Source organism: Pseudophryne corroboree, chromosome 2 (genome assembly GCF_028390025.1).
Source record: "Pseudophryne corroboree isolate aPseCor3 chromosome 2, aPseCor3.hap2, whole genome shotgun sequence".
Taxonomy (NCBI): Eukaryota; Metazoa; Chordata; class Amphibia; order Anura; family Myobatrachidae; genus Pseudophryne; species Pseudophryne corroboree.
Window position 1 is genome coordinate 539291476 of NC_086445.1, and position 72089 is coordinate 539363564.

At 46.0% G+C, this 72089-nt stretch overlaps 1 protein-coding gene across 2 annotated transcripts; it reads left to right on the plus strand.

Annotated features, from left to right (window-relative positions):
• Nucleotides 1-13261: 13261 nt before the first annotated feature.
• On the plus strand, nucleotides 13262-53854 carry LOC135034440 (protein kinase C delta type-like). 2 transcript variants are annotated; one of them, XM_063954260.1, is made up of 9 exons: nucleotides 13269-13847; nucleotides 15747-15847; nucleotides 28970-29140; nucleotides 38416-38507; nucleotides 39369-39431; nucleotides 40180-40318; nucleotides 49486-49641; nucleotides 51547-51675; nucleotides 52646-53854. In XM_063954260.1, the coding sequence occupies exons 1-9, from the start codon at nucleotides 13325-13327 to the stop codon at nucleotides 52775-52777; spliced, it is 1506 nt and encodes a 501-aa protein (XP_063810330.1). In that variant the 5' UTR covers nucleotides 13269-13324; the 3' UTR covers nucleotides 52778-53854. The 2 variants fall into 2 exon arrangements, with proteins under 2 accessions (XP_063810331.1, XP_063810330.1); XM_063954261.1 differs by lacking the exon at nucleotides 28970-29140 and having other exon boundaries at nucleotides 13262-13847.
• Nucleotides 53855-72089: the final 18235 nt, after the last annotated feature.

A 72089-nucleotide genomic window follows, 5' to 3' on the forward strand; every position in this document is an offset into this window, starting at 1 on the left:
TATGTTGGTTTAACCTCAGGGCCATTTCGGGACCGGATGGCGAAACATAGGCGAAACATAGGTCTTCAATACATACAGCATTATTAACCGGAAAAACTGATAAACCTGTAGCACAACATTTTTTGTTGTCAAAACATCAAGTTGCTAGCTTGAAATGCAAGCTGATAGATTGGATACCTCCAAGTCCAACTGGTGGAGATCGGATGCTGTTGTTGAAAAGACGTGAAAGTTTTTTGATACATCACTTAGACACTGTTGCACCCAGAGGGCTTAATCAATCCAATCCATTTAATGTTTTTCTCTAATATAGTCCTATGACTTTTCCATTTAGGGGATTAGTTCTGTCATGATGTTATCCGCATTGTGGGGGTAATTCCAAGTTGATCGCAGCAGGAATTTTGTTAGCAGTTGGGCAAAACCATGTGCACTGCAGGGGAGGCAGATATAACATGTGCAGAGAGAGTTAGATTTGGGTGGGTTATTTTATTTCTGTGCAGGGTAAATACTGGCTGCTTTATTTTTACACTGCAAATTAGATTGCAGATTGAACACACCACACCCAAATATAACTCTCGCTGCACATGTTAAATCTGCCTCCCCTGCAGTGCACATGGTTTTGCCCAAGTGCTAACAAAATTCTTGCTGCGATCAACTTGGAATTACCTCCATTGTGAAGAATAGAGTAATAATTGTTTCCTCCAACTGAATTTTTGTATGCCCTTTTGACTTTATAATTAGTGGGCAAGGTCTGTACATTGTTATATTCGGAGCTTTGTACATACGTTTCATCTATTTTGTATTTTATTACAAGTCGAATAAGTGTGTATTTTAGTATGGTTTTGATAGAGCCAGACTAATGCCTATGTTATGTGACTTCTCCTAATGTGTGCCCTCTCCCAGGCCTAGGCATTAATTTATTCTTCGGCCCTTGCTAGTGAAGTGGGTGGCCTATAAGTATACTATTCATTGATGAATTGTTTTGATTATATACAGTATATATATATATATATATATATATATATATATATACACATATTTTGTTATTCTGAGCCCTTGAAACTGAGCACGTTGCATTTCTAATCGATGTTGATGTCCACATATGGCGATTATAGCCCCGATTTGTCTCATAGTCTGTGTGAATACACCTGTGACACCTCTGGCAGGGTGGAACACACACTCCCCCTGTTATGTACTTGTGGAACGCAGATACTGCCCATTTCAGCCGGGTGAAACACATGCGTTTCCGGTTGGTGGAACGCATGCACTTCCTGCCCGACGGCGGCAAACTGAGTTTGACTGTGTGTTGCCCTTGTGGCGGTGGGGATATGGCAGCGTTAGGGATGTGTTTGCTTTGATTTCGGGCGCCTCGGGCCCGTGGGGAATATGTTTGATTTCGTTGGTGAGCTTTTCGTGATGCGCTCGTGACTTCCGGGCACTTCCAGTCCGGGAGGTTTAAAAGGCGTTTTGCCGCTGATGACTAACATACAGCCCATGGGAGATGGAGTGCTGCAGGTGCTTCGTAAGCATGGATTTTGATATTTCTCACATCATTATGTTATTGAATATTGACTGATGGGTACCTTTTGTCTGTATAGATTGAGGTTGTTTGCTATACTTTACCTGTTTGCTGTATCTGAGTACATGCTGTTAGATGCACAGGTATGTCTCATGAAAATCCACTGTATTAGTGGATCTGTGTGACTTGGTTGAGGGTGCTTTGTTGTATATTTGTGTATAATTCTGATAATGTACATTGCCATCCTAGGTGCATGTCACTATTTAAACATGTGACACTGTTTATATATTGGTATCCCACTGGCGATTATTCCTCTTATGCTCCCCTGTATATGATGATTGGATTAGATGATTGCTGGTGAGTCCGACTAAATAAGAGGAGTTGATTTGGTGACTTAAATGGTGAAGGTGTTTTTCCTTTCAGTATTTGATCCCACATTGAATCATTTGGTGATGGGCTCGGATAGGGACATCTTTTCTATTTAGTAAATGTTTTCTGCATATTTTTTCTTCTTGCCATAAGGCCTGGGAGGCGGAGTATTCTAATATGCATTTTTTTGTCTTTGTTTTAGACATATTATTTGCTTGTCACATTCGTTGTACATATTATCCTGATGCGTTGCCGGTCTTGAAAAAGGTTCGTCATCGAACCGAAACATCGACAACAAGGCTTTTTTGATGACAGCATTAAACCTTTGATTTAAAAAAAACATGGACTGACCGTGTTTTTGCGAGAGTGCACCCACCACCACGTGGAATCTTTGCTATTTTAAGTGGACCTATTCCTGGTTGTCAGGTCTCTGGTTTTGTCTGTCCCCGGAGGGGGCACTAGTGGGTCAGTGTAGGTGTGATGTATTACACGAGGAGACCGAATAAAGTCCTGCGCATATGCGCTGATATTTATCGTGTCACAGAGGTCACAGAGTAGTTGGAAAACAGATGGGATGATATACAATGGATGGCAACTTGGAAGCAAAAAATAACAGAAACTGAAGCAAGGATAATAACTGGTACAACTGATAATAGGAATAATGAACGGTAACTGAGTATAGGAAATGTATATTCAAAAGTCACTGGTAACAGAAATAGGTAATAATGATAACTTGAAAACTGGATGCAAACGGTACTGGTAATTTATGACTGAAGCAAACAGAACTCCGGTAATTGTAAAAAGCACACAGTCTCTGTAACATAAAAGTTCTTTAGCCAAGCAAGGCCCAGGCAGAAGACAGTCCTAACTCAGCATGTTTGTTAAGTGCTGGATGTAATGCACAGAATGGAATGCTGGTAATAAGGTGCACAGGTTAGGCAATTAATAACACCTGAGGAGAGTCTCTTACTGCAGATGAATAGTAGCAGGCTGTGGCTGGAGTCTGAAACAGGCAGGAGAACTGAAGACTGGAGAATGAGACGATGAGAGTATCCATGGGGAACAACAGGAGACAGGGACACGGGAACCAGGAGAACTAGCACACCAAATGTAACTCATTGTCCGAGGCAATGAGACTGAACCACAGACTGGAACTTATACCCCTTGCTCTGTGATGATTGGATGTTTGAACTCTGTGAGAACACACCCCGCTGGATTGGGTGTTCAGATCAGCTGAGAGTTAGCTGGAGCTAATGATTCACCAGGACAGTAATTCTGTAGACAGTTAATGCAATGTACTGCTGATTGCTGGCTGAGCCCAGTAGTGCACAGGGAGTTAATGCTGTTAACTAGAAGCACTGTGTACTCCAGGCTGCTGGCTGAAACCAGTAGTTTACCAAAAGATAGTACTGGTTGGGTGGAGCACAGTGAGCTGTAGGCTGCAGGAGACTGGAACGGGAGCCAAGCGATGTGGTTCAGAGGTACTCAGCGACATTAGTTATGACGCTCGCGGACAGTGCATTCATGCACCCGCAACTGGGGCCGTGACGTCCGGAGGCCTGCACACCAGCGCGCTGGTAAGTGAGATGCTGCTGAACGCTGATTCCTGACACTGGTCTATTGGGAGCACCCGCCACATTGGAACTGTTGGGATGAGAGTGCGGGATCTACTTGGATATAGAGTCGAACCTACGTGCTGTAGATTTAACTTCCCGACACCCACCTAGAGTCAAGGACATTCATGTATATTAGTAATGCTCGTTTGGCCACTTAGGTATTTTGAGTCACATATTGGTTGGGCCAATTTTTCTGTTTCTCTAAAAATATTTTTTCTTTTTGTGTATGATATATTTGTATATGTGAACCTTGTCTAATTAATTGCGTACATACTGCCTGGCCACGAGACTCTCTGGAAAATGTCACAGAACGGGGTATATTTATTGAACGATGGATTATTGTCACAAGCTGAAGGGGGTACGGTATCATTTACTGAGGATAAAGTTGAGAAGTTGCTTTTTGATAAATTGGACTTTGAATCTTTACCATCTGACACCCCGGTTGACGTTTTCTATAGGGTCTTGAAGCAACGACAGAGAGAGGTTGACCTAACGCTTCATGGTCAATTTCTTTCTGAATACCATAGATGCAAACAACTATCTAGAGGTTTTCGAGTGGCTAATATTCCCACTTTGGGTAGGAATAATCCCATCTTTTGCAGTAGATGGTGCGGGGTACTCAATAAGTGCTCCCTAGACCTTTATGGCTCTGGTGATTGAGGAGGTTGGACAGGAGCTCAAAAAGATTAAAACAGAAATTGAGACCACTAACATCACAGCCCTTACCACACTGCGGGACGATAAGTCTCAGAACTGGACTGATCGGTTACAATACAAACCCAAATTGAAAATTACAAAAGGGAATTAATTTCATTTAAGCGTAAAAAGCTATCGACAGTGACCAACGATTACCAGTACCACACGGTTTACCGGTGGTTACTTGGTAACAACTCTAATGATAGGACCAATGAGAGGACCAACCGATCCACTCGGAGACGTAGAGCCCCTCCCTTTCCCAGGGAGTTTGGCTTATCAGTTTCAACTTCTGATAAGGAATATGTTGAAGGGCAGTCAGAGTCGGTACATTTTTTAGATCCTGGGTCCGACAATCAGATCGGATCAGGCAGATACCTCAGAAGCGGAACCGACCGCACACGAGGAGGGGTGGGTACAAGATGCCGAGGGCATCCGAGACGCAATTAAGTACCGTGTTTAATCTATCTAGCATGCAATTGAGTGAGGCTGAGATTAAGCTTTTATCCCGTGGTCTATCATTTGTACCTACGTGTAAAACCCAATCCTTTCATAAATTGGTAGATCAGTATAGATTTGGGAGGTCCATGCATCTCAAAGGATTCTTCTCTGACACCTGATGTACCTGATGAAAATGTCAGATTAAAAGTCATTGAAACGTTGTCTCTACATGCTGTTATACGGACCTTTTTCTCCAAGCCGCCAGGAGTGCCGCACCTCTGGACATTGTATATATATATTGTGAGGACACCCGGTGCATTTGATTTTATATTGGGAGAGCCAGGCAATATGGACATATATATATATATATATATATAAATATATATGTATATATATATATTTTTTTTTTTTTAGATAAATTACTATTTAGTAAACCATGCGGCAGGAGTTTGAAATATTTTGAAACTATTATTGTGCTATTTATTGGAAACTTAAAGGTCTGTCATAGCAAAGTTGCACTACTGGTCATGTGATACTAGACCCAGCTGGAGAGGTACGAGATTGCTTGGCAGGACATACATACATACATAGTAACATAGTATCTAAGGTTGAAAAAAGACAATTGTCCATCGAGTTCAACCTATTTGTGGTCTCCTATGCATGATTATTTTGTATTAAATTTTGACTGAAGTTGATGACTGCCGTTACGTTTTACCCCTTTTTTTTATAATAACCATAGTGCGTGACTATGCCCCGTAACCCTGGATATCCTTATCCATTAGGAATTTATCTAACCCATTCTTAAAGGTGTTACTGAGTTGGCCATTACAACTCCCTCAGGCAGGGAATTCCAAACATGTATCGTCCTTACCGTAAAAAAAACCTTTACACCGTATTGTGCGGAATCGCCTCTCCTCTAACCTGAGCGAGTGTCCACGAGTTCTCTGTGTTGATCTAACCAAAAACAGGTCCTGCGCAAGATCTGTATATTGTCCCCTTATATATTTGTAAATGTTGATCATGTCCCCTCTTAATCTCCTTTTTTCCAGTGTAAACATGCCTAGCCTTGCAAGCCTTTCCTCGTATTCCAGCGTCTCCATACCCTTAATTAGTTTGGTCGCCCGCCTTTGAACCTTTTCTAGCTCCAGGATATCCTTTTTGTAGTAAGGTGCCCAGAATTGTACACAGTATTCAAGGTGTGGCCTCACAAGTGATTTATATAATGGGAGTATAATACTCTCGTCCCTAGCATCAATTCCTCATTTTATGCATGCTAATATCTTATTAGCCTTCATTGCTGCAGTCCTACTTTGGGTACTACTGCTTAGTTTGCTATCTATGAGGACACCTAAGTCCTTTTCCAGTACAGAATCCCCTAATTTTACCCCATTTAGTAGGTAGGTGTTATTTTTGTTCTTGTTACCACAGTGCATTACCTTACACTTGTCTGTATTGAAGCGCATTCTCCATTTCGCTGCCCAAGCTTCTAGTTTAACTAAGTCGTTCTGAAGCGACTCAGCATCCACCTCCGCATTTATAACTTTACACAATTTGGTATCATCTGCAAAAATTGACACCATGCTCTCTAGACCTTCTGTTAGGTCGTTAATGAAAATATTGAACAATAGCGGTCCTAATACTGAGCCTTGCGGCACACCACTTAGCACTTCAGTCCAAGTTGAAAAAGATCCGTTAACCACAACGCGCTGCTCCCTATTATTTAACCAGTTTTTGACCCAAGTGCATATTGTGCTTCCTAGCCCTGATTCTTGTAGCTTGTAGATAAGTCTCATGTGTTGTACAGTGTCGAATGCTTTGGCAAAATCTAAAAAGATTACATCCACCTCTTTTATTCCTGCTACATTAAGGCAATTAATGGGTCCTACAGCTGCATCTCTCCCCTCAAGTCCTAGTGGATAATATGTAAAAGGCCAAAGGTATAAGCCCTGACCGTGCATTTCTTAGGAATATATATGTAGACGTATAGTAACATTTAGCTTTTACTATGCATATATAAAAAAAACTCTTCCTCTCCCTCCTACTCTCTGCCCTTCTACTGTACCATTTCGAATACTTACCCTCCTCCATTTCTGGTCATCTTTATATGCATGGTGTGCATAGTGATAGACAGGGCACAGGTACGCACGCACAATGACATGATGAGGGTCCAATTATAGATATATAATAAGAATTTACTTACCGATAATTCTATTTCTCGGAGTCCGTAGTGGATGCTGGGGTTCCTGAAAGGACCATGGGGAATAGCGGCTCCGCAGGAGACAGGGCACAAAAGTAAAGCTTTCCGATCAGGTGGTGTGCACTGGCTCCTCCCCCTATGACCCTCCTCCAAGCCAGTTAGGTACTGTGCCCGGACGAGCGTACACAATAAGGGAGGAATTTTGAATCCCGGGTAAGACTCATACCAGCCACACCAATCACACCGTACAACTTGTGATCTAAACCCAGTTAACAGTATGATAACAGCGGAGCCTCTGAAAAGATGGCTCACAACAATAATAACCCGATTTTTGTAACTATGTACAAGTATTGCAGATAATCCGCACTTGGGATGGGCGCCCAGCATCCACTACGGACTCCGAGAAATAGAATTATCGGTAAGTAAATTCTTATTTTCTCTATCGTCCTAGTGGATGCTGGGGTTCCTGAAAGGACCATGGGGATTATACCAAAGCTCCAAAACGGGCGGGAGAGTGCGGATGACTCTGCAGCACCGAATGAGAGAACTCCAGGTCCTCCTTAGCCAGGGTATCAAATTTGTAGAATTTAGCAAACGTGTTTGCCCCTGACCAAGTAGCTGCTCGGCAAAGTTGTAAAGCCGAGACCCCTCGGGCAGCCGCCCAAGATGAGCCCACCTTCCTTGTGGAATGGGCATTTACATATTTTGGCTGTGGCAGGCCTGCCACAGAATGTGCAAGCTGAATTGTATTACACATCCAACTAGCAATAGTCTGCTTAGAAGCAAGAGCACCCAGTGTGTTGGGTGCATACAGGATAACAGCAAGTCAGTTTTCCTGACTCCAGCCGTCCTGGAACATATTTTCAGGGCCCTGACAACATCTAGCAACTTGGAGTCCTCCAAGTCCCTAGTAGGTGCAAGGCACCACAATAAGCTGGTTCAGGTGAAACACTGACACCACCTTTAGGGAGAGAACTGGGGACGAGTCCGCAGCTCTGCCCTGTCCGAATGGACAAACAGATATGGGCTTTTTTGAGAAAAAACCACCAATTTGACACTCGCCTGGTCCAGGCCAGGGCCAAGAGCATGGTCACTTTTCATGTGAGATGCTTCAAATCCACAGATTTGACTGGTTTTAAACCAATGTGATTTGAGGAATCCCAGAACTACGTTGAGATCCCACAGTGCCACTGGAGGCACAAAAGGGGGTTGTATATGCAATACTCCCTTGACAAACTTCTGGACTTCAGGAACTGAAGCCAATTCTTTCTGGAAGAAAATCGACAGGGCCGAAATTTGAACCTTAATGGACCCCAATTTGAGGCCCATAGACACTCCTGTTTGCAGGAAATGCAGGAAACGACCGAGTTGAAATTTCTTTGTGGGGCCTTCCTGGCCTCACACCACGCAACATATTTTCGCCACATGTGGTGATAATGTTGTGCGGTCACCTCCTTTCTGGCTTTGACCAGGGTAGGAATGACCTCTTCCGGAATGCCTTTTTCCCTTAGGATCCGGCTTTCCACCGCCATGCCGACAAACGTAGCTGCGGTAAGTCTTGGAACAGACATGGCACTTGCTGAAGCAAGTCCCTTCCTAGCGGCAGAGGCCATAAGACCTCTGTAAGCATCTCTTGAAGTTCCGGGTACCAAGTCCTTCTTGGCCAATCCGGAGCCATGAGTATAGTTCTTACTCCTCTACGTCTTATAATTCTCAGCACCTTAGGTATGAGAAGCAGAGGAGGGAACACATACACCGACTGGTACACCCACTGTGTTACCAGAACGTCCACAGCTATTGCCTGAGGGTCTCTTGACCTGGCGCAATACCTGTCCCGTTTTTTGTTCAGACGGGACGCCATCATGTCCACCTTTGGTATTTCCCAACGGTTTACAATCATGTGGAAAAAACTTCCCGATGAAGTTTCCACTCTCCCGGGTGGAGGTCGTGCCTGCTGAGGAAGTCTGCTTCCCAGTTTCCATTCCCGGGATGAAACACTGCTGACAGTGCTATCACATGATTTTCCGCCCAGCGAAAAGTCCTTGCAGTTTTTGCCATTGCCCTCCTGCTTCTTGTGTCGCCCTGTCTGTTTACGTGGGCGACTGCCGTGATGTTTTTCCCACTGGATCAATACCGGCTGACCTTGAAGCAGAGGTCTTGCTAAGCTTAGAGCATTATAAATTTACCCTTAGCTCCAGTATATTTATGTGGAGAAAAGTCTCCAGACTTGATCACACTCCCTGGAAATTTTTTCCTTGTGTGACTGCTCCCCAGCCTCTCGGGCTGGGCTCCGTGGTCACCAGCATCCAATCCTGAATGCCAAATCTGCGGCCCTCTAGAAGATGAGCACTCTATAACCACCACAGGAGAGACACCCTTGTCCTTGGATATAGGGTTATCCGCTGATGCATCTGAAGATGCGATCCGGACCATTTGTCCAGCAGATCCCACTGAAAAGTTCTTGCGTGAAATCTGCCGAATGGAATTGCTTCGTAGGAAGCCACCATTTTTACCAGGACCCTTGTGCAATGATGCACTGTTTTTAGGAGGTTCCTGACTAGCTCGGATAACTCCCTGGCTTTCACTTCCGGGAGAAACACCTTTTTCTGGACTGTGTCCAGAATCATCCCTAGGCACAGCAGACGTGTCGTCGGGATCAGCTGCGATTTTGGAATATTTAGAATCCACCCGTGCTGTTGTAGCAGTATCCGAGATAGTGCTACTCCGACCTCCAACTGTTCCCTGGACTATGCCCTTATCAGGAGATCGTCCAAGTAAGGGATAATTAAGACGCCTTTTCTTCGAAGAAGAATCATCATTTCGGCCATTACCTTGGTAAAGACCCGGGGTGCCGTGGACAATCCAAACGGCAGCGTCTGAAACTGATAGTGACAGTTCTGCACCACGAACCTGAGGTACCCTTAGTGAGAAGGGCAAATTTGGGACATAGAGGTAAGCATCCCTGATGTCCCGGGACACTATATAGTCCCCTTCTTCCTGGTTCGTTATCACTGCTCTGAGTGACTCCATCTTGATTTGAACCTTTGTAAGTGTTCAAAAAATTTTTTAGAATAAGTCTCACCTAGCCTTCTGGCTTCAGTACCACAATATAGTGTGGAATAATACCCCTTTTCTTGTAGTAGGAGGGGTAATTTAATTATCACTTGCTGGGAATACAGCTTGTGAATTTTTTCCCATACTGCCTCCTTGTCGGAGGGAGACCTTGGTAAAGCAGACTTCAGGAGCCTGCGAAGGGGAAACGTCTCGACATTCCAATCTGTACCCCTGGGATACTACTTGTAGGATCCAGGGGTCCTGTACGGTCTCAGCGCCATGCTGAGAACTTGTCAGAAGCGGTGGAACGCTTCTGTTCCTGGGAATGGGCTGCCTGCTGCAGTCTTCTTCCCTTTCCTCTATCCCTGGGCAGATATGATCTTATAGGGACGAAAGGACTGAGGCTGAAAAGACGGTGTCTTTTTCTGCAGAGATGTGACTTAGGGTAAAAACGGCGGATTTTCCAGCAGTTGCCGTGGCCACCAGGTCCGATGGACCGACCCCAAATAACTCCTCTTCCTTTATACGGCAATACACCTTTGTGCCGTTTGGAATCTGCATCACCTGACCACTGTCGTGTCCATAACATCTTCTGGCAGATATGGACATCGCATTTACTCTTGATGCCAGAGTGCAAATATCCCTCTGTGCATCTCGCATATATAGAAATGCATCCTTTAAATGCTCTATAGTCAATAAAATACTGTCCCTGTCAAGGGTATCAATATTTTTAGTCAGGGAATCCGACCAAGCCACCCCAGCTCTGCACATCCAGGCTGAGGCGATCACTGGTCGCAGTATAACACCAGTATGTGTGTATATACTTTTTATGATATTTTCCAGCCTCCTGTCAGCTGGTCCTTGAGGACGGCCCTATCTATAGACGGTACCGCCACTTGTTTTGATAAGCGTGTGAGCGCCTTATCCACCCTAAGGGGTGTTTCCCAACGCGCCCTAACTTCTGGCGGGAAAGGGTATACCGCCCATAATTTTCTATCGGGGGGAACCCACGCATCATCACACACTTTATTTAATTTATCTGATTCAGGAAAAACTACGGTAGTTTTTTCACATCCCACATAATACCCTCTTTTGTGGTACTTGTAGTATCAGAAATATGAAACACCTCCTTCATTGCCTTTAACGTGTGGCCCTAATAAGGAATACGTTTGTTTATTCACCGTCGACACTGGATTCAGTGTCCCTGTCTGTGTCTGTGTCGACCGACTAAAGTAAACGGGCATTTTAAAACCCCTGACGGTGTTTTTGAGACGTCTGGACCGGTACTAATTGTTTGTCGGCCGTCTCATGTCGTCAACCGACCTTGCAGCGTGTTGACATTATCACGTAATTCCCTAAATAAGCCATCCATTCCGGTGTCGACTCCCTAGAGAGTGACATCACCATTACAGGCAATTGCTCCGCCTCCTCACCAACATCGTCCTCATACATGTCGACACACACGTACCGACACACAGCACACACACAGGGAATGCTCTGATAGAGGACAGGACCCACTAGCCCTTTGGAGAGACAGAGGGAGAGTTTACCAGCACACACCAAAAACGCTATAATTATATAGGGACAACCTTATATAAGTGTTTTCCCTTATAGCATCTTTTTTATATATTTCTAACGCCAAATTAGTGCCCCCCCTCTCTGTTTTAACCCTGTTTCTGTAGTGCAGTGCAGGGGAGAGCCTGGGAGCCTTCCCTCCAGCCTTTCTGTGAGGGAAAATGGCGCTGTGTGCTGAGGAGATAGGCCCCGCCCCTTTTTCGGCGGCCTCGTCTCCCGCTCTTAACGGATTCTGGCAGGGGTTAAATATCTCCATATAGCCTCCGGAGGCTATATGTGAGGTATTTTTAGCCAAAATAGGTATTCATTTGCCTCCCAGGGCGCCCCCCTCCCAGCGCCCTGCACCCTCAGTGACTGCCGTGTGAAGTGTGCTGAGAGGAAAATGGCGCACAGCTGCAGTGCTGTGCGCTACCTTTAGAAGACTGAGGAGTCTTCTGCCGCCGATTCTGGACCTCTTCTTACTTCAGCATCTGCAAGGGGGCCGGCGGCAAGGCTCCGGTGACCATCCAGGCTGTACCTGTGATCGTCCCTCTGGAGCTGATGTCCAGTAGCCAAGAAGCCAATCCATCCTGCACGCAGGTGAGTTCACTTCTTCTCCCCTAAGTCCCTCGTTGCAGTGATCCTGTTGCCAGCAGGACTCACTGTAAAATAAAAAACCTAAGCTAAACTTTTCTAAGCAGCTCTTTAGGAGAGCCACCTAGATTGCACCCTTCTCGGCCGGGCACAAAAATCTAACTGGCTTGGAGGAGGGTCATAGGGGGAGGAGCCAGTGCACACCACCTGATCGGAAAGCTTTACTTTTGTGCCCTGTCTCCTGCGGAGCCGCTATTCCCCATGGTCCTTTCAGGAACCCCAGCATCCACTAGGACGATAGAGAAAATATATAAGTGCAATAAATGATGGTGCCTTCAGAGCAGTGGCGTCACAACGTGGGTGCGGGGGGTGCGGCCCGCACCCGGGTGTTCCCCTCTGAGGGGTGACACCAAAGTGCCGGCTCCTGCTCAGTGGCAGGAGCTGGATGCTGCAACCCGGCTCCTGTCACAGTGCAGAAGCCAGCACTGCAGATTCAGCAGTCTCCGGGTGAAGCCCGCATCCCCCGGACCCACAATGTGCCGAAAAGGGGTCGGGACACGAAGCCACGCCCCCTTCAGTGAAGCCACGCCCCATTTTCACCCGCTGCCGCACCGGGTGTTTTACGCCTCTGCTTCAGAGTGTATGTGGATACTCATCAAATGAAAGACTGCGGCACTCGAATGATAGATACAAACTTGAAGTTTAGTGAATTGCTTACAAGCCAATGTTTCGGTCCTGCAATGCACTGTTTTCAAGGCTGGCAAACTGACATAAAGAACAAAAAATATATATATAAACACAGCTCAACCTGGTGCGCTCACATAAATAGTTACATATTAAGCACTGATGGTGCCATACTCACGCAAATAGTCAAATGGTTCTGTGAGCTTACTTTTTCATATACAGCCATGAGTGCCACACCATCCTTGTTTAATATATCTATTCACTCCGCCCCCAGTCCCCAATCCTCTTAAGTCTTATAGCTAAGGCTATGGTGCGTTTACACATCTCACCAAATTTTTTGTTGTCAGCCTGTCCAATAATTGTGTGTTGTTCAGCTTTCTCCCATCATAACACTATATATAAATGGTGTTAAGTTTTGGTGAAAAGTTTGGGAAAAAAGTTTCATATCTAACATTACTGATAACTCCCCATTAAATGATATGGGGGCCTCAGCTATACATGACAGCCAGTACAGGGGGCATGTAGCTGGTCTCATGGCCACTGCCACAGCATTCCGTGAGGCAGAATGACAGTTGGTGTTAACGGTCCAGAGCTGAGCAGCCAGCGATGGAGGCCAGTAAAGGAAAGCGGCGACCCCAACCCCAAAATGCGATGAAAGAAGAGAAAAAGAGCATTGAGAAGAGGCGTGGAGTGAAGAGGAGCGCACAGGAGAGGTGCAGAGCGAAGAGGAGCGGAGAGAAGAGCAGAGACAGAAAGATTGGAGGAGAAAATAGCAGAGGTGCTGTACCATCCAGCAGTCCTCAAAATCCCAACGGGGAAGATGTTATCAAATTCCAGCTCATTACAATCAACGAGCTTGGCGAGTATGAGAACCCCCCGACTGGAGCAGGGAACAGGCCAAGTCTCACTGCAGAGGGTCATCTGTACAAAAGAGAGAAACCATCTTCCCCTGAGGCTGTAACTGGCAAGAAAAAGAGGAAACGTCAGATAAAAGAAGGGACAGGACAGCAGAAGAGGGGGAAACACCAAGATGATGAGCATAGAAAGCAGAAAAGGAGACATCTGGATGTGGCCGTGGTCCAAGAGAAGGTCAAGGGCAGTGATTTCACCCCTCCATTGGACAGACCAGGTAAGGAGGTATTAATGGTTTTCACAGAAAACTCTTTCTTAATATGGAGAACTTGCTCCACTGCTACTAACTATAGATCAAACTGTAGCTGACTGTTCATTTATTTCAATGTTTCTTTCACATAGAGGGGCAGATGTACTAAGCTTTGAGGGGGGATAAAGTACCAACCAATCAGCTCCTTATTGTTATTTTTCAAAAATAGACTAACATGGCAGTTAGGATCTGATTGGCTGGTACTTTATCTCTCTCCAAGTATCACTCCCCAAGGCTTAGTACATAAGACCCAGAGTGTGGTATTGTGGCATCCAGAAATTATATGAGAGATTGAAGTACATTGTTTGAATTGGGTTCAATCTGCCAGATAAATGGGCATTAGAGTCCTGGAAGCTTGGAGCGATCCCCACTACAGTCAGCTAGTAAATGTGCTACATAATAGTGCCAAATTCTCATATAGAGCATATTTCATCACCTCTAAAATAACAAATCTACTTCTTTTGCGGTACTTTCTCAGTGTACCAGTGATGGGGGCTGTTACACTATTGGCTACTTAGCTGCTAGAGGCCCTGCCTGGGATTACCTGTGATCGGCCTTTTATATTAAACGCAGATAATGATCCCTGCTGCTTCCCTGGGGCACGGAAATGACAGTTGGTCGGTTGTGCTGCCTAGCCCCGCCCCCTCCCCCCAGCTGTTACCTGGAACCTGCCTGTGGCCAAGTTATACCAAGCACTACTTAGGGGGGGTATCCATCACGTCTAATGTTATCACACCTATCACCCCCAAAATCCACTTATCACACCTTGTGCGCTCCCAAAAACGGGATTCACGCAATAATTCAAGCCGGCAAAAGCAGAGATAAGTATAGGAGAAAATGGGGAAATCTGCCTGTACCCTGCAAAAAGCCAAACTAACATATGAAACATTATAGAAGTCTATTAGTGGCCATACAAAAAAACTAATTTGTTAAAAAATATGAAAAAAATGTTAGAAAGCAATTTGTGTGTGTACATATATATATATATTGTGTGTGTATAAAATGCAGGTCCCCGTGCACCTCACTACTGATTACTCCTCATCATCATTTTATCACAGAGCTGAAGTCCTAAAATGATCATTTATACCAGGCCTGGCCAACCTGTGGATATCCAGCTGTTGTGGAACTACAAGTCCCAGCATGCCCTGCCACAGTTTTAGCATTCCCTAATAACAAAACTGTGTTAGGGAATGCTGGAATTGTAGTTTCACAACACCTGTAAAGCCACAGGTTGGTCAGGCCTGATTTATAGTATATAGTGGAATATAACTTGTATATCTCAGGTAGATAAATCAGGCTTTTCCTGTTATACACGGAATGAAAAAAACCCAGGCAGGATATATAACCACAGAGGATATAATAGTCACCTGTAATAATTAAGATATGTCTACACCAGAAAAATCAGTGAATAATATGGAGTAAGAGACTGTGCTGAGTGACTGAGCTCTGTGTTATAAACCCCATAGAGCCCTGTATGTATAATACACCCTAATAGTTGTCAGGAATTGGGAGCGTGTTACACATCACAGTGACAATATGTTGCTGTAAGTGACTGTGAATTGGGGACTTTTGTTGTTAATGATGTAAAGATGTCTGTAGCTGCACTAAAGCTAAAATACAAATTGTATTTAATAAAATAAAAGAACTAATAACACATGTAAATGTGTGGAAATTATATGTGTGGCACTTTTAGAAAACAAAAATAACTTGGATTTGGTTTAAATATCCTTTACAATGGGCCTTAAAATACAAGATGGCATAGGCCCCGATGCAGCAGCTGAATACTGATTTGTATAATATCCACTGTCTGACTCATCATTTATATAAAGAGTAGATGTATAACCTCTTCCTTTATTACCCCAATAGGAGGCAGCAGAGTCTCCTCAGCCGGCCCCGGCTGCAGAACCCCATTATCCATCGGGCGGTTCATTTACCACCAAGAGCTCGGCCGTGGCAGCTACGGAAGAGTAAGATTTGTGTTTTCTGTCTGATTTCTCATGTTGTCATCATTATACTAACTGTAGTGTATATATACACAGCTATATATAATAAAAAACCTGCCATAGTGACATTGGTTACACAATAGTCATTTATATAGGTTTGTGTCCAAATTAGTGATGAGCGGGTTCGGTTCCACGGAAACCGAACCCACCCGAACTTCACCCATTTTACACGGGTCCGAGGCATACTCGGATTCTCCCGTATGGCTCGGTTAACCCGAGCGCGCCCGAACGTCATCATCCCGCTGTCGGATTCTCGCGAGATTCGGATTCTATATAAGCAGCCGCGCGTCGCCGCCATTTTCACTCGTGCATTGGAAATGTTAGGGAGAGGACGTGGCTGGCGTCCTCTCCGTTTATTGTTGAACTTGATTGATTGTGCTTTATTGCTTAATTGTGGGGAGGACTGGGGAGCAGCTGTATAATATAGGAGGAGTACAGTGCAGAGTTTTGCTGATCAGTGACCACCAGTTTTATCCGTTCTCTGCCTGAAAAAAACGCTCCTTATCTGTGCTCAGTGTGCTGCATATATCTGTGCTCACACTGCTTAATTGTGGGGACTGGGGAGCAGCTGTTTATATAGCAGGAGTACAGTGCAGAGTTTTGCTGACCGTGACCACCAGTATACGTTGTCTGCCTGAAACACACTCCATATCTGTGCTCAGTGTGCTGCTTTATTGTGGGGACTGGGGACCACCAGTATAATATTATATAGGAGGAGTAGTACAGTGCAGAGTTTTGCTGACCAGTGACCACCAGTATACGTTGTCTGCCTGAAAAACACTCCATATCTGTGCTGCATTGTAGACAGTATATAGTAGGAGTACAGTGCATAATTTTGCTGACCACCAGTATATAATATATAGGAGTACGGTACAGAAGGCCACTGCTGTACCTACCTCTGTGTCGTCAAGTATACTATCCATCCATACCTGTGGTGCATTTCATTTTTTCACAGTTTGCTGACCACTAGTATATAATATATAGCATTACGGTACAGTAGGCCACTGCTGTACCTACCTCTGTGTCGTCAAGTATACTATCCATCCATACCTGTGGTGCATTTCATTTTTGCACAGTTTGCTGACCACCAGTATATAATATATAGCAGTACGGTACAGTAGGCCACTGCTGTACCTACCTCTGTGTCGTCAAGTATACTATCCATCCATACCTGTGGTGCATTTCATTTTTGCACAGTTTGCTGACCACCAGTATATAATATATAGCAGTACGGTACAGTAGGCCACTGCTGTACCTACCTCCGTGTCGTCAAGTATACTATCCATCCATACCTGTGGTGCATTTCGTTTTTGCACAGTTTGTTGACCACCAGTATATAATATATAGCAGTACGCTACAGTAGGCCACTGCTGTACCTACCTCTGTGTCGTCAAGTATACTATCCATCCATACCTGTGGTGCATTTCATTTTTGCACAGTTTGCTGATCACCAGTATATAATATATAGCAGTACGGTACAGTAGGCCACTGCTGTACCTACCTCTGTGTCGTCAAGTATACTATCCATCCATACCTGTGGTGCATTTCATTTTTGCACAGTTTGCTGACCACCAGTATATAATATATAGCAGTACGGTACAGTAGGCCACTGCTGTACCTACCTCTGTGTCGTCAAGTATACTATCCATCCATACCTGTGGTGCATTTCAGTTTTGCACAGTTTGCTGACCACCAGTATATAATATATAGCAGTACGGTACAGTAGGCCACTGCTCTACCTACCTCTGTGTCGTCAAGTATACTATCCATCCATACCTGTGGTGCATTTCAGTTGTGTGCAGTATATATAGTAGTAGGCCATTGCTATTGATACTGGCATATAATTCCACACATTAAAAAATGGAGAACAAAAATGTGGAGGTTAAAATAAGGAAAGATCAAGATCCACTTCCACCTCGTGCTGAAGCTGCTGCCACTAGTCATGGCCGAGACGATGAAATGCCAGCAACGTCGTCTGCCAAGGCCGATGCCCAATGTCATAGTAGAGAGCATGTAAAATCCAAAAAACAAAAGTTCAGTAAAATGACCCAAAAATAAAAATTGAAAGCGTCTGAAGAGAAGCGTAAACTTGCCAATATGCTATTTACGACACGGAGTGGCAAGGAACGGCTGAGGCCCTGGCCTATGTTCATGGCTAGTGGTTCAGATTCACATAAGGATGGAAGCACTCATCCTCTCGCTAGAAAAATGAAAAGACTTAAGCTGGCAAAAGCACAGCAAAGAACAGTGCGTTCTTCTAAATCACTAATCCCCAAGGAGAGTCCAATTGTGTCGGTTGCGATGCCTGACCTTCCCAACACTGGACGGGAAGAGCTTGCGCCTTCCACCATTTGCACGCCCCCTGCAAGTGCTGGAAGGAGCACCCGCAGTCCAGTTCCTGATAGTCAAATTGAAGATGTCACTGTTGAAGTACACCAGGATGAGGATATGGGTGTTGCTGGCGCTGGGGAGGAAATTGACAAGGAGGATTCTGATGGTGAGGTGGTTTGTTTAAGTCAGGCACCCGGGGAGACACCTGTTGTCCGTGGGACGAATATGGCCATTGACATGCCTGGTCAAAATACAAAAAAAATCAGCTCTTCGGTGTGGAATTATTTCAACACAAATGCGGACAACAGGTGTCAAGCCGTGTGTTGCCTTTGTCAAGCTGTAATAAGTAGGGGTAAGGACGTTAACCACCTAGGAACATCCTCCCTTATACGTCACCTGGACCGCATTCATCAGAAGTCAGTGACAAGTTCAAAAACTTTGGGTGACAGCGGAAGGAGTCCACTGACAACTAAATCCCTTCCTCTTGTAACCAAGCTCCTGCAAACCACACCACCAACTCCCTCAGGGTCAATTTCTTCCTTACCCAGGAAAGCCAATAGTCCGCAGGCCATGTCACTGTCAAGTCTGACGAGTCCTCTCCTGCCTGGGATTCCTCCGATGCATCCTTGAGTGTAACGCCTACTGCTGCTGGCGCTGCTGTTGTTGCTGCTGGGAGTCGATCGTCATCCCAGAGGGGAAGTCGGAAGACCACTTGTACTACTTCCAGTAAGCAATTGACTGTCCAACAGTCCTTTGCGGGGAAGATGAAATATCACAGCAGTCATCCTGCTGCAAAGCAGATAACTCAGGCCTTGGCAGCCTGGGCGGTGAGAAACGTGGTTCCGGTATCCACCATTAATTCAGAGGCAACTAGAGACTTGATTGAGGTACTGTGTCCCCGGTACCAAATACCATCTAGGTTCCATTTCTCTAGGCAGGCGATACCGAAAATGTACACAGACCTCAGAAAAAGACTCACCAGTGTCCTAAAAAATGCAGTTGTACCCAATGTCCACTTAACCACGGACATGTGGACAAGTGGAGCAGGGCAGACTCAGGACTATATGACTGTGACAGCCCACTGGGTAGATGTATTGCCTCCCGCAGCAAGAACAGCAGCGGCGGCACCAGTAGCAGCATCTCGCAAACGCCAACTCGTTCCTAGGCAGGCTACGCTTTGTATCACCGCTTTCCAGAAGAGGCACACAGCTGACAACCTCTTACGGAAACTGAGGAAGATCATCGCAGAATGGCTTACCCCAATTGGACTCTCCTGGGGATTTGTGACATCGGACAATGCCAGCAATATTGTGCGTGCATTACATCTGGGCAAATTCCAGCACGTCCCATGTTTTGCACATACATTGAATTTGGTGGTGCAGAATTATTTAAAAAAACGACAGGGGCGTGCAAGAGATGCTGTCGGTGGCCCGAAGAATTGCAGGCCACTTTCGGCATTCAGCCACCGCATGCCGAAGACTGGAGCACCACCAAACATTCCTGAACCTGCCCTGCCATCATCTGAAGCAAGAGGTGGTAACGAGGTGGAATTCAAACCTCTATATGCTTCAGAGGATGGAGGAGCAGCAAAAGGCCATTCAAGCCTATACATCTGCCCATGATATAGGCAAAGGAGGGGGAATGCACCTGACTCAAGCGCAGTGGAGAATGATTTCAACGTTGTGCAAGGTTCTGCAACCCTTTGAACTTGCCACACGTGAAGTCAGTTCAGACACTGCCAGCCTGAGTCAGGTCATTCCCCTCATCAGGCTTTTGCAGAAGAAGCTGGAGACATTGAAGGAGGAGCTAAAACAGAGCGATTCCGCTAGGCATGTGGGACTTGTGGATGGAGCCCTTAATTCGCTTAACCAGGATTCACGGGTGGCCAATCTGTTGAAATCAGAGCACTACATTTTGGCCACCGTGCTCGATCCTAGATTTAAAACCTACGTTGTATCTCTCTTTCCGGCAGACACAAGTCTGCAGAGGTTCAAAGACCTGCTGGTGAGAAAATTGTCAAGTCAAGCGGAACGTGACCCGTCAACATCTCCTCCTTCACATTCTCCCGCAACTGGGGGTGTGAGGAAAAGGCTAAGAATTCCGAGCCCACCCGCTGGCGGTGATGCAGGGCAGTCTGGAGCGAGTGCTGACATCTGGTCCGGACTGAAGGACCTGCCAACGATTACTGACATGTCGTCTACTGTCACTGCATATGATTCTCTCACCATTGAAAGAATGGTGGAGGATTATATGAGTGACCGCATCCAAGTAGGCACGTCAGACAGTCCGTACGTATACTGGCAGTAAAAAGAGGCAATTTGTAGGCCCTTGCGCAAACTGGCTTTATTCTACCTAAGTTGCCCTCCCTCCAGTGTGTACTCCGAAAGAGTGTTTAGTGCAGCCGCTCACCTTGTCAGCAATCGGCGTACGAGGTTACTTCCAGAAAATGTGGAGAAGATGATGTTCATCAAAATGAATTATAATCAATTCCTCCGTGGAGACATTCACCAACAGCAATTGCCTCCATAAAGTACACAGGGACCTGAGATGGTGGATTCCAGTGGGGACGAATTAATAATCTGTGAGGAGGGGGATGTACACAGTGAAAGGGGTGAGGAATCGAAGGATGATAATGAGGTGGACATCTTGCCTCTGTAGAGCCAGTTTGTGCAAGGAGAGATTGATTGCTTCTTTTTTTGGTGGGGGCCCAAACCAACCAGTCATTTCAGTCACAGTCGTGTGGCAGACCCTGTCGCTGAAATTATGGGTTCGTTAAAGTGTGCATGTCCTGTTTATACAACATAAGGGTGGGTGGCAGGGCCCAAGGACAATTCCATCTTGCACCTCTTTTTTCTTTTCTTTTTCTTTGCATCATGTGCTGTTTGGGGACAATTTTTTTGAAGTGCCATCCTGCCTGACACTGCAGTGCCACTCCTAGATGGGCCAGGTGTTTGTGTCGGCCACTTGTGTCGCTTAGCTTAGTCACACAGCGACCTTGGTGCGCCTCTTTTTTTCTTTGCATCATGTGCTGTTTGGGGACAATTTTTTTGAAGTGCCATCCTGCCTGACACTGCAGTGCCACTCCTAGATGGGCCAGGTGTTTGTGTCGGCCACTTGGGTCGCTTAGCTTAGTCACACAGCGACCTTGGTGCGCCTCTTTTTTTCTTTGCATCATGTGCTGTTTGGGGACAATTTTTTTGAAGTGCCATCCTGCCTGACACTGCAGTGCCACTCCTAGATGGGCCAGGTGTTTGTGTCGGCCACTTGGGTCGCTTAGCTTAGCCATCCAGCGACCTTGGTGCGCCTCTTTTTTTCTTTGCATCATGTGCTGTTTGGGGACAATTTTTTTGAAGTGCCATCCTGCCTGACACTGCAGTGTCACTCCTAGATGGGCCAGGTGTTTGTGTCGGCCACTTGGGTCGCTTAGCGTAGTCACACAGCGACCTTGGTGCGCCTCTTTTTTTCTTTGCATCATGTGCTGTTTGGGGACAATTTTTTTGAAGTGCCATCCTGCCTGACACTGCAGTGCCACTCCTAGATGGGCCAGGTGTTTGTGTCGGCCACTTGGGTCGCTTAGCTTAGCCATCCAGCAACCTTGGTGCGCCTCTTTTTTTCTTTGCATCATGTGCTGTTTGGGGACAATTTTTTTGAAGTGCCATCCTGCCTGACACTGAAGTGCCACTCCTAGATGGGCCAGGTGTTTGTGTCGGCCACTTGGGTCGCTTAGCTTAGTCACACAGCGACCTTGGTGCGCCTCTTTTTTTCTTTGCATCATGTGCTGTTTGGGGACAATTTTTTTGAAGTGCCATCCTGCCTGACACTGCAGTGCCACTCCTAGATGGGCCAGGTGTTTGTGTCGGCCACTTGGGTCGCTTAGCTTAGCCATCCAGCAACCTTGGTGCGCCTCTTTTTTTCTTTGCATCATGTGCTGTTTGGGGACAATTTTTTTGAAGTGCCATCCTGCCTGACACTGAAGTGCCACTCCTAGATGGGCCAGGTGTTTGTGTCGGCCACTTGGGTCGCTTAGCTTAGTCACACAGCGACCTTGGTGCGCCTCTTTTTTTCTTTGCATCATGTGCTGTTTGGGGACAATTTTTTTGAAGTGCCATCCTGCCTGACACTGCAGTGCCACTCCTAGATGGGCCAGGTGTTTGTGTCGGCCACTTGGGTCGCTTAGCTTAGCCATCCAGCGACCTCGGTGCAAATTTTAGGACTAAAAATAATATTGTGAGGTGTGAGGTGTTCAGAATAGACTGAAAATGAGTGGAAATTATGGTTATTGAGGTTAATAATACTATGGGATCAAAATGACCCCCAAATTCTATGATTTAAGCAGTTTTTGAGGGTTTTTTGTAAAAAAAAAAACCGAATCCAAAACACACCCGAATCCCACAAAAAATTTTCAGGGAGGTTTTGCCAAAACGCGTCCGAATCCAAAACACGGCCGCGGAACCGAATCCAAAACCAAAACACAAAACCCGAAAAATTTCCGGTGCACATCACTACTCCAAATCCCATTTGTGTCTGTCTGTAAATGCAGCAATTTACTGATGTGAATACTGCTACCCGTGGAAAAGGTGGTGTGTGTGAGTGGCGCGGGGGGGGGGGGGTTGTATTTTCTGCAAGGAGGATTTGGGCAGATTTGGGGGGTCTGTACTGATATCTCTGCTGATATACCTGTAGGATATACATTCAGTCAAAGAATATTATAGGAGAATGCAATATAGAGAATGTTAACTGTTTATATTAATGATGGGGTAGCATACCTCCCAACTTTGATCTCAGCGGTGGAGGGACAGCAACGTTTAGGGGGCGTGGCCTAATGTCAAGGGGCGTGGCTTCGCGACAAGTGCGATCGCAAGCCACGCCCCCGTTTTCGCCATTATGGGGGCATGAACAGCGCTGTGAGAGCTGCTGATCATGTCCCCTGTCCCTCTCTGCACACAGCATCTATTCACCGCTGCTCTCCTCAAAGCAGCGAGTGACAGGGAGGCATCTCCCAACTGCCCCCCCACCCGCGGGACACTGCGACCCGCGGGTGGGACAGCGGGACAGACCGTGAAAAACGGGACTGTCCCGCCAAAATCGGGACAGTTGGGAGGTATAGGGTAGTAGGTTGGACACTGAAGTGACATTGGTGTCTCCCACATTCCTGTCAGTTCTGTATAAGCAGCCACACTGCCTATTTACAGACAGAGCCGGCCCTAACCAATATGATGCCTTAGGCAAAATTTTGGCTGGTGCCCCCTAGTACCACCGCTGGTTCCGCCTCTGACTTTGCACCTCTTTCCCAGCACCATCACCCTTCACCTATAGCAGTCCTTATTTTGGTGTTTGTACCCACTATATTTTAAATAGGAAAAATTTGCACATTTGGCGCACAGCCCAATAAGTTGTGTGTTTTTGCTGGGAAGGGGCATGGCCACACAATAGTAACCTCAATTTCAATTACGCCACACAGTACTGCAACTTTATTCACATTTTATCATGTGATAGTGTCCATAATTTATATTACATCCCACAGCAGTATCACTTTACCTTATAAACATTACTCCTCACAGAAGAGCCCCTTATTCACATTATATCACACTGAATTGCTCCTTATTCACATTACACCACACTCTATTGCTCTTTATTCACATTAGATGACACAGTAGTGCCCTTTCTATATGCAACGCCACATAGTAGAGCACCTTATACACATAATGCCACACATTAGTAATGCATTTATACACCAAATTCCACAGTAATGCCCCTTACACATATGAGACACCTTATTAATGTCCTTATAAACATAATGCACCTTACACATTATGACAACCTTTATTAATGCCCTTTTACACATAATGTCCCTTACACATATGCCGCACATTATTAATACCCTTATACACATAATGACACACATAGTGCCCCCTACACATTTGCTGCACATTATTAGTGCCCCTATACACATAATGACACACATACAGTAGTACCCTGTAACGCATATGCCGCACATTATTAATGCCCTTATACACATAATAACACACACAGTGCCCCTTACACATATGTTGCACATTATTAATGCATCTTTACATGACACACATAATGCTCCTTACACATATTCCGAACACCACTGCACAACCAACCCACTCACATGCATACAGCACTCACACTGTCACTAACACTGTGACCTCTGCCTCTGCTTGGATATAGATGTGTCCTCATAAATCTTGCCTCAATGCTAAAGTCGGGCACACCTTTTTTTTTATGAAAATGCATCTTATTTGCATTGCTATGTCGCTAGGATGCACAAGCAGCTTCTGCTGATTAAAATGATATGCAGCATGCCTATATACTGTATGAGACTGGGGCTGTATCTGCATATGAAATGCTACACACAGAATATAGGCATGCCGCATATCATTTTAATCAGCAGAAGCTGCTGATGCCCCTAGGCATACCAAATGCCCTAGGCAATTGCCTAGTTTGCCTATGCCTATGGCCGGCTCTGTTTACAGAGACAGCTACTGGGTAAGGGAAGCGGGCAGCACCTTGATACTAGTCACTGCACAGTACAGTTGGCACATTTACATTTAAATGAATACTCTGGAGAAAAATAATACTTTTTACTATAGCACAGAAATAAATCCTGTATGTGCATGCTGTGGTAACAATATTTCTGTTCACATAATAAGAAAGTGCCCATCATATACATCTCCTAGTTACCCACATACTGTCCCAGCTCCAAACATATGGCATTGTCTGGTTAGCGTGTTTACCAAATGCAGGGCCAGTGCTAGGGTGTTCAGCGCCAACCTGCAAACAATAAATATGCACCTTCCCTCCTATACTTCATGCCACAAAAAAGGGGTGTGGTCTCACAAGGAAGGGGAATGGCCACACATTAGTTCCAGCAATTCAAATTATGCCACACAGTAGTGCCTCTTAGTTATATTACACCACACAGTAGTCTCCCTTATTCATGTTGCATAACATGGTAGTGGCTCTTCTTCACATTACATCACATGATAGTGCCTCTTACTCATATTACGCCATACAGTAATACCCCTTATACACGTTATGCCTTACAGTAGTACCCCTCATAGGCGGATCCAGGAAGGGGCACCCGGGCCCGTGCCCCCCTGTCGTTTCTGACTTCTTTTTTTCAAAGGGAGAACAGCAGCAGCACTACTGCTATTTCTGTCAGTCAGATTTGATAAAAGAGCCGGCAGGCACTAGGACCCGCCGCGGCTCTAACAGCAAGTCCGTGTGGTAACCAATGGGGAGGCTGGAGCTGCAGCTCCAGCCTCCCCCTGCTTACACTGCAACCTACCTCCCCCACTGCCAGCCGGCCGGAGTCCAGCCCAGGCGCGTGGGTCAAATGCCAGCATCGAGTAAGACTGTTACTTATGACGGCGCAGAAGGCTTCATTAGCCCTCACTGCACCTCACAGTTTCCCAGCACTTCCTTCTCCACTTCCTTTACCACCATGCTAGGTGCAGTCACACTCAGCCTAAGCTTTGAGAAGTCAGCCCGTGTGATTGTGACAGGGCTGTCCTGCAGATGTCTTATGCTGTTTGTTGGAGATCCAGCTGGCTGCTTCTGCTAATCAAAGATGGGCAGTTCGTGTCCTGCAGTCTGAGTCTCAAGACAAGGTATGCTGCACCTGCCACCACCAACTAAAAACTGTAATAATTATATTGTGCTGGGGTGCCTTCCAGGCTCCCATAACTAATGGAACAGGTGACCAACATTTCAAGGCCCAATCAGCCTTTTCATCAGGGTGAAACATTGGCAATAAACCAGGATGCACTCCTACAGCCAGTCATTACCTGATGGCGGGCGTATTCTTTGAGGCCACACCCCCTGTGATACCACACCCCTTATCTGGGAGCACACGTGCCTTAAGTGCATGTAAATAAAACTGTTTCTGTTCCCCTATCATGGTGCCCCCCCTTTCATTTTCTTCTGGATCCGCCCCTGGTACCCCTTATACACATTATGCCACAAAGCAGTACCCACATAGCACATAGTAGTACCCATATAGTAATATCACACAGTAATACCCCGTAGACTGTATGTCACACACAGTAATGTCCCTAAAATACTATGCCTCACACAGTAATGCCCTTAACACACTATGCCACAGACACACAGCAATGCCCTTTACATATTATGCCACATCTGGCGCTGGTTGTGAGCCACTGCAGCCACTCCTGATTGGCTGCCAGTGCGTGAGCTCTAATTGGCATGTGGCCTGTGTCAGATTGTGATGCAGTGGCTGGGATACACCATAGACAGGGTGGGGGGTGACATAGTGGCTGGGACAAAAAACCAAGGGGGATGACACAATGGCTGGGACAGAACCCAAGGGAGTTGACACAATGGCTGGGACAGAACACGAGGGGGTTGACACAGTGAAAGAACACAGAGGGGGGTGACAGTGACTGGGACAGAACACAGGTGGGTGAGACAATAGCTGGGACAAAACACACAGGGGGGTTGTGACACAGTGACAAGACATGGGGAGTGACACAACACAGAGGAGGTGACAATGACACACTGGCTGGGACCAAACACTGAGGGGTGGTGACACAGTGACAGAACACAGAGGGCATGACACAGTGACAGGTCATAGGTGGTGACACAGCTGGTGACATGGGGGGTGACACAGTACAGCACACTGGGGTGACAGTGACATGACATGGGGGTAACATAGTGACAGGACACGGGGGATGACACAGTGACAGAATATGGGGGGACACAGTGACAGGACACGGGGGTTACAGTGACAGAACACAGAGAGGGGTTGTGACACAGTGGCAGGACACGGGGGATGACACAGTGACAGGACACGAGGGGTTACAGTGACAGAACACAGAGAGGGGTTGTGACACAGTGGCAGGACACGGGGGATGACACAGTGACAGGACACGGGGGGTTACAGTGACAACACAGAGAGGGGTTGTGACACAGTGGCAGGACACGGGGGATGACACAGTGACAGGACACGGGGGGGGTGACACAGTGGCAGGACACGGGGGGTTGACAGTGACAGGACATGGGGGTGACACAGTGACAGAACATGGGAGTGACACAGTGACAGGACATGGGGGGTGACACAGTGACAGGACACGGGTGGACACAGTGACAGAACACAGGGGATGACACAGTGACAGGACATGGGGGGTGACACAGTGAAAAACACGGGGGGTGCGAACGCTTGTGCAGCAGAGCGCCTGCAAAATCTTTTGTGCAAAACAAGACCAGCCCTATAATTACTCTTCATGTGCATTGATTCTAACAATGGAGGGACGGCTTTTGATGTCACACGCCCGCCCAGCAAACGCCCAGCCACGCCTGCGTTTTTTTCTGCCACGCCTGCGTTTTAACAAACACTCCCTGAAAACGGTCATTTGCCACCCAGAAACGCCCACTTTAAGTCAATCTCCTTGCGGTCGGCTGGGCGTTTGGAATCGTCGCTAGAACCAGTGCAAAACCACAAAGGAATTTGTACCCGTACGACGCGTGTGCGCATTGCGGTGCATACGCATGCGCAGATTATCCATTTTTTTCACTGATCGCTACGTAGCGAACAACGGCAGCTAGCGATCAACTCGGAATGACTCCCACAGAGCGGAAAGGGGGGTGACACAGTAAGAAGATGGTGGGAGAACCCTCCCCTCACGATTACAAATGAGTCCCTTGTGTCCGCACCTCCTGGAATCCACAATGCTCCGCTGCTATTGGCTCATATTCCGGTGCATGCTGGTGCTGGAGGACACAGATGCCACAGACTGGAGTGGTAACTAACTACTGGGTACCGCATGACTTGTGGGTGTTGTGCCCCCGTTCCCTCCCTCTGCCCAGTGACCTGACCTGCTGCGCAGCACTAGCAGCCACGACCACCCGATCAGGATGCAGTGTTTCTATCTCCTGCGCTGCCTGTCTGTGTTCTTAGCGGCCACGAGAGCACGTTTCCCGTAGTGTGCTGATGTCCACAGCTGGGGACTTCCTGGCAGCCGGGAGGGGGCCGGCCACAGCAGCAAGATGAGGCGCTGCAGAGGGAGAGGGGGTGGAGCTTGCTGCTATCTTACTGGCGGGAGGTTTTGGTTTGCTGAAGCTTGGCCGACCCACTGTTCTATAACTAGTGAAGAGGTGACCACTTTATTATTTTCAGTAAATTGTATGCCATGGTTCATACAGCTGCCGATGCTGCTGCCTGTGTAACATGTGCGGTGGAATCAGGCAGCAACAGTCATGTACAGAAGCATTGACACAGAGCAGGGAGAGCGCCTCTCCAGCTCGGTGCCTACCTGCTCTGCATTCCTTTGCTGAGTGGGTAGCGATGGACCTGACCAAATGCCACACTATAGCTTACAACTCAATACTGGAGGGGATTGGAACAGGACAGGGGCATTCTGTCATATATAAGGTATGTCTGTATCATGGATGGGTGCATGGAAAGCACACGGCTGCCCTTTATCCCCATCTGGTCTCCTTCATAATGACCTCTCACTATCCTCAGCACCAGTGGCAGGTGTGTGCAGCGCCCATTCACCTCTGCTACACAGAACAGCAGTGACCAGACCTCCCCAATTACCCCACAACATGGACAATGCAATGTAATCAAGACCAACATATCTTACTTTATTCATTCCAGGCATTTGTGCTTCCATTCTCTTATCTCCTGACACAGAATGTTCTCATTAGTTACTATATGAGCCATACCTCTTTCCTCCGGCTTCTGTAACGTCTCTCTGTACCGTACAGGTGTTACTGGCATCTGACACTGTCACCAGAAGGCAGCTTGCAGTGAAGGTCATTAAGAAAAGAGTTGTGGTGGAAGAAGATATGATAAGATCTGTGCTGGTGGAGAGAGAGGCACTGCAGGCTGTCAGGACGCCCTTTGTCGTCCGAGGGCTTTTTGCCTTCCAGACTGAGGTAAGTTCATGTATATTTCTACTAACCCTCTTGGTCTTGGTTTATACTGTTCCTGGGAATAAAAATCTATAGGTAGTCGTTTATCAAGAAGCGCTGCTTAATTGGTTTACCAATATAATAACTAGAGATGAGCGCCGGAAATTTTTCGGGTTTTGTGTTTTGGTTTTGGGTTCGGTTCCGCGGCCGTGTTTTGGGTTCGACCGCGTTTTGGCAAAACCTCACCGAATTTTTTTTGTCGGATTCGGGTGTGTTTTGGATTCGGGTGTTTTTTTCAAAAAACCCTAAAAAACAGCTTAAATCATAGAATTTGGGGGTAATTTTGATCCCAAAGTATTATTAACCTCAAAAAACATAATTTACACTCATTTTCAGCCTATTCTGAACACATCACACCTCACAATATTATTTTTAGTCCTAAAATTTGCACCGAGGTCGCTGTGTGAGTAAGATAAGCGACCCTAGTGGCCGACACAAACACCGGGCCCATCTAGGAGTGGCACTGCAGTGTCACGCAGGATGTCCCTTCCAAAAAACCCTCCCCAAACAGCACATGACGCAAAGAAAAAAAGAGGTGCAATGAGGTAGCTGTGTGAGTAAGATTAGCGACCCTAGTGGCCGACACAAACACCGGGCCCATCTAGGAGTGGCACTGCAGTGTCACGCAGGATGTCCCTTCCAAAAAACCCTCCCCAAACAGCACATGACGCAAAGAAAAAAAGAGGCGCAATGAGGTAGCTGACTGTGTGAGAAAGATAAGCGACCCTAGTGGCCGACACAAACACCGGGCCCATCTAGGAGTGGCACTGCAGTGTCACGCAGGATGTCCCTTCCAAAAAACCCTCCCCAAACAGCACATGACGCAAAGAAAAAAAGAGGCGCAATGAGGTAGCTGACTGTGTGAGAAAGATAAGCGACCCTAGTGGCCGACACAAACACCGGGCCCATCTAGGAGTGGCACTGCAGTGTCACGCAGGATGTCCCTTCCAAAAAACCCTCCCCAAACAGCACATGACGCAAAGAAAAAAAGAGGCGCAATGAGGTAGCTGACTGTGTGAGAAAGATAAGCGACCCTAGTGGCCGACACAAACACCGGGCCCATCTAGGAGTGGCACTGCAGTGTCACGCAGGATGTCCCTTCCAAAAAACCCTCCCCAAACAGCACATGACGCAAAGAAAAAAAGAGGCGCAATGAGGTAGCTGTGTGAGAAAGATAAGCGACCCTAGTGGCCGACACAAACACCGGGCCCATCTAGGAGTGGCACTGCAGTGTCACGCAGGATGTCCCTTCCAAAAAACCCTCCCCAAACAGCACATGACGCAAAGAAAAAAAGAGGCGCAATGAGGTAGCTGTGTGAGTAAGATTAGCGACCCTAGTGGCCGACACAAACACCGGGCCCATCTAGGAGTGGCACTGCAGTGTCACGCAGGATGGCCCTTCCAAAAAACCCTCCCCAAACAGCACATGACGCAAAGAAAAAAAGAGGAGCAATGAGGTAGCTGACTGTGTGAGTAAGATTAGCGACCCTAGTGGCCGACACAAACACCGGGCCCATCTAGGAGTGGCACTGCAGTGTCACGCAGGATGTCCCTTCCAAAAAACCCTCCCCAATCAGCACATGATGCAAAGAAAAAGAAAAGAAAAAAGAGGTGCAAGATGGAATTATCCTTGGGCCCTCCCACCCACCCTTATGTTGTATAAACAAAACAGGACATGCACACTTTAACCAACCCATCATTTCAGTGACAGGGTCTGCCACACGACTGTGACTGATATGACGGGTTGGTTTGGACCCCCCCCAAAAAAGAAGCAATTAATCTCTCCTTGCACAAACTGGCTCTACAGAGGCAAGATGTCCACCTCATCTTCACCCTCCGATATATCACCGTGTACATCCCCCTCCTCACAGATTATCAATTCGTCCCCACTGGAATCCACCATCTCAGCTCCCTGTGTACTTTGTGGAGGCAATTGCTGCTGGTCAATGTCTCCGCGGAGGAATTGATTATAATTCATTTTAATGAACATCATCTTCTCCACATTTTCTGGATGTAACCTCGTACGCCGATTGCTGACAAGGTGAGCGGCGGCACTAAACACTCTTTCGGAGTACACACTTGTGGGAGGGCAACTTAGGTAGAATAAAGCCAGTTTGTGCAAGGGCCTCCAAATTGCCTCTTTTTCCTGCCAGTATAAGTACGGACTGTGTGACGTGCCTACTTGGATGCGGTCACTCATATAATCCTCCACCATTCTATCAATGTTGAGAGAATCATATGCAGTGACAGTAGACGACATGTCCGTAATCGTTGTCAGGTCCTTCAGTCCGGACCAGATGTCAGCATCAGCAGTCGCTCCAGACTGCCCTGCATCACCGCCAGCGGGTGGGCTCGGAATTCTGAGCCTTTTCCTCGCACCCCCAGTTGCGGGAGAATGTGAAGGAGGAGATGTTGACAGGTCGCGTTCCGCTTGACTTGACAATTTTGTCACCAGCAGGTCTTTCAACCCCAGCAGACCTGTGTCTGCCGGAAAGAGAGATCCAAGGTAGGCTTTAAATCTAGGATCGAGCACGGTGGCCAAAATGTAGTGCTCTGATTTCAACAGATTGACCACCCGTGAATCCTTGTTAAGCGAATTAAGGGCTGCATCCACAAGTCCCACATGCCTAGCGGAATCGCTCCGTGTTAGCTCCTTCTTCAATGCCTCCAGCTTCTTCTGCAAAAGCCTGATGAGGGGAATGACCTGACTCAGGCTGGCAGTGTCTGAACTGACTTCACGTGTGGCAAGTTCAAAGGGCATCAGAACCTTGCACAACGTTGAAATCATTCTCCACTGCACTTGAGACAGGTGCATTCCATCTCCTATATCGTGCTCAATTGTATAGGCTTGAATGGCCTTTTGCTGCTCCTCCAACCTCTGAAGCATATAGAGGGTTGAATTCCACCTCGTTACCACTTCTTGCTTCAGATGATGGCAGGGCAGGTTCAGTAGTTTTTGGTGGTGCTCCAGTCTTCTGTACGTGGTGCCTGTACGCCGAAAGTGTCCCGCAATTTTTCTGGCCACCGACAGCATCTCTTGCACGCCCCTGTCGTTTTTTTAAAAAATTCTGCACCACCAAATTCAAGGTATGTGCAAAACATGGGACGTGCTGGAATTTGCCCATATTTAATGCACACACAATATTGCTGGCGTTGTCCGATGCCACAAATCCACAGGAGAGTCCAATTGGGGTAAGCCATTCCGCGATGATCTTCCTCAGTTGCCGTAAGAGGTTTTCAGCTGTGTGCGTATTCTGGAAAGCGGTGATACAAAGCGTAGCCTGCCTAGGAAAGAGTTGGCGTTTGCGAGATGCTGCTACTGGTGCCGCCGCTGCTGTTCTTGCGGCGGGAGTCCATACATCTACCCAGTGGGCTGTCACAGTCATATAGTCCTGACCCTGCCCTGCTCCACTTGTCCACATGTCCGTGGTTAAGTGGACATTGGGTACAACTGCATTTTTTAGGACACTGGTGAGTCTTTTTCTGACGTCCGTGTACATTCTCGGTATCGCCTGCCTAGAGAAGTGGAACCTAGATGGTATTTGGTAACGGGGGCACACTGCCTCAATAAATTGTCTAGTTCCCTGTGAACTAACGGCGGATACCGGACGCACGTCTAACACCAACATAGTTGTCAAGGACTCAGTTATCCGCTTTGCAGTAGGATGACTGCTGTGATATTTCATCTTCCTCGCAAAGGACTGTTGAACAGTCAATTGCTTACTGGAAGTAGTACAAGTGGGCTTACGACTTCCCCTCTGGGATGACCATCGACTCCCAGCGGCAACAACAGCAGCGCCAGCAGCAGTAGGCGTTACACGCAAGGATGCATCGGAGGAATCCCAGGCAGGAGAGGACTCGTCAGACTTGCCAGTGACATGGCCTGCAGGACTATTGGCATTCCTGGGGAAGGAGGAAATTGACACTGAGGGAGTTGGTGGGGTGGTTTGCGTGAGCTTGGTTACAAGAGGAAGGGATTTACTGGTCAGTGGACTGCTTCCGCTGTCACCCAAAGTTTTTGAACTTGTCACTGACTTATTATGAATGCGCTGCAGGTGACGTATAAGGGAGGATGTTCCGAGGTGGTTAACGTCCTTACCCCTACTTATTACAGCTTGACAAAGGGAACACACGGCTTGACACCTGTTGTCCGCATTTCTGGTGAAATACCTCCACACCGAAGAGCTGATTTTTTTGGTATTTTCACCTGGCATGTCAACGGCCATATTCCTCCCACGGACAACAGGTGTCTCCCCGGGTGCCTGACTTAAACAAACCACCTCACCATCAGAATCCTCCTGGTCAATTTCCTCCCCAGCGCCAGCAACACCCATATCCTCCTCATCCTGGTGTACTTCAACACTGACATCTTCAATCTGACTATCAGGAACTGGACTGCGGGTGCTCCTTCCAGCACTTGCAGGGGGCATGCAAATAGTGGAAGGCGCATGCTCTTCACGTCCAGTGTTGGGAAGGTCAGGCATCGCAAACGACACAATTGGACTCTCCTTGTGGATTTGGGATTTCAAAGAACGCACAGTTCTTTGCGGTGCTTTTGCCAGCTTGAGTCTTTTCAGTTTTCTAGCGAGAGGATGAGTGCTTCCATCCTCATGTGAAGCTGAACCACTAGCCATGAACATAGGCCAGGGCCTCAGCCGTTCCTTGCCACTCCGTGTGGTAAATGGCATATTGGCAAGTTTACGCTTCTCCTCCGACAATTTTATTTTAGGTTTTGGAGTCCTTTTTTTTCTGATATTTGGTGTTTTGGATTTGACATGCTCTGTACTATGACATTGGGCATCGGCCTTGGCAGACGACGTTGCTGGCATTTCATCGTCTCGGCCATGACTAGTGGCAGCAGCTTCAGCACGAGGTGGAAGTGGATCTTGATCTTTCCCTAATTTTGGAACCTCAACTTTTTTGTTCTCCATATTTTATAGGCAGAACTAAAAGGCACCTCAGGTAAACAATGGAGATGGATGGATTGGATACTAGTATACAATTATGGACGGACTGCCACGGTTAGGTGGTATAAAAAAACCACGGTTAGGTGGTATATATTATAATAATAATACAATTATGGATGGACGGACTGCCTGCCGACTGCCGACACAGAGGTAGCCACAGCCGTGAACTACCGCACTGTACACTGGTTGATAAAGAGATAGTAGTATACTCGTAACAACTAGTATGACACTATGACGACGGTATAAAGAATGAAAAAAAAACCACGGTTAGGTGGTATATATTATAATAATAATACAATTATGGATGGACGGACTGCCTGCCGACTGCCGACACAGAGGTAGCCACAGCCGTGAACTACCGCACTGTACACTGGTTGATAAAGAGATAGTAGTATACTCGTAACAACTAGTATGACACTATGACGACGGTATAAAGAATGAAAAAAAAACCACGGTTAGGTGGTATATATTATAATAATAATACAATTATGGATGGACGGACTGCCTGCCGACTGCCGACACAGAGGTAGCCACAGCCGTGAACTACCGCACTGTACACTGGTTGATAAAGAGATAGTAGTATACTCGTAACAACTAGTATGACACTATGACGACGGTATAAAGAATGAAAAAAAAACCACGGTTAGGTGGTATATATTATAATAATAATACAATTATGGATGGACGGACTGCCTGCCGACTGCCGACACAGAGGTAGCCACAGCCGTGAACTACCGCACTGTACACTGGTTGATAAAGAGATAGTAGTATACTCGTAACAACTAGTATGACACTATGACGACGGTATAAAGAATGAAAAAAAAACCACGGTTAGGTGGTATATATTATAATAATAATACAATTATGGATGGACGGACTGCCTGCCGACTGCCGACACAGAGGTAGCCACAGCCGTGAACTACCGCACTGTACACTGGTTGATAAAGAGATAGTAGTATACTCGTAACAACTAGTATGACACTATGACGACGGTATAAAGAAAGAAAAAAAAATACCACAGTTAGGTGGTATATATTATAATAATAATACAATTATGGATGGACGGACTGCCTGCCGACTGCCGACACAGAGGTAGCCACAGCCGTGAACTACCGCACTGTACACTGGTTGATAAAGAGATAGTAGTATACTCGTAACAACTAGTATGACACTATGACGACGGTATAAAGAATGAAAAAAAAACCACGGTTAGGTGGTATATATTATAATAATAATACAATTATGGATGGACGGACTGCCTGCCGACTGCCGACACAGAGGTAGCCACAGCCGTGAACTACCGCACTGTACACTGGTTGATAAAGAGATAGTAGTATACTCGTAACAACTAGTATGACACTATGACGACGGTATAAAGAATGAAAAAAAAACCACGGTTAGGTGGTATATATTATAATAATAATACAATTATGGATGGACGGACTGCCTGCCGACTGCCGACACAGAGGTAGCCACAGCCGTGAACTACCGCACTGTACACTGGTTGATAAAGAGATAGTAGTATACTCGTAACAACTAGTATGACACTATGACGACGGTATAAAGAATGAAAAAAAAACCACGGTTAGGTGGTATATATTATAATAATAATACAATTATGGATGGACGGACTGCCTGCCGACTGCCGACACAGAGGTAGCCACAGCCGTGAACTACCGCACTGTACACTGGTTGATAAAGAGATAGTAGTATACTCGTAACAACTAGTATGACACTATGACGGTATAAAGAATGAAAAAAAAACCACGGTTAGGTGGTATATATTATAATAATAATACAATTATGGATGGACGGACTGCCTGCCGACTGCCGACACAGAGGTAGCCACAGCCGTGAACTACCGCACTGTACACTGGTTGATAAAGAGATAGTAGTATACTCGTAACAACTAGTATGACACTATGACGACGGTATAAAGAAAGAAAAAAAAATACCACGGTTAGGTGGTATATATTGTAATACAATTATGGATGGACGGACTGCCTGCCGAGTTCCGACTGCCGACACAGAGGTAGCCACAGCCGTGAACTACCGCACTGTACTGTGTCTGCTGCTAATATAGACTGGTTGATAAAGAGATAGTATACAATACATACAACAATATACTACTATACTGGTGGTCAGGCACTGGTCACCACTAGTCACACTGGCAGTGGCACTCCTGCAGCAAAAGTGTGCACTGTTTAATTTTAAATTAATATAATATTATGTACTCCTGGGGGCTCCTGCTATAACAACCTGCAGTGCTCCCCAGTCTCCCCCACAATTATTATAAGCTTTGCCTTTTATACATTGATGTGCAGCACACTGGGCTGAGCTGAGTGCACACAGACTGAGTCACACTGTGTGACTGGCTGCTGCTGTGTATCGTTTTTTTTCAGGCAGAGAACGGATATAGCAGAGAACGGATATATTATATTAAAATAAATAAAAGTTAACTAACAACAACTGCACTGGTCACTGTGGTAAACTCTGTCTGACTCTGCACAATCTCTCTCTCTCTTCTAATCTAATTTCTAATGGAGAGGACGCCAGCCACGTCCTCTCCCTATCAATCTCAATGCACGTGTGAAAATGGCGGCGACGCGCGGCTCCTTATATAGAATCCGAGTCTCGCGAGAATCCGACAGCGTCATGATGACGTTCGGGCGCGCTCGGGTTAACCGAGCAAGGCGGGAGGATCCGAGTCTGCTCGGACCCGTGAAAAAAACATGAAGTTCGTGCGGGTTCGGTTTCAGAGAAACCGAACCCGCTCATCTCTAATAATAACCACTTAATAATACATTAATAGTAATATATAATAATTGTATTCAACAATATATGGCCATACAGAACAGTAAAATTAATGTGGACTCATACACATAAAAAACCCATCTGTGCTATCTGAGGGAGGCAGGGGGATCGGCTTTGTCTGCTATTCCCACAACAGTGGATGTTTACACAGCTCAGCTTTTTCTATATGAAGCGAACAATAAGAAGTTTATCGGACTCCATATATGCTTAGCCCCCGGCTTGTGCTACTTAAGGAAGGTAGGAGGGTCGGCTTTGCTTCTTACCCACAACAGTACTTTATACAGTCCAGTTTTCCTGCATGATGCTTTTAATGTGAGTGACTTGGGGCCTTATTCAGGTTTGTTAGCAAAACCCCCCCAAAAAAACAACGCACTAATGGGCAAAACCATGTGCACTGCAGGTGGGGCAGATGTAACATGTGCAGAGAGAGTTATATTTGGGTGGGGTGTGTTCAAACTGAAATTGAACTTGCAGTGCAAAAATAAAGCAGCTGGTATTTACCCTGCACCTACTGTAGCAGATTCTATTTCTGGGCATCTTTCCATCTTAATAATAATACTAAGATGACTTTTATGTAGAAAACAATTTTATGTATTACTTTTATTATAGTATCATACCTCTACTCTATTACACACTGCATCTGTAATTCAGCACATATGTTTAACCTGACTAAAATAAGCTAACCCTGTATTTTGCAGTTAGATTTGATTGCAGACAATGCACAACCCACAGGAAATTCAGATATTCTGTCTCTATCCATCTCATCAAATAATTTACTCATTAGCCCAGTTATTAATTATACCCTATAATTATAATTTATCACCGCAATAATAAATTGAAGACTAGCGGCATGTAATAAAAATCACTTGCAGCTATAGGGGCTCTGATAGGTGCCTGTTCTAGTGTTTGTAATAGTATAGAGATCACTAATACGATCTCTTTACTTATGTGCGGTCTGACTGCACATATGTGAGCGGGGAGTGTCAGGGAGGGATCCTATAGATCCCTCTCCTAGTACCTTTTGTGGAATATAGCCCATAGGCTACAACGGATAACCTACTGGGGCCAAGGTGGTGTTACCTACCGGGGCCAAGATGGTGCTACCTACCGGGGCCAAGATGGTGTTACCTACCGGGGCCAAGATGGTGCTACCTACCGGGCCAAGATAGTGTTACCTACCAGGGCCAAGATGGTGTTACCTACCGGGGCCAAGATGGTGTTACCTACCGGGGCCAAGATGGTGTTACCTACCAGGGCCAAGATGGTGTTAGTTAACGAGGCCAAACGATGTCATGCTTTACATTCTGGAACTTGGTAAATTTGGCATTGAAGCAATCGCCACAGAAATCTATGGAGGCTGCTTTTGCAATTGAAAACTGGGAATCACAGTGAGTTATGTGCTGTCTGTAGATGCCAATGATTAGGAACATTAATATATCATAATATGTCTTCTAACAGGAGCTCCTCTTCCTGGGAATGGAGTATGCCAATGGAGGAGACCTTTATGACCTATTGGAAAGAACTGGTGCCTTGGACCTAAACACGGCAACGTAAGAGCTGAAAGGAGACTGAGTGGATGAGTGTCTGGTCACAGAATACATTCAGGGTTACAGGGATTGGTGGATGGAGTCATTGTATTAATATAATATATGTAATATGTAAGAGTCAGACATGTAATGATGGATTCTGGATCAGCATTGGCTGAATGACATTCATATGGTGGCCCATACACATCACATTTGTGTCATGGTCATGCATGAAAGCCTCCACTGGTATTGGTGTGTGCACTAATATACTCATGTCAGCATTACATCTCTGCACTGACTGGTACAAAGGCCTATTCTGCCTTCTATTGTCACTCACAACCAGGTGACATCTGAATGTGAGATATCCCATAAGACAGGGGCCCATGTATCAAACAATATTTGTGGCTGTGTCCGTGAAAACACTCATTTTCTGGGGCTAGCCACAAATATTATGTACCCCAGCAATGTAAGAAGGAGGGATCGCAGCAGGTATCTCCCCGGAAGTGGCCGCTGTGTGATCTTAGCTGACCGCGCATGCGCAGTAGCCCCGGCAGCCATCACAGCACATGGCAGGGATGAGATCCTTTCAGAGTCCTTGTTCCTGCAGGTGCTGATTGATACATCAGCTCGTTGTGATCACATATTGCAATGTGATCCTGGGAAGTAAGATCCCGCTCAGATCACATTGAATATACAATCTATGATAAATGCCCCCCAGTGTGCTATACCGTCCTGAGCAGTAGGGAGAGGTGTTATCAGTGTGTTATGTATTTATGTAGTGAGTTGTACATCCCAGTGTCACATGGTACAGGTGTAATTCTGTGTGTAGCCTCTTTCTAAACCTGTTACAGATGGTTACAGTGGTTTCCTTTCTTTCTCTGCCAGTTTCTATGCAGCGGAGATTGTGTGTGGACTGGAACATCTGCATTCCAAGGGCTACATCCATCGGTAAGTACATCTATCCTCTCATTGTAGTAGATCATTGTTTCCTGTCTCAGTTCTGACGCTAATATTATATGTCTTTGTACACTTGTGTCTTATTTACAATGATGAGTGCAGGAGACTGACCATACACAGATAGGGCCTGATGCTGGGTTGTATGGAAATCACCCTGAGCTGCATGCATGGAAGACGTGTGTATATTCCCCATATGCAGAGCTGTAGGCGTCTTGCTGTGCGCCCGCCTTCTATGTGTATGATTGGTTTACTTCTAATCAACGCTATCAGTGCACACTTGTACCTACCCTATACTAGGTGTAATAGATACACCTGGTCACAGCCATATTTACTCTTACACCTAGAATAGCCGCAGTGATACACCCTCACTGAGCTTGGTCTATATGAGACATACGTCCCAACATCGTCAATGTCCAAATAGGGACACTGCTGCGTGCCAAAGGCACACGCCCATGAAAAGGGGCAGTGGCCTCATGATAAGGGGGTGTGGCTTTGTTGGAATGCCCGCGATTGCGAGCCACGAGCCCATTTCCGTCACTATGGGGCATACCCAGTGCTCTGTGAGCTGCAGGCCAAGCCCCCAGCCTCTCTGCTTCCTGTGAATAGACGCTGTGCACATTGATTATGGGAAAACCCTTTGTAGTGTTTAATTGCATATTGAAAGATGTAATTGTAAGTTATGTCATGTGCTGGTCCATCTCAGCAGCTTGTTTTACTTAGAGGATCTTCCTTTTTACAGAGACATCAAACCAGAGAATATTCTCATCCATGGAGACGGCCATATTAAGATTGCAGATTTGGGCCTTGCATTAAACAACATGCATGAAGGAGACGTCGCCACTGAATATGCAGGAACAACAGGCTATATTGCCCCCGAGGTGAGTTATAAAGGATATTAGTAGATTTCTCATATATAGGACTAAGGGAGTAGTTCAGACCTGATCGTACCAGCAAATTTGTTAGCAGTTGGGCAAAAACATGGGCCTAATTCAGACCTGGTCGCAAGCAGGCGTTTTCTGCACTGCTGCGACCAGGTAGACGCCGCCTACAGGGGGAGGGGGTAATCGCTGTGCAGGGGTGCGAATGCATGTGCAGAGAGCTGCACAAACAAAAGTTTGTGCAGTCTCTGCACAGTTCAGGACTTACTCAGCCGCTGCGATGATCCGGCCAGGAGCTGACATCAGGAACCCTCCCTTCAAACGGCTGGACACGCTTGCATTTCTTCGGACACTCCCTGGAAACGGTCAGTTGACACCCACAAACGGCCTCTTCCTGTCAATCTTCTTGCGATCGCCAGTGCGATCACTTTCTTCGGTAAGTCCGTTGCTTCCTTGTCACTGGGGAGACCTCGCGCATGTGCTTTGCGGTGGATACGCATGCTCAGTTCATACCCGATCGTTGCGGTGCGAAAACGCACAGCAGTGATCGGGTCTGAATGACCCCCCCATGTGCACTGCAGGTGGGGCAGATGTAACATGTGCAGAGAGAGTTAGATTTGGGTGGGTTATTTTGTTTCTGTGCAGGGTAAATACTGGCTGCTTTATTTTTACACTGTAATTTAGATTTCAGTTTGAACACACCCCACCCAAATCTAACTCTCTCTGCACATGTTATATCTGCCCACCCTGCAGTGCAAATGGGGGATAATTCAGACCTGATCGCTCGCTAGCTTTTTTTTGCAGTCCTGCATTCGCATAGTCCCCACCCATCAGGGAGTGTATTTTAGCTGTGCAAGTGTGCGATCGCATGTGCAGCCGAGCGGTACAAAAAAACTTTGTGCAGTTTCTGAGTTGCCCAGAACTTACTCAGCTGCTGAGATCACTTCAGCCTGTCCGGGGCCGAAATTTACGTCAGACACCCGCCCTGCAAAGGCTTGGACATGCCTGTGTTTTTCCAACCACGCCCTGAAAACGGTCAGTTGTCACCCACAAATGCCTTCTTCCTGTCAATCTCCTTGTGATCGGCTGTGCGAATGGATTCTTCATAAAACCCAGTGGCAAACGCAGGATTTGCATGGGGGGGGGGGGGGTTTCCAGAACTGGGCGGAGCCAATCACGGGGGTGGGGACTGAGGTGACCCAGTATATGCTGGGTCCGTAAAACTAGTGTGTGTGTGTGTGTGTGTGTGTATGTATATATATATATATATATATATACATACACATACACACATACATATTAGAGATGAGCGGGTTCGGTTTCTTTGAATCCGAACCCGCACGAACTTCACTTTTTTTTCCACGGGTCCGAGCGACTCGGATCTTCCCGCCTTGCTCGGTTAACCCGAGCGCGCCCGAACGTCATCATGACGCTGTCGGATTCTCGCGAGGCTCGGATTCTATCGCGAGACTCGGATTCTATATAAGGAGCCGCGCGTCGCCGCCATTTTCACTCGTGCATTGAGATTGATAGGGAGAGGACGTGTCTGGCGTCCTCTCCATTAGAATAGAGATAGATAGATTAGATAGAGAGAGATTGTGCAGAGTCGCAGACAGAGTTAGTTTACCACAGTCAGTGACCAGTGCAGTTGCTAGTTAACTTTTATTTAATATAATATATCCGTTCACTTCTCTCTGCTATATCCGTTCTCTGCCTGAAAAAAAAAACGATACACAGCACAGTCAGTCACACAGTGTGACTCAGTCTGTGTGCACTCAGCTCAGCCCAGTGTGCTGCACAGTCATCAATGTATAAATTAAAAGCTTATAATTAATTGTGGGGGAGACTGGGGAGCACTGCAGGTTGTTAGCAGGAGCCAGGAGTACAATTATATTAATTAACAGTGCACACTTTTGCTGCAGGAGTGGTGACCAGTGCCTGACCACCAGTATAGTATTGTTGTATACTACTAATATCTCTTTAAATATCAACCAGTCTATATTAGCAGCAGACACAGTACAGTGCGGTAGTTCACGGCTGTGGCTACCTCTGTGTCGGCACACGGCAGGCAGTCCGTCCGACCAGAATTGTATTATTTATTATTATATACCTACCACCTAACCGTGGTTTTTTTTTCATTCTTTATACCGTCATAGTGTCATCCTAATTGTTACGAGTATACTACTATCTCTTTATCAACCAGTGTACAGTGCGGTAGTTCACGGCTGTGGCTACCTCTGTGTCGGCACACGGCAGGCAGTCCGTCCGACCAGAATTGTATTATTTATTATTATATACCTACCACCTAACCGTGGTTTTTTTTTCATTCTTTATACCGTCATAGTGTCATCCTAATTGTTACGAGTATACTACTATCTCTTTATCAACCAGTGTACAGTGCGGTAGTTCACGGCTGTGGCTACCTCTGTGTCGGCACACGGCAGGCAGTCCGTCCGACCAGAATTGTATTATTTATTATTATATACCTACCACCTAACCGTGGTTTTTTTTTCATTCTTTATACCGTCATAGTGTCATCCTAATTGTTACGAGTATACTACTATCTCTTTATCAACCAGTGTACAGTGCGGTAGTTCACGGCTGTGGCTACCTCTGTGTCGGCACACGGCAGGCAGTCCGTCCGACCAGAATTGTATTATTTATTATTATATACCTACCACCTAACCGTGGTTTTTTTTTCATTCTTTATACCGTCATAGTGTCATCCTAATTGTTACGAGTATACTACTATCTCTTTATCAACCAGTATACAGTGCGGTAGTTCACGGCTGTGGCTACCTCTGTGTCGGCACACGGCAGGCAGTCCGTCCGACCAGAATTGTATTATTTATTATTATATACCTACCACCTAACCGTGGTTTTTTTTTCATTCTTTATACCGTCATAGTGTCATCCTAATTGTTACGAGTATACTACTATCTCTTTATCAACCAGTGTACAGTGCGGTAGTTCACGGCTGTGGCTACCTCTGTGTCGGCACACGGCAGGCAGTCCGTCCGACCAGAATTGTATTATTTATTATTATATACCTACCACCTAACCGTGGTTTTTTTTTTCATTCTTTATACCGTCATAGTGTCATCCTAATTGTTACGAGTATACTACTATCTCTTTATCAACCAGTGTACAGTGCGGTAGTTTACGGCTGTGGCTACCTCTGTGTCGGCACACGGCAGGCAGTCCGTCCGACCAGAATTGTATTATTTATTATTATATACCTACCACCTAACCGTGGTTTTTTTTTCATTCTTTATACCGTCATAGTGTCATCCTAATTGTTACGAGTATACTACTATCTCTTTATCAACCAGTGTACAGTGCGGTAGTTCACGGCTGTGGCTACCTCTGTGTCGGCACACGGCAGGCAGTCCGTCCGACCAGAATTGTATTATTTATTATTATATACCTACCACCTAACCGTGGTTTTTTTTTCATTCTTTATACCGTCATAGTGTCATCCTAATTGTTACGAGTATACTACTATCTCTTTATCAACCAGTGTACAGTGCGGTAGTTCACGGCTGTGGCTACCTCTGTGTCGGCAGTCGGCAGGCAGTCCGTCCATCCATAATTGTATTATTATTATAATATATACCACCTAACCGTGGTTTTTTTTTCATTCTTTATACCGTCATAGTGTCATACTAGTTGTTACGAGTATACTACTATCTCTTTATCAACCAGTGTACAGTGCGGTAGTTCACGGCTGTGGCTACCTCTGTGTCGGCAGTCGGCAGGCAGTCCGTCCATCCATAATTGTATTATTATTATAATATATACCACCTAACTGTGGTTTTTTTTTCATTCTTTATACCGTCGTCATAGTGTCATACTAGTTGTTACGAGTATACTACTATCTCTTTATCAACCAGTGTACAGTGCGGTAGTTCACGGCTGTGGCTACCTCTGTGTCGGCAGTCGGCAGGCAGTCCGTCCATCCATAATTGTATTATTATTATAATATATACCACCTAACCGTGGTTTTTTTTTCATTCTTTATACCGTCGTCATAGTGTCATACTAGTTGTTACGAGTATACTACTATCTCTTTATCAACCAGTGTACAGTGCGGTAGTTCACGGCTGTGGCTACCTCTGTGTCGGCAGTCGGCAGGCAGTCCGTCCATCCATAATTGTATTATTATTATAATATATACCACCTAACCGTGGTTTTTTTTTCATTCTTTATACCGTCGTCATAGTGTCATACTAGTTGTTACGAGTATACTACTATCTCTTTATCAACCAGTGTACAGTGCGGTAGTTCACGGCTGTGGCTACCTCTGTGTCGGCACTCGGCAGCCCGTCCATAATTGTATATACCACCTAACCGTGGTTTTTTTTTCTTTCTTTATACATACATACTAGTTACGAGTATACTATCTCTTTATCAACCAGTCTATATATTAGCAGCAGACACAGTACAGTGCGGTAGTTCACGGCTGTGGCTACCTCTGTGTCGGCACTCGGCAGCCCGTCCATAATTGTATACTAGTATCCAATCCATCCATCTCCATTGTTTACCTGAGGTGCCTTTTAGTTGTGCCTATTAAAATATGGAGAACAAAAATGTTGAGGTTCCAAAATTAGGGAAAGATCAAGATCCACTTCCACCTCGTGCTGAAGCTGCTGCCACTAGTCATGGCCGAGACGATGAAATGCCAGCAACGTCGTCTGCCAAGGCCGATGCCCAATGTCATAGTACAGAGCATGTCAAATCCAAAACACCAAATATCAGTAAAAAGCCTCTTTTTTTCTTTGCGTCATGTGCTGTTTGGGGAGGGTTTTTTGGAAGGGACATCCTGCGTGACACTGCAGTGCCACTCCTAGATGGGCCCGGTGTTTGTGTCGGCCACTAGGGTCGCTAATCTTACTCACACAGCTACCTCATTGCGCCTCTTTTTTTCTTTGCGTCATGTGCTGTTTGGGGAGGGTTTTTTGGAAGGGCCATCCTGCGTGACACTGCAGTGCCACTCCTAGATGGGCCCGGTGTTTGTGTCGGCCACTAGGGTCGCTAATCTTACTCACACAGCTACCTCATTGCGCCTCTTTTTTTCTTTGCGTCATGTGCTGTTTGGGGAGGGTTTTTTGGAAGGGACATCCTGCGTGACACTGCAGTGCCACTCCTAGATGGGCCCGGTGTTTGTGTCGGCCACTAGGGTCGCTAATCTTACTCACACAGCTACCTCATTGCGCCTCTTTTTTTCTTTGCGTCATGTGCTGTTTGGGGAGGGTTTTTTGGAAGGGCCATCCTGCGTGACACTGCAGTGCCACTCCTAGATGGGCCCGGTGTTTGTGTCGGCCACTAGGGTCGCTAATCTTACTCACACAGCTACCTCATTGCGCCTCTTTTTTTCTTTGCGTCATGTGCTGTTTGGGGAGGGTTTTTTGGAAGGGACATCCTGCGTGACACTGCAGTGCCACTCCTAGATGGGCCCGGTGTTTGTGTCGGCCACTAGGGTCGCTTATCTTACTCACACAGCGACCTCGGTGCAAATTTTAGGACTAAAAATAATATTGTGAGGTGTGAGGTATTCAGAATAGACTGAAAATGAGTGTAAATTATGGTTTTTGAGGTTAATAATACTTTGGGATCAAAATGACCCCCAAATTCTATGATTTAAGCTGTTTTTTAGTGTTTTTGGAAAAAAACACCCGAATCCAAAACACACCCGAATCCGACAAAAAAAATTCGGTGAGGTTTTGCCAAAACGCGTTCGAACCCAAAACACGGCCGCGGAACCGAACCCAAAACCAAAACACAAAACCCGAAAAATTTCAGGCGCTCATCTCTAATACATATACACATATACATAGCATATTAAACATGCATACATATATCAGGGACGTGCGGTGAGCTAAATATCTCAGGAGGCACTGACTAGCACCAGAGCCAGATTTACATGCAATATTTGAGCCAAAGCGTACATCTGGGCATTATACACAGGTGCAGCAGTATAAACTCCTGGAAATTTGGTGACTTTTGATCAGAGATGTGCGGAAAAGTTAGCCAGGTGAGGCACTGCCTCCCCTGCCATAGACTTTTTACTCCAGAGTTTTGGCTATACAAATTATTAGAATAATGCAAAGAAGATATTTCAAACATATTTTTAGTATTTATTATATACTTTATGCAGTCAAAACTCTGGCACAAACGTTAGTATGACAGGAAAGGCTCTGCCTCACCTGCCTCACCCCACCGCATGTCACTGACATATATATATATATATATATATATATATGTACACACACATACAGTACACATATATGTGTGTGTGTGTGTGTGTTTGTGTTTATATGTATGTATGTATATATACATGAGTATATATGTATGCACATGGATATATATGTACTATAATTAAAATAAAGTAAACTTTTATTGCACTTACAAGTGCCACCAGGAAGACAGCAGGCTGCAGAGGACGCTAGACAGCCATTAATAATACTCATGCAGCTAAAAATTATTATTTTTTAGTGGAGGGGGGTTTCTGGGTGCTCGGAACCCCCCCCTGGGTGCGCCACTGAATCCCATCGCACAGCAACGATCCTCTTTGTACCCGACCGACAATGTTTTGCCCAACTGCTAACAAATTTGCTGCTACGATCAGGTCTGAATTACCCTTTTAATCTAATAGCCTCCCGAGTTCACTGAGAGGGTTATTCAGGTTTGTTAGCAAATCAAAAAGGCACACTAATGGGCAAAACCGTGTTGCACTGCAGGTGGGGCAGATATAACATGTGCAGAGAGAGTTAGATTTGGGTGGGTTATATTGTTTCTGTGCAGGGTAAATACTGGCTGCTGTATTTTTATACTGCAATTTCGATTTCAGTTTGAACACACCCTACCCAAATCTAACTCTCTCTGCACATGTTACATCTGCCCCACCTGCAGTGCAACATGATTTTGCCTATTAGTTTGAGTCTGCCCGATTTTGAAACCAACAATTATTTTAGGTTGTTTTAGAATTTTGTTGCTGCTTTAAAAAACGGGCAGACTCGCACAAAGGGGGTCATTCCGAGTTGTTCGCTCGTTGCCGATTTTCGTTATATTGCGATTAGTCGCTTACTGCGCATGCGCAAGGTTCGCAGAGCGCATGCGCTTAGTTATTTTACACAAAAGTTAGGTATTTTACTCACGGCATAACAAGGTTTTTTCATCGTTCTGGTGATCGTACTGTGATTGACAGGAAGTGGGTTTTTCTGGGCGGAAACTTGCCGTTTTCTGGGCGTGTGCGAAAAAAACGCTTGCATTTCTGGGAAAAACGCGGGAGTGTCTGAAGAAACGGGGGAGTGTCTGGGCGAACACTGGGTGTGTTTGTGACGTCAAACCAGGAACGAAACTGACTGAACTGATCGCAGTGGCTGAGTAAGTCTGGAGCTACTCAGAAACTGCTAAGAAATTTCTATTCGCAATTCTGCTAATCTTTCGTTCGCAATTCTGCTAAGCTAAGATACACTCCCAGAGGGCGGCGGCTTAGCGTGTGCAATGCTGCTAAAAGCAGCTAGCGAGCGAACAACTCGGAATGAGGGCCAAAGTCCAGCAACTCGGAGGCTATTACATTTAGCCCATAATTTATCCTAAATAGCAAGTACGCTTGTACAGATAATTATATCTTCCTCAGGATGACCTAAGCACAAGTAGAAGGCCACGTTGTAGTACATCATATCTCAGTTATTTAGCTTGCGAATATATACAATAATAAAGCACAAAATGATGCTGCAGTCAGGGGAGGTTTATGAGAGGAGGGATCCCATGTGCAGACTCTGTGGTATTACGGTACAGTAGCCTCTGGCAATGTGGATCTCCGGGAACATATTGCCCGTGCCCTGTTCCCAGAGACTTTTCTACTGCACATGCGCATATCTCCGGGAACATGATGCAGTGGGGATTTGTGCTGCGACTGCAGCACCGACGCGGGACATCAGAGAGGTAAGTATATAAACATGGGTTCAAGCTATGAATATGTCAGTGGTTGCTGTCTATTTCTTTATTTTTTATCTATTGATAGACATAGAGAAAGGGAGGCAGAGAGAGGCAGATCTCCACTTTTTGGTTTTCAAGAGACCAGGAAATGATGTTATAACATTTGAGGGCTTATTGGTCAGGCCCTTTAGTCCCAGTAGTCACGCGGAAACAGGGCTAAATGCCACAAATTTAAGTAAAAAGGCTACTAAGTCTCTGTGATATCTCCAGCATTCCTGTAGGTAATAGCGCACACTGCAGTCCCCCTACAATGTGCGGGAATGTAATTGTTGTGCTATTTATCAAGCTCAGAAAAGTAAATGTTTTGGGAGTTTGACAGTGTTAGTAAATGCCATCTTCATATGGTGTTAGCTTTCTTATCAATTGAAAGAGGATTCAGAGTGTGTAGAATGATCCCCTTGGTTGTAAATGTTTGAGAAAAGCTGGTACCACTAAGGGTTACTACTATCATCCCCACCAACATGTAGGAGGAGGGATCTTCAGGATCTGGGCGCACTATTGCACATGCTTGGTCTGCTGACTGTGCCAGGACAAGTGGGGTGTGCCAGTATCGGAGATATCTGCTGCGGCCTCCCATCTTTGCTCATAAACGCAGCCCATATAGGTTTCTAATTTGTACTGATCCATAGGTTTATGATGTATAGGTATCCATAGGATCCCTCTCCAGTTACTCTTGATATGGCATGAGATATGGAGCCAAGGAGCTTGGTAAATTCAGCAAAACACCAGTCCCTATAGAAACTTATGGGGCTGCTATTGTGAGTGATAACAGGGAACCACAGCAGGCACTGTATCTCCAATAGCTGCTGTGCTCCCCTGCACATATATTATTTGAATACTTATTACTTACAGGTACCTCATGACAACATGTGTTTTGGGAGGATTTTCCACAAATATTTATTGATAAATAGGCTCCATAAAGTGATAAAATCAGTAAATAAAATATATTACTTTTTGTGTATAACATTTACCAGTATAATTATTCTAATTAGTGATCTGTTACATGTATGTATTATTTCCTTTGACACATGTGAACTCCCCAATGAAAAATTGCTCTTACACCAATGTATGTGAGTTAGTACAGTGTATACTGTTCAGACTTATATTAACATTATTGTGAATAATCCTATAGCATATAGTAAATTATGTCATTCTTTTGGCAGATGGAAGATTTCCTCGGGTATAACACCTCGGCAGACTGGTTCTCATTTGGAGTTGTCCTATTCCAAATGCTGACCGGACAATCCCCGGAAGATAGCAGGCTAGTTGGCGTACAGGACTTTTCATTAGACCCTGATGCTGAAAACATCATTGAAAAGGTGAGTGTGAGTAAGTGCTGAGTATGCAGCTCAGGTTGCCAGATCACTCTTTGACTTTGTTGCAGGATAGAAAACAGAGAGTTGTAGTAAATGGAGTGCATTCACAGGAGGGAAGTGTTACCAGTGGAGTACCCCAGAGATCTGTACTTGGGCCAGTGCATTTTAATATCTTTATTGGTGACATTACTAATGGCATTAAAGGGAAAGTATGCTTTTTTGCAGATGACACAAAGGTATGCAACAGGGTAGACACACCAGGAATGGTAAAACATGCAAAATCATACACTTGGGTCTCAAAAGTCCAAAAGCTATATATAGTATTAATGGCACTATACTGGAAACTACTGAGGAGGAAAGGGATCTAGGAATCACTAGTTCAGGTGACATAAAGGCAGTTAAACAATGTAACAAAGCAATAAGGAAGGCTAGTCAAATGCTTAGTTGCATAGGGAGAGGAATCAGCAGCAGAAATAAGTAATAATGCCACTGTATAGGTCATTGGTACGGCCTCATCTAGAATACTGTGTTCAATTCTGGTGGCCATATCTTCAGAAGAATATTAATACTTCAGAGACTGTACAAAGAAGAGCAACTAAAATGGTGCATGGCCTACATCACAGAACTTACCCAGAAAGACTAAAATATCTCAATATGTAAAGTATGGAGCAGAGAAGGGAAAGGGGGGATATGATAGAAACTTTCAAATATATCAAGGGTTTTAACAAAGTCCAGGAGGGAAACATTCTTCAAATGAAGAGAAGTATTAGAACACAAGGACATACACTGAGACTGGAGGGAGGTAGGTTCAGGGGAAATTTGAGGAAAAATTACTTCACAGAAAGAGTTGTGGACAAGTGGATTAGCCACCCATCAGAGGTGGTAGAGCATAAGACAGTACAGCAATTTAAGCATGAATGGGATAGGCATAAGTATATCATTTACAAAGAAATAAAGATCAAATAAGGTTTGAGGTAAACATATGGTAAAATAGGGGCAGACTAGATGGGCCAAGTGGTTCTTATCTGCCAACACATTCTGTTTTCCCAATATTGTTATATTGGGCATCGCATCCACCACAGCAATGGAGGGATCGCAGCAGGTATCGGATACTTGCAGCGATCCCTCCTTTATACATTCCAGGGATACACAGTATTTGTGGCTAGCTGCTGAAAACAGGTGTTTTTTGTGACAGCCGTAAATACTGTTTGATAAATGGGCCTCTTAGTCTATAATCTCAATGAAGAAGAAATTACCCTTGGAAAAGCGTCTATATTGGTCTTACAGGTTCCCAAGGAAAGGTTTTAATACTTTTCAGTGTCCTGCATCAGTGTTCAGAGACAATTTCCAATTTCTACATAAGGTGCAAGTTACACTTCTCTGCCCTGGGTGTATGTCTTACTCCTGTTACTCTGATCCCGCCTGAAGGTCAGGCATGGAGCATTTCCTATCTGATACCCAGTAAGAGGAGAGGGGGAGGGGCAGATGGAATCGGCCTTGTCTGATTTTTTTTTATTTTTTTTACTTATCTCCACATTTACTGATGGCAGCCCTGGTTACTGCTGTGTGTGTTATGCATTATGTATGGGGGTAACCCCAGCGCAGACACGCAGCATGTGTATTTCATACCTGTGCCATGTATTAAATGACTGACCTGAGAACCCAACATACATCATTTAAAACACAGATATCATATACATATTTCTTTTGAAGTCTAAAAAATGATTGTGTAAACGACCTGTTACCTATCACACATTTATTCTTGAATATGATGTGGCAAAAGCTTGTCTGTCACTTGTTTGATGCTGCAAGTAAATAATATCTAATGAATGTCTAGATATATATGGGTCACACAATTTCATTTGCAGCTCAGCTGTTAAATGATTATGGTCTTGTTGCTCTTTTCAGCTCCTGTGTGAAGATCCTGATAAGCGTCTGGGTGTGGATGGTGTAATTAGAGACCATCCCTTCTTCTGGAGTATGGATTGGGAGAGGCTAGAGGCCCGCAAGATACCACCCCCATTCATACCCAGCAAAGTAAGTGCACTGTTATACCCCTTTACATTGCCTGAGGCGGGTCGCACACGGGAGCCTGACACAGGTGCTTCCTGCATGTGACCTGCCTCAGGCCCCTCATCGCTGCTGTCTCCAACCCGGCATATTGCCGGGTTGGTAACGTCAGCAGTGACGCGGCGGGGGCTGCGCTTAGAGATCATATGATCCCCAAGCGCTGCCCATCCACACAGAGTGAACAGGAAATGGGTCGCATTGACCCGGCTTCCTGTTCACACAGCACAGTGAGCCGGGTTGAATATGCGTTCAACCCTGCTCGCTACTCGAGTTGGAATACTGGGTAGCTCAGCCCGGTTTATTCCAACTGGGCCCTTTCAGACCACACAGCAACATGGGTTATGCGCGCTCATGTGCAATAACCCGTGTAAAAAGCTGGCAGTCTAAGAATCTTGTACTGTGTACAGTATGTCTGTGGTGTGTATGTATAAAGCTGCCATGGCTCATTTCTTACTGACATTTGGTGTAGTCAGTATATAAATTGCAGTCAGATGATAATTGGTACAGGTGAATGTGAATTCCCCTGATATGAAAACAATATTATTAAATACTTGTATTGTCTGACAGGGTTGGGCCTAGCAGTGGGGATTCCGGCGGTCAGAATACCGACCCCAGGATCCTGGCTGCATTATGCCTGGGGGGGGGGGGGGCAGGGGAGGTGGGGGCAACAAAGCCCCTTGCAAGCTTGTGGCTTGCTGTGCTTGCCACAGGTTGTTCCCACTATATGGGTGTCGTGGACACCAACGAGTGGGAATGATCCCTGTTAGCATACCGACTGTAGGGCTTTTGATCGCTCAGTATCTCGGCATCGGCATGGTGACCACCGGGATCCCGAGCGCCGGTCAAATGACCAGATCCCGTATGACGTATATACAGTAAGGGCGTTCTCTCTCCCTGCTTAGATAAAATACATGTCTCTTATTTCTTCTCTCTGCAGCCACCTAAGAAGTCGCTTCCACACCTGGCGATCTCAGATCTTCTGTCAGCTACACCATCAGCCTGTGAGTCACCAATTAGTTCCGTCCACCAGGAACTCTTCTGGGGATTCTCATTTGAGACCAGGATATAGCTGTCCTGCTGCAGATTACATCGGGGAACCCTTCATGAGCTCTGCTGCACTTGATATGGCATAACATCACCCATCCATTCTCTGAGGCCCTTGTAACCAGTAACTATATCATCTGACGTTTCCTCAGTGAAGATAAGATCTTTAAACATCCTTGCCATCCTTGCCATAATAACATCATTTATTTAAATGTACACTGCAGTGAGCTTCTGAGCCTCTACGTCCCAAGCTCCAGTATCCATCAGAGGATGATAGAGAAGTAAGATCTAAGGAGTGTGATTGGCCGGCTATGGGGAAGGTGGAGGCCGGACTTTTTTTTTCTCTATCATCCTCCCACAAAGGAGAGGGATATAATAAGTTATCCAACTATTATAATATCATTTATGTAAATTTACACTCTGCGTGAGCTTGTGAGCCTCTACATCCAAAGCTCCAATATCCCACTCCCCTTATACTATATATACATGTAATGGCTGCGCTCCCCTGTAAATTTGTCACATGTCACTACCATTTCCAGTATTCCACCTACTGGTTCTGAGCTCTCATATCCCTATTGTATTCTAGATCTAGTTACTTCTGTCTTGTCCTCGATCGCAGACTCCAGTGTTTACTTTTTTGGATCTCCCCGTTTTTCCCTGGCACTATAGTACCACCCTCTTTCTCTTGTTTTCTGTCTTTGAGCAGCTCCTCTCTTCTTTGAGTCTTTCGTTCTATCGGCATTGACTCGGGTCACTCAGTCAAAGGTTAAGCTCATACTACCACCAGTGGCGTAAGTCCTGATGGCATCCCAGTACCGGTAGGCACATAAAGCCTTATGGGAAAAGCGGCTATTATAGGCAAGAAGACCTGCTGGTGAGTTCTACGAGTCTTAACCCAGGGTGTACAAGGGTCACTATCCAGAAGATCTTCAGGGGCAACAAACCCTTCTGATAGAAAATTCTTCAGTTGTAACAAAATTTTGTATACAAATGAATTTTAACTTATATACCTATATATTTATTACAGCTCTGCCTATTATTACAGAGTAAATATATAAATTGCAGATTTTTTTCTCAGAAATTTTTAAATTAAAGCACTACATGTCATACAATAAAGACATTGTAAATACAACATTTTCAGTGTACAGTCTCTTCATTGTAGGGAGATAATAGAACAAATGTAAAAAAAGAAGACAATATGCAAATATAACATGTATGGTTGCGGATAGAGTGTATTTAACACAGAATTTCAGTATCTGGCAATGAAAAGATCCAATTTAAATTATCACTAAGACAAATTTAAATATTGTGTTTTACCATGAATTGAAGATATCTAAAAATTGCTGTAGTACTGTCTTGCGGGCTGCCGTACTGACCAATAAAAGAAGTCATCTACATCCTTGCTGACTCTCACTGAGGGTGGAAACATGCCAAATATTGCCCATTCTGCTGTGAAGGGAACATGGGTAAGTAATGATGCTTCAGCATATTGTTTAACTTGCAAGCAGAATATCCTAATGGGCATGACCAAAGACCGTGATAAAGATCTGCATTGGATTCCCCACATCTATAGCAGGCATGGGTAAGAGATTGTCCCATGAGGAAACTCATATGTGGTGACAGATAAGCTCTGTGAAAAATGTTTAAAAACATTTCTGTATATATTGAAGAGGGCAAGATTCTGCATGAAGTTGTACGAGCAGCAAGAAAATCGTTGATTTCATAATTAGATAAGTTAGAGACAACCACTGTGCCAGCCCTTTAGTTGAAGCCAAATGATCTAAGTTGATTCTGAAATGTTGATAATAATGGGAAATAGCTTTTTTCAACAGGAGGTTTAGTTAGAAGGGCATGTTCTGGATTTTCCCAGTCTTTGAGCCTAATTCAGATCTGATAGCAGCAGCAAATTTGTTAGCTAATGGGCAAAACCATGTGTACTGCGGGGGAGGCAGATGTAACATGTGCAGAGAGAGTTAGATTTTGGTGGGTTATATTGTTTCTGTGCAGGGTAAATAATGACTGTTTTATTTTTACACTGCAATTTAGATTTCAGTTTGAACACCCCCCACCCAAATCTAACTCTCTCTGCACGTGTTATATCTGCCCCACCTTCGGTGCACATTGTTTTGCCCATTAGCTAACAAATTTGCTGCTGCAATCAGATCTGAATTAGGCCCATTGTCCGAGAACATCTGTATCACAGATCTAGTATAATGTTTGGCTTGCAGGAAGGCCAGAGGGTATCCCATCAAAGTGCCATGTATCTCCACTGCTTCAGTAACTGTAAGGACCCGATGTGTATCCCTATCAACCAGGCATCCCAGATTACCAATACCTCCTACCTCCCATATCGTGAGTAGATACATTGTCTGGCCATTCTGAAAGTCGGGATTGCCTATGAACAGAACAACCAATGATTTACAGGAGTTTAAGCCTGCTCTATTTCTGATCCAATGCCATGTTATTTTTTTATATTCCATAATACATTATTATCTTGTATATGCAAGGGGACTTCCTGGTTATGGAGATGTTGAAAGGAATTGAAATTCCCCCCCCCCCCCCCCCCCCCCAATAGTTCCCTCTCCAGAGAGGTGTTAGCTAGTGATGTGCACCGGAAATTTTTCGGGTTTTGGTTTTGGGTTCGGTTCCGCGGCCGTGTTTTGGATTCGGACGCGTTTTGGCAAAACCTCACCGAAAAATTTTTGTCGGATTCGGGTGTGTTTTGGATTCGGGTGTTTTTTTCAAAAAACCCTAAAAAACAGCTTAAATCATAGAATCTGGGGGTCATTTTGATACCATAGTATTATTAACCTCAATAACCATAATTTCCACTCATTTCCAGTCTATTCTGAACACCTCACACCTCACAATATTATTTTTAGTCCTAAAATTTGCACCGAGGTCGCTGGTTGGCTAAGCTAAGCGACACAAGTGGCCGGCACAAACACCTGGCCCATCTAGGAGTGGCACTGCAGTGTCAGACAGGATGGCACTTCAAAAAAATTGTCCCCAAACAGCACATGATGCAAAGAAAAATGAAAGAAAAAAGAGGTGCAAGATGGAATTGTCCTTGGGCCCTCCCACCCACCCTTATGTTGTATAAACAGGACATGCACACTTTAACGAACCCATCATTTCAGCGACAGGGTCTTCCACACGACTGTGACTGAAATGACTGGTTGGTTTGGGCCCCCACCAAAAAAGAAGTAATCAATCTCTCCTTGCACAAACTGGCTCTACAGAGGCAAGATGTCCACCTCATCATCATCGTCCGATTCATCACCCCTTTCACTGTGTACATCCCCCTCCTCACAGATTATTAATTCATCCCCACTGAAATCCACCATCTCAGGTCCCCGTGCACTTTCTGGAGGCAATTGCTGCTGGTGAATGTCTCCACGGAGGAATTGATTATAATTCATTTTAATGAACATCATCTTCTCCACATTTTCTGGAAGTAACCTCGTACGCCGATTGCTGACAAGGTGAGCGGCGGCACTAAACACTCTTTCGGAGTACACATTGGAGGGAGGGCAACTTAGGTAGAATAAAGCCAGTTTCTGCAAGGGCCTCCAAATTGCCTCTTTTTCCTGCCAGTATACGTACGGACTGTCTGACGTGCCTACTTGGATGCGGTCACTCATATAATCCTCCACCATTCTTTCAATGGTGAGAGAATCATATGCAGTGACAGTAGACGACATGTCAGTAATCGTTGGCAGGTCCTTCAGTCCGGACCAGATGTCAGCACTCGCTCCAGACTGCCCTGCATCACCGCCAGCGGGTGGGCTCGGAATTCTTAGCCTTTTCCTCGCACCCCCAGTTGCGGGAGAATGTGAAGGAGGAGCTGTTGACGGGTCACGTTCCGCTTGACTTGACAATTTTCTCACCAGCAGGTCTTTGAACCCCTGCAGACTTGTGTCTGCCGGAAAGAGAGATACAACGTAGGTTTTAAATCTAGGATCGAGCACGGTGGCCAGAATGTAGTGCTCTGATTTCAACAGATTGACCACCCGTGAATCCTGGTTAAGCGAATGAAGAGCTCCATCCACAAGTCCCACATGCCTAGCGGAATCGCTCTGTTTTAGCTCCTCCTTCAATGTCTCCAGCTTCTTCTGCAAAAGCCTGATGAGGGGAATGACCTGACTCAGGCTGGCAGTGTCTGAACTGACTTCACGTGTGGCAAGTTCAAAGGGTTGCAGAACCTTGCACAACGTTGAAATCATTCTCCACTGCGCTTGAGACAGGTGCATTCCACCTCCTTTGCCTATATCGTGGCCAGATGTATAGGCTTGAATGGCCTTTTGCTGCTCCTCCATCCTCTGAAGCATATAGAGGGTTGAATTCCACCTAGTTACCACCTCCTGCTTCAGATGATGGCAGGGCAGGTTCAGGTGTGTTTGGTGGTGCTCCAGTCTTCTGTACGCGGTGCCTGAACGCCGAAGGCGGCCCGCAATTCTTCGGGCCACCTACAGCATCTCTTGCACGCCCCTGTCGTTTTTTAAATAATTCTGCACCACCAAATTCAAGGTATGTGCAAAACATGGGACGTGCTGGAATTTGCCCAGATGTAATGCACGCACAATATTGCTGGCGTTGTCCGATGTCACAAATCCCCAGGAGAGTCCAATTGGGGTAAGCCATTCTGCGATGATCTTCCTCAGTTGCCGTAAGAGGTTTTCAGCTGTGTGCGTATTCTGGAAAGTGGTGATACAAAGCGTAGCCTGCCTAGGAACGAGTTGGCGTTTGCGAGATGCTGCTACTGGTGCCGCCGCTGCTGTTCTTGCAGCGGGAGGCAATACATCTACCCAGTGGGCTGTCACAGTCATATAGTCCTGAGTCTGCCCTGCTCCACTTGTCCACATGTCCGTGGTTAAGTGGACATTGGGTACAACTGCATTTTTTAGGACACTGGTGACTCTTTTTCTGAGGTCTGTGTACATTTTCGGTATCGCCTGCCTAGAGAAATGGAACCTAGATGGTATTTGGTACCGGGGACACAGTACCTCAATCAAGTCTATAGTTGGCTCTGAAGTAACGATGGATACCGGAACCACGTTTCTCACCGCCCAGGCTGCCAAGGCCTCAGTTATCCGCTTTGCAGCAGGATGACTGCTGTGATATTTCATCTTCCTCGCAAAGGACTGTTGGACAGTCAATTGCTTACTGGAAGTAGTAAAAGTGGTCTTCCGACTTCCCCTCTGGGATGCCGATCGACTCCCAGCAGCAACAACAGCAGCGCCAGCAGCAGTAGGCGTTACACTCAAGGATGCATCGGAGGAATCCCAGGCAGGAGAGGACTCGTCAGACTTGCCAGTGACATGGCCTGCAGGACTATTGGCTTTCCTGGGTAAGGAGGAAATTGACACTGAGGGAGTTGGTGGTGTGGTTTGCGGGAGCTTGGTTACAAGAGGAAGGGATTTAGTGGTCAGTGGACTGCTTCCGCTGTCACCCAAAGTTTTTGAACTTGTCACTGACTTATGATGAATGCGCTGCAGGTGACGTATAAGTGAGGATGTTCCGAGGTGGTTAACGTCCTTACCCCTACTTATTACAGCTTGACAAAGGCAACACACGGCTTGACACCTGTTGTCCGCATTTGTGTTGAAATAATTCCACACTGAAGAGCTGATTTTTTTTGTATTTTGACCAGGCATGTCAATGGCCATATTCGTCCCACGGACAACAGGTGTCTCCCCGGGTGCCTGACTTAAACAAACCACCTCACCATCAGAATCCTCCTTGTCAATTTCCTCCCCAGCGCCAGCCACACCCATATCCTCATCCTGGTGTACTTCAACACTGACATCTTCAATTTGACTATCAGGAACTGGACTGCGGGTGCTCCTTCCAGCACTTGCAGGGGGCGTGCAAATGGTGGAAGGCGCAAGCTCTTCCCGTCCAGTGTTGGGAAGGTCAGGCATTGCAACCGACACAATTGGACTCTCCTTGGGGATTTGTGATTTCGAAGAACGCACAGTTCTTTGCTGTGCTTTTGGCAGCTTAAGTCTTTTCTTTTTTCTAGCGAGAGGATGAGTGCTTCCATCCTCATGTGAAGCTGAACCACTAGCCATGAACATAGGCCAGGGCCTCAGCCGTTCCTTGCCACTCCGTGTCGTAAATGGCATATTGGCAAGTTTACGCTTCTCCTCAGACACTTTTAATTTTGATTTTTGGGTCATTTTACTGATCTTTTGTGTTTTGGATTTTACATGCTCTGTACTATGACATTGGGCATCGGCCTTGGCAGACGACGTTGATGGCATTTTATCGTCTCGGCCATGACTAGTGGCAGCAGCTTCAGCATGAGGTGGAAGTGGATCTTGATCTTTCCCTATTTTTTTAACCTCCACATTTTTGTTCTCCATATTTTAATGCGCACAACTAAAAGGCACCACAGGTATACAATGTAGATGGATGGATAGTATACTTTATGGACGATGAGTGACGACACAGAGGTAGGTACAGCAGTGGCCTACCGTACTGCTATATACAGTATAATGGACCTGGTGGACACTGTCAGCAGACTGCGTTTATAGTATTAAAAAAAAAGACACCACAGGTATACAATGTAGATATATGGATAGTATACTTATGGACGACGAGTGACGACACAGAGGTAGGTACAGCAGTGGCCTACCGTACTGCTATATACAGTATAATGGACCTGGTGGACACTGTCAGCAGACTGCGTTTATAGTATAAAGAAAAAAAGACACCACAGGTATACAATGTAGATGGATGGATAGTATACTTATGGACGACGAGTGACGACACAGAGGTAGGTACAGCAGTGGCCTACCGTACTGCTATATACAGTATAATGGACCTGGTGGACACTGTCAGCAGACTGCGTTTATAGTATAAAAAAAAAAGACACCACAGGTATACAATGTAGATGGATGGATAGTATACTTATGGACGACGAGTGATGACACAGAGGTAGGTACAGAAGTGGCCTACCGTACTGCTATATACAGTATAATGGACCTGGTGGACACTGTCAGCAGACTGCGTTTATAGTATAAAGAAAAAAAGACACCACAGGTATACAATGTAGATGGATGGATAGTATACTTATGGACGACGAGTGACGACACAGAGGTAGGTACAGCAGTGGCCTACCGTACTGCTATATACAGTATAATGGACCTGGTGGACACTGTCAGCAGACTAAATTTATAGTATAGAAAAAAAAGACACCACAGGTATACAATGTAGATGGATGGATAGTATACTTATGGACGACGAGTGACGACACAGAGGTAGGTACAGCAGTGGCCTACCGTACTGCTATATACAGTATAATGGACCTGGTGGACACTGTCAGCAGACTGCGTTTATAGTATAAAAAAAAAAGACACCACAGGAGTGTTTTTCAGGCAGACAAACGTATACTGGTGGTCACTGTCAGCAAAACTGTGCACTGTACTCCTGCTATAGCTGCTCCCCAGTCCCCACAATTAAGCAGTGTGAGCACTCAGCACAGATATATCATGCAGCACACTGAGCACAGATATGGTATGGAGCGTTTTTTTCAGGCAGAGAACGGATAAAAAACTGGTGGTCACTATTAGCAAAACTCTGCACTGTACTCCTCCTAACAGCTGCTCCCCAATCCTCCCCACAATAAGCTAAGCAATCAGATCAACTGTGTAGTATATAACTATATAAACGGAGAGGACGCCAGCCACGTCTCTCCCTATCAATCTCAATGCACGTGTGAAAATGGCGGCGACGCGCGGCTGCTTATATAGAATCCAAATCTCGCGAGAATCCGACAGCGGGATGATGACGTTCGGGCGCGCTCGGGTTAACCGAGCCATACGGGAGAATCCGAGTATGGCTCGGACCCGTCTAAAAAGGGTGAAGTTCGGGGGGGTTCGGTTTCTCGGAAACCGAACCCGCTCATCACTAGTGTTAGCATAGTTGTCGCTAGAGATGAGCGGTTTCGGTTCTCCGAGAACCGAACCCCCCCGAACTCCACGTGGTTTACACGGGTCCGAGGCAGGCTCGGTTGTTCCCGCCTGACTCGGAAAACCCGAACGAGGGAAAATGTCATCATCCCGCTGTCGGATTCTTGCGAAATTCGGATTCCATATAAAGAGCCGCGCGTCGCCGCCATTTTCACTCGTGCATTGTAGAGAGAGCGGAGAGGACGTGGCTACGTTCTCTCAGTGGAAATCTCAATATCAGTGCTCAGTATCAGTGCTTACTTATTGCTGTTCAGTAATACTAGTAGTGTGTCTCTCCTGCTCAGTGTCAGTTCTCAGTATCCTCATCAGTGCTCAGTATCACTGCTCATTGTCTTGTGCTGCATTGTGGTGCTCAGTATACTACAGTACATTACTAATAGTCCAGTGCTGCATTTTGCTGCTCAGTGCCAGTTCTTCTCAGTATTATCCTCATCAGTGCTCAGTATCACTGCTCATTGTCTTGTGCTGCATTGAGGTGCTCAGTATACTACAATACATTACTAATAGTCCAGTGTTGCATCTTGCTGCTCAGTGTCAGTTCTAGTATCCTCATCAGTGCTCAGTATCACTGCTCATTGTCTTGTGCTGCATTGTGGTGACTAGTATACTACAGTATATTACTAATAGCCAGTGCTGCATCTTGCTGCCCAGTGTCAGTTCTAGTATCCTCATCACTGCTCATTGTCTTGTGCTGTATTGTGGTGCTCAGTATGCTACAGTACATTACTAATAGTCCAATGCTGCATCTTGCTGCTCAGTGTCAGTTCTTCTCAGTATTATCCTCATCAGTGCTCAGTATCACTGCTCATTGTCTTGTGCTGCAATGTGGTGGCCGGTATACTACAGTACAATAGTCCAGTGCTGCATCTTGCTGCTCTGTGTCAGTTCTAGTATCCTCATCAGTGCTCAGTATCACTGCTCATTGTCTTGTGCTGCATTGTGGTGCTCAGTATGCTACAGTACATTACTAATAGTCCAGTGCTGCATCTTGCTACAAAAAAAGATTGTGCCGTTTCTGAGCAGCTCCAGACCTACTCCTAGCTTGCGAACAATTCAGACTGTTTAGTTCCTGATTTGACGTCACGAACACGCCCTGCGTTCGGCCAGCCACGCCTGCGTTTCCCCAGGCACGCCTGCGTTTTTTCACACACTCCCAGAAAACGGTCAGTTACCTCCCAGAAACACCCACTCCCTGACAATCACTCTGTGGCCAGCAGTGCAACTGAAATGCGTCGCTAGACCTTGTGTAAAACTACTTCGGATGTTGTGAAAGTATGTCGCGCGTGCGCATTGCGCCTCATACGCATGCGCAGAACTGCCAATTATTTGCCTGATCGCTGCGCAGCGACTGAAAACAGCTAGTGAACAATTCGGAATGACCACCATTTTCTTGTGCTGCATTGTGGTGCTCAGTATACTACAGTACATTACTAATAGTCCAGTGCTGCATCTTGCCTCTCAGTGTTAGTTCTAGTATCCTCATCAGTGCTCAGTATCACTGCTCATTGTCTTGTGCTGCATTGTGGTGCTCAGTATACTAAAGTACATTACTAATAGTCTAGTGCTGCATCTTGCTGCTCAGTGTCAGTTCTAGTATCCTCATCAGTGCTCAGTATCACTGCTCATTGTCTTGTGCTGCATTGTGGTGCTCAGTATACTACAGTACATTACTAATAGTCTAGTGCTGCATCTTGCTGCTCAGTGTCAATTCTAGTATCCTCATCAGTGCTCAGTATCACTGCTCATTGTCTTGTGCTGCATTGTGGTGCTCAGTATACTACAGTACATTACTAATAGTCCAGTGCTGCATCTTGCTGCTCAGTGTAAGTTCTAGTATCCTCATCAGTGCTCAGTATCATTGCTCATTGTCTTGTGCTGCATTGTGGTGCTCAGTATACTACAGTACATTACTAATAGTCCAGTGCTGCATCTTGCTGCTCAGTGTCAGTTCTAGTATCCTCATCAGTGCTCAGTATCACTGCTCATTGTCTTGTGCTGCATTGTGGTGCTCAGTATACTGCAGTACATTACTAATAGTCCAGTGCTGCATCTTGCTGCTCAGTGTAAGTTCTAGTATCCTCATCAGTGCTCAGTATCATTGCTCATTGTCTTGTGCTGCATTGTGGTGCTCAGTATACTACAGTACATTACTAATAGTCCAGTGCTGCATCTTGCTGCTCAGTGTCAGTTCTCAGTATTATCCTCATCAGTGCTCAGTATCACTGCTCATTGTCTTGTGCTGCATTGTGGTGCTCAGTATACTACAGTACATTACTAATAGTCCAGTGCTGCATCTTGCTGCTCAGTGTCAGTTCTTCTCAGTATTATCCTCATCAGTGCTCAGTATCACTGCTCATTGTCTTCTGCTGCATTGTGGTGCTCAGTATACTACAGTACATTACTAATAGTCCAGTGCTGCATCTTGCTGCTCAGTGTCAGTTCTAGTATCCTCGTCAGTGCTCAGTATCACTGCTCATTGTCTTGTGCTGCATTGTGGTGCTCAGTATACTACAGTACATTACTAATAGTCTAGTGCTGCATCTTGCTGCTCAGTGTCAGTTCTAGTATCCTCATCACTGCTCATTGTCTTGTGCTGCATTGTGGTGCTCAGTATACTGCAGTACATTACTAATAGTCCAGTGCTGCATCTTGCTGCTCAGTGTAAGTTCTAGTATCCTCATCAGTGCTCAGTATCATTGCTCATTGTCTTGTGCTGCATTGTGGTGCTCAGTATACTACAGTACATTACTAATAGTCCAGTGCTGCATCTTGCTGCTCAGTGTCAGTTCTCAGTATTATCCTCATCAGTGCTCAGTATCACTGCTCATTGTCTTGTGCTGCATTGTGGTGCTCAGTATACTACAGTACATTACTAATAGTCCAGTGCTGCATCTTGCTGCTCAGTGTCAGTTCTTCTCAGTATTATCCTCATCAGTGCTCAGTATCACTGCTCATTGTCTTCTGCTGCATTGTGCTGCTCAGTATACTACAGTACATTACTAATAGTCCAGTGCTGCATCTTGCTGCTCAGTGTCAGTTCTAGTATCCTCATCAGTGCTCAGTATCACTGCTCATTGTCTTGTGCTGCATTGTGGTGCTCAGTATACTACAGTACATTACTAATAGTCTAGTGCTGCATCTTGCTGCTCAGTGTCAGTTCTAGTATCCTCATCAGTGCTCAGTATCACTGCTCATTGTCTTGTGCTGCATTGTGGTGCTCAGTATACTGCAGTACATTACTAATAGTCCAGTGCTGCATCTTGCTGCTCAGTGTAAGTTCTAGTATCCTCATCAGTGCTCAGTATCATTGCTCATTGTCTTGTGCTGCATTGTGGTGCTCAGTATACTACAGTACATTACTAATAGTCCAGTGCTGCATCTTGCTGCTCAGTGTCAGTTCTCAGTATTATCCTCATCAGTGCTCAGTATCACTGCTCATTGTCTTGTGCTGCATTGTGGTGCTCAGTATACTACAGTACATTACAAATAGTCCAGTGCTGCATCTTGCTGCTCAGTGTCAGTTCTTCTCAGTATTATCCTCATCAGTGCTCAGTATCACTGCTCATTGTCTTCTGCTGCATTGTGGTGCTCAGTATACTACAGTACATTGCTAATAGTCCAGTGCTGCATCTTGCTGCTCAGTGTTAGTTCTAGTATCCTCATCAGTGTTCAGTATCACAGCTCATTGTCTTGTGCTGCATTGTGGTGCTCAGTATACTACAGTACATTACTAATAGTCTAGTGCTGCATCTTGCTGCTCAGTGTCAGTTCTAGTATCCTCATCAGTGCTCAGTATCACTGCTAATTGTCTTGTGCTGCATTGTGGTGCTCAGTATACTACAGTACATTACTAATAGTCTAGTGCTGCATCTTGCTGCTCAGTGTCAGTTCTAGTATCCTCATCAGTGCTCAGTATCACTGCTCATTGTCTTGTGCTGCATTGTGGTGCTCAGTATACTACAGTACATTACTAATAGTCTAGTGCTGCATCTTGCTGCTCAGTGTCAGTTCTAGTATCCTCATCAGTGCTCAGTATCACTGCTCATTGTCTTGTGCTGCATTGTGGTGCTCAGTATACTGCAGTACATTACTAATAGTCCAGTGCTGCATCTTGCTGCTCAGTGTAAGTTCTAGTATCCTCATCAGTGCTCAGTATCATTGCTCATTGTCTTGTGCTGCATTGTGGTGCTCAGTATACTACAGTACATTACTAATAGTCCAGTGCTGCATCTTGCTGCTCAGTGTCAGTTCTAGTATCCTCATCAGTTCTCAGCATCACTGCTCATTGGTGGTCATTCCGACCTGTTCGCTCACTGCGTTTTCACGCAGTAGAGCGAATGGGTCCCTGTTGCGCATGCACTGGCGCCTTTGTGCGCATGCATGGACGCCTTTGTGAATCTGCGCATGCGGGACGGCCGTGGCAGGACAGCGACCGCCTCTGCCTGATTGACAGGCAGAGGCGATCGATGGGCGGGAGGGGGCGAAACGGCTGCGTTTGGCCGCTGTTTCGTAGGCGCGGTCCGGCCAATGCAGGCGTGGCCATACCGAACGGGGGGCGGGCCGCAGCGGCTGCATGATGTCATACACAGCCACTGCAGGCCAGGGAGCGAGGAGTAGCTCCCGGCCAGCTCGCTAAAGCTGCGCTGGCCGGGAGTTACTCCTGAAGTGCAAAGGCATCGCCGCTGTGCGATGCCTTTGCACTTCTGCAAGGGGGGGCCGGACTGACATGTGGGGCGGACTAGCCCCATGCTGGGTGTCCCCCCGCATGTCAGGAAAGATGATTGTAGCTGTGCATAATTTTGCACAGCTACGATCAACTCGGAATGACCCCCATTGTCTTGTGCTGCATTGTGGTGCTCAGTATACTACAGTACATTACTAATAGTCCAGTGCTGCATCTTGCTGCTCAGTGTCAGTTCTTCTCAGTATTATCCTCATTCGTGCTCAGTATCATTGCTCATTGTCTTGTGCTGCATTGTGGTGCTCAGTATACTACAGTACATTACTAATAGTCCAGTGCTGCATCTTGCTGCTCAGTGTCAGTTCTTCTCAGTATTATCCTCATCAGTGCTCAGTATCACTGCTCATTGTCTTCTGCTGCATTGTGGTGCTCAGTATACTACAGTACATTACTAATAGTCCAGTGCTGCATCTTGCTGCTCAGTGTCAGTTCTAGTATCCTCATCAGTGCTCAGTATCACTGCTCATTGTCTTGTGCTGCATTGTGGTGCTCAGTATACTACAGTACATTACTAATAGTCCAGTGCTGCATCTTGCTGCTCAGTGTCAGTTCTTCTCAGTATTATCCTCATCAGTGCTCAGTATCACTGCTCATTGTCTTCTGCTGCATTGTGGTGCTCAGTATACTACAGTACATTACTAATAGTCCAGTGCTGCATCTTGCTGCTCAGTGTCAGTTCTAGTATCCTCATCAGTGCTCAGTATCACTGCTCATTGTCTTGTGCAGCATTGTGGTGCTTAGTATACTACAGTACATTACTAATAGTCTAGTGCTGCATCTTGCTGCTCAGTGTCAGTTCTAGTATCCTCATAAGTGCTCAGTATCACTGCTCATTGTCTTGTGCTGCATTGTGGTGCTCAGTATACTGCAGTACATTACTAATAGTCCAGTGCTGCATCTTGCTGCTCAGTGTAAGTTCTAGTATCCTCATCAGTGCTCAGTATCATTGCTCATTGTCTTGTGCTGCATTGTGGTGCTCAGTATACTACAGTACATTACTAATAGTCCAGAGCTGCATCTTGCTGCTCAGTGTCAGTTCTTCTCAGTATTATCCTCATCCGTGCTCAGTATCACTGCTCATTGTCTTGTGCTGCATTGTGGTGCTCAGTATACTACAGTACATTACTAATAGTCCAGTGCTGCATCTTGCTGCTGTAGGCTGCCGTGGTAGTGTCCTGTCACTGTGCATAGGTCATCATCATTCCAGTCACAGTGGTATCTGGTATCTATCTAGTGGTATCTAATTCCAGACATTACTGCCGTCTAATTCCAGATATATTACTGGCATATAATTCCACATATTAAAAAATAGAGAACAAAAATGTGGAGGGTAAAATAGAGAAAGATAAAGATCCACTTCCACCTAGTGCTGAAGCTGCTGCCACTAGTCATGGCAGAGACGATTCAATGCCATCAACGTCGTCTGCCAAGGCCGATGCCCAATGTCATAGTAGAGAGCATGTAAAATCCAAAAAGCAAAAGTTCAGTAAATTGACCCAGAAATCTAAATTAAAATCGTCTGAGGAGAAGCGTAAACTTGCCAATATGCCATTTACGACACGGAGTGGCAAGGAACGGCTGAGGCCCTGGCCTATGTTTATGGCTAGTGGTTCAGCTTCACATGAGGATGGAAGCACTCATCCTCCCGCTAGAAAAATGAAAAGAGTTAAGCTGGCAAAAGCACAGCAAAGAATTGTGCGTTCTAAATCACAAAACCCCAAGGAGAGTCCAAATGTGTCGGCGGGTGCGATGCCTGACCTTCCCAACACTGACGGGAAGAGAGGTGGCTCCTTCCAACATTTGCACGCCCCCTGCAAGTGCTGGAAGGAGCACCCGCAGTCCAGTTCCTGATAGTCAAATTGAAGATGTCACTGTTGAAGTACACCAGGATGAGGATATGGGTGTTGCTGGCGCTGAGGAGAAAATTGACGAGGAGGATTCTGATGGTGAGGTGGTTTGTTTAAGTCAGGCACCCGAGGAGACACCTGTTGTCCGTGGGATGAATAAGGCCATTGACATGCCTGGTCAAAATACAAAAAAAATCACCTCTTCGGTGTGGAATTATTTCAACACAAATGCGGACAACTGGTGTCAATCCGTGTGTTGCCTTTGTCAAGCTTTAATAAGTAGGGGTAAGGACGTTAACCACCTAGGATCATCCTCCCTTATACGTCACCTGGAGAGCATTCATCAGAAGTCATTGACAAGTTCAAAAACTTTGGGTGACAGCGGAAGCAGTCCACTGACAACTAAATCCCTTCTTCCTCTTATACCCAAGCTCCTGCAAACCACACCACCAACTCCCTCAATGTCAATTTACTTCTTAGACAGGAATGCCAATAGTCCTGCAGGCCATGTCACTGGCAAGTCTGATGAGTCATCTCCTAACTGGGATTCCTCCAATGGATCCTTGAGTATAACGCCTACTGCTGCTGTTGCTACTGGCGCTGCTGTTGTTGCTGCTGGGAGTCGATCGTCATCCCAGAGGGGAAGTCGGAAGACCACTTGTACTACTTCCAGTAAGCAATTGACTGTCCAACAGTACTTTGCGAGGAAGATGAAATATCACAGCAGTCATCCTGTTGCAAAGCCGATAACTGAGGCCTTGACAACTATGGGGGTCATTCCGAGTTGTTCGCTCGCAAGCTGCTTTTAGCAGCTTTGCACACGCTAAGCCGCCGCCTACTGGGAGTGAATCTTAGCTTATCAAAATTGCGAACGAAAGATTAGCAAAATTGCGAATAGACACTTCTTAGCAGTTTCTGAGTAGCTCCAAACTTACTCGGCATCTGCGATCAGTTCAGTGCTTGTCGTTCCTGGCTTGACGTCACAAACACACCCAGCGTTCGCCCAGACACTCCTCCGTTTCTCCAGCCACTCCCGCGTTTTTCCCAGAAACGGTAGCGTTTTTTCACACACACCCATAAAACGGCCAGTTTCCGCCCAGAAACACCCACTTCCTGTCAATCACATTACGATCACCAGAACGAAGAAAAAACCTCGTAATGCCATGAGTAAAATTCCTAACTGCATAGCAAATTTACTTGGCGCAGTCGCACTGCGGACATTGCGCATGCGCATTAGCGACTAATCGCTCCGTTGCGACAGAAAAATAACGAGCGAACAACTCGGAATGACCCCCTATGTTGGTGCTAGACGTGCGTCCGGTATCCACCGTTAGTTCACAGGGACTTAGAGAATTGCTTGAGGTAGTGTGTTCCCAGTACCAAATCCCATCTAGGTTCCACTTCTCTAGGCAGGCGATACAGAGAATGTACACAGACGTCAGAAAAAGAGTCACCAGTGTCCTAAAAAATGCACCCACTTAACCACGGACATGTGGACAAGTGGAGCAGGGCAGACTAAGGACTATATGATTGTGACAGCCCACTGGGTAGATGTATTGCCTCCCGCAGCAACAACAGCGGCAGCACACTAGCAGAATCTCGCAAACGCCAACTCGTTCCTAGGCAGACTACGCTTTGTATCATCGCTTTCCATAAGAGGCACACAGCTGACAACCTCTTACGGAAACCGAGGAACATCATCGCAGATTGACTTACCCCAATTGGACTCTCCTGGGGATTTGTGATATCAGACAATGCCACCAATATTGTGCGTGCATTACATGTGGGCAAATTCCAGCATGTCCTATGTTTTGCACATACAATTAATTTGGTGGTGCATAATTTTTAAAAAAATGACAGGGGCGTGCAGGAGATGCTGTCGGTGGCCCGAAGAATTGCGGGCCACTTTTGGCATTCAGCCACCGCGTGCCGAAGACTGGAGCGCCAGCAAACACTCATGAACATGCCCTGCCATCAGTTGCAGCAAGAGGTGGTAACGAGGTGGAATTCAACCCTCTATATGCTTCAGACGACGGAGGAGCAGCAAAAGGCCATTCAAGCCTATACATCTGCCTACGCTATAGGCAAAGAAGAGGGAATGCACCTGACTCAAGCGCAGTGGGGAATTATTTCCATGTTGTGCAAGGTTCTCCAACCCTTTGAACTTGCCACACGTGAATTCAGTTCAGACACTGCCAGCCTAAGTCAGGTCATTCCCCTCATCAGGCTTTTGTAGAAGCAGCTGGAGAGATTGAAGGAGGAGCTAAAACGGAGTGATTCCGCTAGGCATGTGGGACTTGTGGATGGAGCCCTTCATTCGCCAGGATTCACGGGTGGTCATTCTGTTGAAATCAGAGCACTACATTTTGGCCACCGTGATCGATCCTAGGTTTAATGCCTACGTTCATGGACTCCCGCCGCAAGAACAGCAGCGGCGGCACCAGTAGCAGCATCTCGCAAACGCCAACTCTTTCCTAGGCAGGCTACGCTTTGTATCACCGCTTTCCAGAATACGCACACAGCTGAAAACCTCTTACGGCAACTGAGGAAGATCATCGCGGAATGGCTTACCCCAATTGGACTCTCCTGTGGATTTGTGGCATCGGACAACGCCAGCAATATTGTGTGTGCATTAAATATGGGCAAATTCCAGCACGTCCCATGTTTTGCACATACCTTGAATTTGGTGGTGCAGAATTTTTTAAAAAACGACAGGGGCGTGCAAGAGATGCTGTCGGTGGCCAGAAAAATTGCGGGACACTTTTGGCGTACAGGCACCACGTACAGAAGACTGGAGCACCACCAAAAACTACTGAACCTGCCCTGCCATCATCTGAAGCAAGAAGTGGTAACGAGGTGGAATTCAACCCTCTATATGCTTCAGAGGTTGGAGGAGCAGCAAAAGGCCATTCAAGCCTATACAATTGAGCACGATATAGGAGATGGAATGCACCTGTCTCAAGTGCAGTGGAGAATGATTTCAACGTTGTGCAAGGTTCTGATGCCCTTTGAACTTGCCACACGTGAAGTCAGTTCAGACACTGCCAGCCTGAGTCAGGTCATTCCCCTCATCAGGCTTTTGCAGAAGAAGCTGGAGGCATTGAAGAAGGAGCTAACACGGAGCGATTCCGCTAGGCATGTGGGACTTGTGGATGCAGCCCTTAATTCGCTTAACAAGGATTCACGGGTGGTCAATCTGTTGAAATCAGAGCACTACATTTTGGCCACCGTGCTCGATCCTAGATTTAAAGCCTACCTTGGATCTCTCTTTCCGGCAGACACAGGTCTGCTGGGGTTGAAAGACCTGCTGGTGACAAAATTGTCAAGTCAAGCGGAACGCGACCTGTCAACATCTCCTCCTTCACATTCTCCCGCAACTGGGGGTGCGAGGAAAAGGCTCAGAATTCCGAGCCCACCCGCTGGCGGTGATGCAGGGCAGTCTGGAGCGACTGCTGATGCTGACATCTGGTCCGGACTGAAGGACCTGACAACGATTACGGACATGTCGTCTACTGTCACTGCATATGATTCTCTCAACATTGATAGAATGGTGGAGGATTATATGAGTGACCGCATCCAAGTAGGCACGTCACACAGTCCGTACTTATACTGGCAGGAAAAAGAGGCAATTTGGAGGCCCTTGCACAAACTGCCTTTATTCTACCTAAGTTGCCCTCCCACAAGTGTGTACTCCGAAAGAGTGTTTAGTGCCGCCGCTCACCTTGTCAGCAATCGGCGTACGAGGTTACATCCAGAAAATGTGGAGAAGATGATGTTCATTAAAATGAATTATAATCAATTCCTCCGCGGAGACATTGACCAGCAGCAATTGCCTCCACAAAGTACACAGGGAGCTGAGATGGTGGATTCCAGTGGGGACGAATTGATAATCTGTGAGGAGGGGGATGTACACGGTGATATATCGGAGGGTGAAGATGAGGTGGACATCTTGCCTCTGTAGAGCCAGTTTGTGCAAGGAGAGATTAATTGCTTCTTTTTTGGGGGGGGTCCAAACCAACCCGTCATATCAGTCACAGTCGTGTGGCAGACCCTGTCACTGAAATGATGGGTTGGTTAAAGTGTGCATGTCCTGTTTTGTTTATACAACATAAGGGTGGGTGGGAGGGCCCAAGGATAATTCCATCTTGCACCTCTTTTTTCTTTTCTTTTTCTTTGCATCATGTGCTGATTGGGGAGGGTTTTTTGGAAGGGACATCCTGCGTGACACTGCAGTGCCACTCCTAGATGGGCCCGGTGTTTGTGTCGGCCACTAGGGTCGCTAATCTTACTCACACAGTCAGCTACCTCATTGCGCCTCTTTTTTTCTTTGCGTCATGTGCTGTTTGGGGAGGGTTTTTTGGAAGGGACATCCTGCGTGACACTGCAGTGCCACTCCTAGATGGGCCCGGTGTTTGTGTCGGCCACTAGGGTCGCTAATCTTACTCACACAGTCAGCTACCTCATTGCGCCTCTTTTTTTCTTTGCGTCATGTGCTGTTTGGGGAGGGTTTTTTGGAAGGGACATCCTGCGTGACACTGCAGTGCCACTCCTAGATGTGCCCGGTGTTTGTGTCGGCCACTAGGGTCGCTAATCTTACTCACACAGTCAGCTACCTCATTGCGCCTCTTTTTTTCTTTGCGTCATGTGCTGTTTGGGGAGGGTTTTTTGGAAGGGCCATCCTGCGTGACACTGCAGTGCCACTCCTAGATGGGCCCGGTGTTTGTGTCGGCCACTAGGGTCGCTTATCTTACTCACACAGCGACCTCGGTGCAA

What these genes read in the sequence shown, in the direction of transcription:
- LOC135034440 (XM_063954260.1), top strand. Translation starts at nt 13,325, where the DNA reads ATGGAGGCCAGTAAAGGAAAGCGGCGACCCCAACCCCAAAATGCGATG. An exon ending in CCCTCCATTGGACAGACCAG is followed by an intron (nt 13,848 to 15,746) that starts GTAAGGAGGTAT and finishes TTACCCCAATAG; the next exon opens with GAGGCAGCAGAGTCTCCTCA. An exon ending in TTTTTGCCTTCCAGACTGAG is followed by an intron (nt 29,141 to 38,415) that starts GTAAGTTCATGT and finishes GTCTTCTAACAG; the next exon opens with GAGCTCCTCTTCCTGGGAAT.